The 72,089-nt window shown below is 42.3% G+C and overlaps 1 protein-coding gene across 1 annotated transcript; it reads left to right on the forward strand.

Moving 5' to 3' along the window:
• Nucleotides 1-14,370: 14,370 nt before the first annotated feature.
• On the forward strand, nucleotides 14,371-52,917 carry LOC149278789 (chondroitin sulfate proteoglycan 4-like). The gene is made up of 11 exons (XM_089501720.1): nucleotides 14,371-14,907; nucleotides 15,720-16,053; nucleotides 40,325-40,488; nucleotides 40,959-44,516; nucleotides 44,894-45,364; nucleotides 45,780-45,956; nucleotides 46,639-46,837; nucleotides 47,590-47,721; nucleotides 48,152-48,324; nucleotides 49,974-50,157; nucleotides 50,864-52,917. The coding sequence occupies exons 1-11, from the start codon at nucleotides 14,371-14,373 to the stop codon at nucleotides 52,915-52,917; spliced, it is 7,983 nt and encodes a 2,660-aa protein (XP_089357846.1).
• Nucleotides 52,918-72,089: the final 19,172 nt, after the last annotated feature.

Here is a 72,089-nt window from a genome sequence, read left to right on the forward strand (position 1 = left end):
TATTTGGGGCCCTATAGCTTTAAATTTCCACAGTAAAAATGCACCATATTCTCTGAAATAATAGAGGGGCATGTGTTTGAGATATCTGCAGTGTAACTGTATTGGTCCAATGGGGAAATATTTTTTTAACCCCCTGTAGAATGTTGAAAAATGACGGTTGCTGTCTACTGGGCTGATATTTGGGGCACTATAGCTTTAAATTTCCACAGTAAAAATGCACCATATTCTCAGAAATAATAGAGGGGCATGTGTTTGAGATATCTGCAGTGTCACTGTATTGGTCCAATGGGGACATTTTTTTTAAACCCATGTAGAATGTTGAAATATGACGGTTGCTGTGTACTGGGCTGATATTTGGGGCCCTATAGCTTTAAATTTCCACAGTAAAAATGCACCATATTCTCAGAAATAATAGAGGGTTATGTGTTTGAGATATATACAGTGTAACTGTATTGGTCCAATGGGGAAATTTTTTTTAACCCCCTGTAGAATGTTGAAAAATGACGGTTGCTCTCTACTGGGCTGATATTTGGGGCGCTATAGCTTTAAATTTCCACAGTAAAAATGCACCATATTCTCAGAAATAATAGAGGGGCATGTGTTTGAGATATCTGCAGTGTAACTGTATTGGTCCAATGGGGATTTTTTTTTTAACCCCTTGTAGAATGTTGAAAAATGACGGTTGCTGTCTACTGGGCTGATATTTGGGGCCCTATAGCTTTAAATTTCCACAGTAAAAATGCACCATATTCTCAGAAATAATAGAGGGGCATGTGTTTGAGATATCTGCAGTGTAACTGTATTGGTCCAATGGGGAAATTTTTTTTAAACCCATGTAAAATGTTGAAATATGACATTGATCAAGTACTGCGCTGGTAATTGGGGTGCTATATCTTTAAATTTCCACAATAAAAATGCACCATATTGTAAGATATTATATAGGGGTGTGTATGTGAGATATGTGCAGTGTAAATGTGTTGGTCCAATGGTGGAATTTTGTAATATATGCAGAAATGTTATAAAAGGTAATTTGCTAGATATGAGCGGATATTTACCTTTAATTTGTTTAATAAACGTATCTAATTTTGCAGGGAGATATTTTTGTGTGAGAACTCTGCAAAATCCACTAAAAATTGTAACATTATATGATTATTATCACATTTCCAGGTCTAATGCACCTTTTGCTAATCTAAAGAAAAAGCGTCTGATGGCATGACCACTGATTTGAAAGTGTCTGATAGCTTGACTCCAGTTAAAGTGGCAAATAAGGAAGAGTAATTTTGATTTATTCAAGTAAAGATTGCCAATGCTTCTGGATTGTGTCCCTACCAGAAACACTGGGCAGAGGATAATCCTTTTTGAGTACTAATTACACTTGGTTTGGAATATATCCTGAATTTTATAAAAAATGGCCATTTTGTTTAAAGATTCTGGCACTGGAAAGCTCTATTTTTATTCAGAGCTCTAAATGCAAAGATTATAACACAGCCTTTACTATATGTCCAATTACTCACCCCAAGGATCTGGAAAATTGGTAAGACAAGATGACACCAGAAAAGCAAGGTACTTTGCATTAGCAAACTTGCACACGTTGGATAAAAGTCCAGCTTGCAAATTCAGTAAAGCCAACTTGCATTTTCATACAAAAAACCTCTTAGTTTGTTTGCACGTTTATGCAAGTTGATATGAGTTGGCTGCAAGTTATATGGAGTAAAGAAATTATCCTATGGGAGACATGAACCCCAAACCATGCCTCCACCTCTCCATTCTATTCCCAGCGGGATAGAATGGTTTAAACTTAACCTCTCCTCTCTTCAGTATGAAACCTCTCCTCTCTTCATCTCTGCATAGTCCCACGGTTGGGAGGGGAATGAGGTCCATCCAAGCACTCTATAGGTGCCACACGGTTGGTTATAAAAATAGCCATCCACCCATGGGCGTAGGAATCCCTAAAAATCTGGGGGGGACAGCATTTTCCCCCATCAGATCCCCACTTTCTCACACTATCTACCCCCTCTCACACTTTCTTACTATCTACACCCCTCCCTACCCTCCCTTCTCACTAGCTACCCTCTCCCTACCCTCCCTTCACACTAGCTACCCTCTCCCTACCCCCCCTTCTCACTAGCTACCCTCTCCCTGCCCCCCTTCTCACTAGCTACCCTCTCCCTACCCCCCCCTTCTCACTAGCTACCCTCTCCCTACCCCCCCTTCTCACTGTCTACCCCAGGGGTGTCCAAGGTTTTTCTGCAGTGGGCCACTTCATCAGAATTGTATACGTGCGCGGGCCACACTCATTTTTTACTGTGAGAAAATATGGCCTTTAATAAAATATGCAGATTAAAATAAAGTAAATGACACAACACCTTTACTTTTCCTCTCACTGATTTCTGGGCCTAGAAAGTTTTGTGACTACAAATTCAGGACTCAGGATAATTAAAAATGAAATAGCACAGCCCTGGAGGGAGAGAAATGGACGCAGGGGCCCATGACTGGGGGGGCCTGGGCTGCCCTTCCTCTACTCCTCCACTTTCACCTTTTGAACTGTATAAAGTTACTAATTGCCCAGCTATATGTAAATCTGCAGATTAGGGGGTCACTCGGGGTTGGTCAGCAGCCCCCTGGTGACACCCCCCCCCCATCATATGGGCTATAAATTTGGCTCCCTACAGGGTAGGGCATTATTCCTTACTGCCTTTTGCCTGAAAATATTCCCTCCCACCCTCCCCTTTTTTTTAATTTTATTTATTTATTTATTTTTTGTGTTTGTTTCTATGGTGTAGGTTTTATGCTGGCATGGTGCTAGAGCTACTCACCTTTAGGGGTGGTTGGCTCGTGGTGCACAAGCCTTCGGGCTTAAGTGCAAGACACTCCTTGGGCTAAGGGCCCTTGCGATTCCTATTGGTGCCACGGGCTGACGGGCAAGGGACGCCGTCAGTCACAGCGGGTATATGGTTTACACGCCTATGCCAGATGGTGTTTATTCATTGACGGTTTCACTGGTTACTGTTTCAGTTTGATGGTGTTTAGTTAATTGTTAAAAGGGGCGTTCGTTAAGCGCCCAACACATTGGTGTAAAGTTTACAAAGGGTTAATGGTACCTAACCCTTGACACGTTAATTGTGTTAGTGTCACGGTGCGGAGATGCAAGTTGGATTGCACCGTGGACATATTAATCCATATCTGACTTTTATTGACATTGTTAAATAAATAAAGTCAATTTGTTAAAATTACATTTGGTGTATGTCTTTATTGTGGTTATGGGAGGAGGGGAAAAAGGGGGGCTGCCAGGTAGGCCCTCCTCCAGTCAAGTTCTATTTATTCTAGGGATGCACCAAAATGAAAATTCTGGACCAAAACATTCACGGTTCACTTAGCCAAAACCGAAAATGACCCCCCACCTTTAAAAATAATAATAAAAACTCACATTTTTAATAAAAGTAGGTAACACACCACAATTGGACAAAATAAATTAGCAATATGACTTGGCATGATAGGAGTGTGATTGCTAACAGCAATCACACTCCTATCATACCCAGGCAGCCAGTACATTCTGGTACAGGGTGGCTGTAAGTGATGTGCAGACCCCATACTGCTGGCAGCATCAATACACAAGGGGGGAAGCTAGCTATGTTTCAGCATGTACTGGCTGACTTGGCATGTTAGGAGTGTGATTGCTAACAGCAATCACAGTCCCATCATGCCTAGGTTCCAGCACTTACACATCCAACCAGTAAATGCTGTAACCTAGGCATGATGGGACTGTGATTGCTGTTAGCAATCACACTCCTATCATGCCAAGTCAGCCAGTACATGCTGGTACAGGGTGGCTGTAAGTGATGTGCAGACCCCATACTGCTGGCAGCATCAATACACAAGGGGGCAACTAGCTAGGTTTCAGCATGTGCTGGCTGACTTGGCATGATAGGAGTGTGATTGCTAACAGCAATCACAGTCCCATCATGCCTAGGTTCCAGCACTTACACATCCAACCAGTAAATGCTGTAACCTAGGCATGATGGGACTGTGATTGCTGTTAGCAATCACACTCCTATCATGCCAAGTCAGCCAGTACATGCTGGTACATGGTGGCTGTAAGTGATGTGCAGACCCCATACTGCTGGCAGCATCAATACACAAGGGGGGCAGCTAGCTATGTTTCAGCATGTACTGGCTGACTTGGCATGATAGGAGTGTGATTGCTAACATCAATCACAGTCCAATCATGCCTAGGTTCCAGCACTTACACATCCATTCTATCACACACACACTCATTCATTCACAGATTCATTCCCTCAATCAGGCATACTTATTCAAACACCCTCCCCACCCCCTTACCTGCACTGCAGCTCCTCGATGCCGCTCACAGTCTTCAGCAGAGGGCGCAGCCTCCCTCTGCGTTCTCTGGTACTGCACAGAGGATGTGATGTAATGTCACGTGAACTCTGCTGGGTTCCGGTTCCTCTGTGCAGTACAGAAGACCCTCCCACAGGTAAGTAGCAGGGCTCGAGGTGCGGACCGCGTAAGATCGGTTGCCCTGGCCCTGGGGGGGATTTCTTAATTATCGGTCCCCCCCGCATGAGTTACTGGGGGGGATCTATCCCCCCCGTCCCCCCCGGTTCCTACGCCCATGCATCCACCCCCTTTGACATTCCCTTGGCACTCCCCATAGGGTATAAAAGATCATCGCTTACCCTTTTAGGGACCTTCTAGTGGTGATCTTCAAGGACATCAATCCTCATTTGTTCCTCAAAGAAAGTAAAACAACTCTGATATGAAAGCAAAAATTAAGAAAAATCTAATTAATCTAATGGCAGTAGATTGAAAAATGGCCATCGGTTACGCAGGATCTTACATATATTCTCCTGTGCACCAGTGGCCCTGGTGTTTAGATTTGAATGAGTTCCACAGACTTCAATGGGCATGGTTGGATTCATTAGATTTTTTTTCTTTTGCTTTTGTGTCAAGCACTTTTTTTCAATTGTTTTATTTTTTGGATGGCCCCTTTCCTTCGGCTGAAAATTAGAATAAATGGCTCTGTGGATTATGGCTGAATAGGGCATGAAATCCTTAACTTGGACCCCCCATTTGAAAGCAGGGCTGCCACCTGGCCGGTATTTCACAGGCACAGCCGGAATTTAGAGCATCCTCTAATTCGCCAATCGACCACTTGCAAATGTTCGACTTTATTGCAAAAAGTTTTGTGCAGCTAATGATTAGTTTTTATTCAATTTCATAAGCATATACATGAGTTATACGTAGGATTGCCACCTGGCCGGTATTTAGAGCAACCCTGGTGGACGGATGAGAGGAACAGACTTTCAGTTAGGATCGTGAAAAGTGACCTTTGCATGAATGAAGTAGCGTCCAGTTTCGGTACCTCTTTCACAAATAAAACAAGAGACACTTCTTTATTTCAAAATTTTATTAACGTCAGAATGGAATTATTTGTCCGCGGTGCGGACTTAAACACTTCAGCACCGCGACACTCAACCTTTATTAATATGTCATAAAGTGTCAAATATTATAAACACAACAAATTTGACACAACATATATCAATAATTATTGTCAAAACGAAAGACAACATAACCAATTGTAACCATTAATAACCAAATTAATAACCTGCTGGTATGGGCGTGCCCACCTGTATCTCTGCTGGAACTGCCGGCGTCCCCTAGCGCGGCAGTCACATGACCTTACGATTCACAGAGGCGCATGCCCCTGGAGTGTCCTGCACTTACACCTCTGTGCACCACAAGCAACCATACCTAGATGGTTAACTCCTGCACCGTACCAGCTTAACCAAACCAGAGTACCCGGCAGAGCCAAAAATTAGGGGAGGGATGGGCGGGAAAAATCTCTTTGAAAATAATTGCCCCTATAGGCCACGACCCCTCCTTATATATCCCCCAGGGAGGGTAATTACCCCCTCCCCTCTGGCCCTGCACATGCCTCCAAACTTAACTCCTTCCGTGCTAAAATTTCCGCTTAGTCATGCCTTAACCCCTTAAACCGGCTTGACCATGGGTACCTCGTCCGCACTACATTCATGGGGCCCCTCTGTCCAATTCTTTCCCTCCGGGGCTGTTCTTTCGTTATAAATTGGTTTATTCTTGCTCGGAATTTTATAACCTAGCAATGAAAAACAACAAATTATTGAAGGCGGCAAAAGCAAATGCAAAATACACTTTCAAACATTGAGTTTGTACTATTCAGCTCTGTTGCCTCTGTAGCTGTCTGTTTGAATATTTTTGTAACGTTTAATAACATTTTAAAGCCATCCTGTTTTTAGTTGTTGGTAAATGATGTTACACATAAGTGTGTATACATAGGAGCTGTTTAAATTTATTGCATTTGCACTATTTGGTGAAGTTGCCAGATGTATTTGTATTTAGTGTTCCCTTTAATTTATTACTTTTTGTTCACTAAATAAGTGTTATTTATAATAATGTGATTTTATTCTTTCAATGTTTTTGTTTGTGTGATTTAGGACAATTTCCTCTGCATATGTATCGTATCTGTTATATCACTTCCTGTGATGTCACGCATATATAATTAATTATGCAAATTAACATGGCCGGTATTTTTTTGTAAGAAAGGTGGCAACCCTATTTGAAAGTGAATGGGAGAAACCCTGAGATTATATCGCCCAGGATGATTTAATTACTCCTACCACACTGAGCATTTGGTGGTGGAAAAGGGAGCCATTCTTCGTTAGTTAAGTACTTTTATTTTTTATATTTTCACGTGTATTGTGAGGTGTGACAAACCCTGTAGCAGGAGGGCCATAAATGTCGCTGTTAGGGATCTTAAGCACAGTACTCTAGGGCAATAAAGGAATACTGGCTTGCAGCAAACAGTGATTTATTTTCAACTGCTCAAACGAAACACCCCAAAACAAAATCATAACAGAAACAAACCTATCTCTTGATTGGAGCACTGTCTAGTTATACTATGCTGGCCCAGACTGACCAGCCTAATTACCATACCTGGGAACTTCTGGGCTCCGACTACCCGGAGCATTCCCTTGCGGGACGCGACCAGGACTGCCCACTGACGTCAGCAGGACCTCCCTTCCCTTTAAACTGACATGCTCTTATCTGAAATTTCACAAAATTCACAGGCACTTGCATACCCGCAGAAAATACTCACAATTTCAAGTCACGTCTGGTCACTGACCACTAAGCTCAATGTGAGTAGATCCACTTGTGTAGGTGCATCACTTTGGAGTCGCATTGACTGAGAAACTCTATACTATTATTTCTATTTATTTTTTCCTTCTTTATACATTGTGCCCTCGTAGAAAGTATTTAGCTAACTGTTGTACAAATTTTGCTTTGCTTTTTGAAGAGTTGGTTAATGTCTTCCTCACAATTCTACTAGTTCTTTCTTGTAATCTATCTTGATTTTACTCTCACTAGCTGATGGTAACTTCCAACAATAAAATAAAGTAACACAAAGTAGACTATTGCTTCATTGGTTACCAACATGAAGTAAATTTCACTAGTGTTTCCCACAGGCTTTTCCATGTCAATTTTCAGTTGACCCTTTTCTTGTAGAATAAGTTCATGATATATACACAAAATATAAATATATATATATATATATATTCCTTATTTGCAGTCAAATTAAAGAGTAAAACGATATAATGTTAATCAGTGAGAGTGCATTGAGGATCAGCTCCAGACAGACGATGTAGCGAGTGATATTTGAACCACGGGGAATTGTAAGTGTAGATACCTATGCCAAGTTCCATATATCCATCTTAACAAATGCCTTCATTTAAAGCCAAAAGCAGCAGAGGTTGAGGTCACAAAAGAAAAAAAAATACCACATATACTCCATAGAGATACCATTGCCATATGGACAAAAATGGGATAAAAAAATCCTTTACTTATTTAAAGAACTAATTAATACCAGATAATATATTCTTGTATTTCCCCCTTTGTATAATGCCATACATTAGATTATAATTGTGTATTTAGTTTATGCCAATGTATAACAGATGTACATATCCATATTCTCATACTTCTCTATTTATTCAAACTATAATATAGGTATTACAGGTGAGCACAAAATATTTTAGAGGGTAATTCTATTCTAAGAATAGCTAAATTAATTAAATAAAACTACATGGGGCCCGTGCTTTTGGATTGTCAATCAGTGTAATTATTGTAATTACTTGTGTCACAGTGTAGAAGGGGCAGTATTACCTAATGAACTTCCTGTCTTCAAGTTCATTCCTTCTCCGCATCCCACCCCTACAAAGGTTTTGGCTAGATTGCATTAATCATCAAATTATTGTGAAATTGTCATAGTAAAGGCCCAACCTCTAGTCTTCATAGTCCTCAGATCCTTAGTTAAAGATTGTGTGTGAAACTTTCTATACTGGTGGAGGAACTACCAGTCTCTGCTCCCAGGGCTTACCACCAATCTTCCCTCCAAGCTTTGTGAGTGCACAGCCATTTTATGAATAGCGCACAAAAAAAGATGTGTGCACAGGGCTGCCACCAGAGCAGCAGGACCGATTGTGGAAAGGGGAGATAAACAGAAAGGAGAGAGATGGGAAAGAAATGGTGAGGTAAAGAGAAAGAGGAGGTGTGATAAAAAGAAGGGTGGGGAGATAAAGAGAACAAAGAGATAAAAAGAAAGGGCAGCAATAAAGAGAAATGGGAAACATAGAAAGGAGAGATAAATAGAAAGAGGAGGAGAGATAATGAGAAGAGGTTCAACGAGAAATGAGAGAGATAAAGAGAATAAGAGAAATAAAAAGAAAGAAGGGGAGATGAACAGAAAGGGTAGGGATATGGAAAAAATGGTGAGGTAAAGAGATAGAGGAGGAGAGATAAAGATAAAGATAACAAAAAGAGTTATAAAAGGGGGAGTGATGAAGAGAAATTGGAGGATACATAATAAGAAGGCACTCAAAGAAAAGGGGAGAAATAAAGAGAAAAGGGGGAAGAAAAAATTGGATAACCATAGTGGGGAGAGACGATGAAATGGGAGAAATTAGGAGAAAGGGAAGAGAGAGTGTGTACTTGGGATTTGAAAGTGTTTGTATGTATTTGTGGGAAGGCATTAGCAAGGGCAGTGTATACGTTTATATTCTAAACTGTAACTGTTTTGGGCCTAATAGGTATAGAATCAATACAGGGTGTGCCTGACCTAGACTGAGAAGAGACCAGAGTCTAGTGCTGGGACAAATCCTGTGTGTGCAATCTGGGTGCTGGGGCAAATCCTGTGGGTGCAATATGGGTGCCAGGGATGGCCTTTGGGATGTGTGACATGTGATTTATGCCTGTAAATCAGAGTATCCATGCATTATTTATGTGATCTATACTTTAAATGTTGAGTTTGTAATGTGATTTTTCAGTTGATCTATACCTGCAAGGCTCGGTTTATATGTTATGCAGTTGCTCTATACCTGCAATGCTATGCTTCTATGGGTTATTTATTTAACCTGCAAATATAGTGCGCACATACTTTTATAACAGGAAAATAATTTGCACAACATAATATTTCTGTGCACACCAACTACTAAAAAGGGATACTTATCCCTGCTTACCCCTGTTCTTTTACAAATATCATTCCAGTTATGTTTACTTTAGCTAAATAGATTTGGAATGGTTTAGTGTGATTTAAATGAACAAGAATCAACTTCATGTGTTAAAAGAAACTTCACAGACATATCACTGATTCACCAGCAAAACATCGAAAGAATATACAATAAGTCTTCTTATTTTAATGAGTAATCAGCAGTATGCGCTGAAGGAAATATCACAGACATAGGCACTGAACCAATGCTGGTTATTTGGAAGAAATTATCTGTTGGAGAGTATACTACGGGATGTAACAGTAATGTCTACAGAGCTTCGTCTGTTTTTGTTTTTTTCATGGTTCGTTGTGATGTTTGTTAGTTAGACTCATGAAATTATAGTAATGTAGAGTAGAGTATTGATTGAGTATTGATTTTGTACATTGAGCTGCTACTGTAACACCACATCCATTACGTTTTCCATCAGAAAGCCAGTCTGATTCAACAAACTAAAATTTAACAAAATTCCAGATGGGAAAAAAGTTAAAAAAATGACAATTACAACCATTTCAGTATCTGCATTCATTTACATCTACAGACATGCAAAGATATTATAAGTTAGAGCAGGTTCTATTGCAGGCACTGTGTGTGTGCACTACATACCCCTCTCCTTCTCCTGTGTTTTTTTCTATGCAGAAGAAAACTGTCCCACATACTGACACCCCTCCTCCCCGCTGCCTCTCAGCATGGTCCAAGACATCAGTGGAGATAAGTAAACGACTGGGGAAGGTAAGTGAGCAGGTGAGGGTGGGGCAAATACAAGGTGAGCACAGACAAGACTGGGGGGCAGAGAGAGAGAATTGTGTTTTTGGCCCCTGAATTTCAAATTTACGAAATTATATTGGACCTCATGCACAAGTCTATTCTTTATAAGAAAAACATTGTAGTTCGCCTGCACGTGGAGTTTGTGTTATATTTTTTTTGCCATATGTTTGTAGCTAACTTTGCCGTGTATATAAACAAAGTGAACAACGGCTTAGCATTAAGAAGAAAATAGCTTTGCTTAGTCTTTACCTTTACACAAAAAATTGAGTGTTCCTCTTTTAATATAATTTAACAGCAGGGCCAGACATTCTCCTTCAGGAGAGCAGAATTCATGGTTCCATCAATTATAGGAAGTCTCCCAGGTCCTGAAGCAACAAAGCAACCCCAGAGCTTCACAACTACCACCAACATGTTTGACTGCTGGTACGCCAGATGTAACTGGAGACATGTCCGGGCTGGATTAAAAGTGGAGCACACAGAGCAATTGCTCCAGGGATGTTTGGTTAATACCTCTCACTTGTCGTATGAACCGGCGATCTGGAAACTGGCTTGCAAAAGTGCATTCTCATTTAGATTACAACAAGAGCAGGTGGGTTAAAAAACTGGGAAGCTATTGGCAAAATTAGAAAATCCAAAAAAAAAACCAAATACACAATAGTAGGGATTAAAGGTAAAGAGAATGCCACAATGACTTCAACTAAAGATATCAGTAAAACTTTTGTAGACTACTTTCAGGGATGATACAGAGCTGGAAATATTGACTTTAATTTAGGATTCATCTACTACAATCAGCAAACGTAATTAAATTCACAAATGACCGGTGTCAGACACTTAACGCTCCCTTAGAAGAGGAGGTAAAACTAGCCATCAAGGGTCTGGCTAATGCCAAAACACCTGGACCCGATAGACTCCAATCTGAATACGATAAAATCGTAGCCCTCCAAATAACAACTTCCTATATAATACAATATTGTTTGATAATGCCCCAACTCAGTCTCTCACTACGGCTAAATGGGGCTCAAATGGATAGATAGATAGATAGATAGATAGATAGATAGATGTTATATGTATGGGACCAGTCGTACACATTTCTTACACATTTCCTGGAAATGGGGAATCTTCAGTTGGGAAAAATGTATAGAAAGTGACTTTTGTCTACAGTCAACAGTTTGTATCAAGGTAGCTGCTGTGCTAAGCCTGAAACCCTGATCTAGGTTGTCTATACACAATTTAGCACTTCCCTACAAGCGTGCGGTGCGTTACAAGGAGAGTGGGCTTTTTACTGTAGCAACGAATGCAATGGTCCAGTCAACAGGACCATTCTCTTGGTTGTTATGGTGATAACTATTGGAAATATACCTCCAAATCACTTTTTTTAAAAATAATCCCTTGTTTTCGGAACACATACTGCTTTCGCGAGATATACTGAAAAAATACACCTTTTTGTAGCACCCATTAAGATTTTTTAAAAGACGTGCCAAGATAAATGAAAATATAGACAACATACTTAAATCTAGTAATAAATTCGTACACCTAGGAATTTGTTTTGTGCTAGACAAAAAGAGTTCCTGCTTAAGGTGTGAAATACTTTGAAGTTAAAAGTAATTGTTAGTTGTATCTAGCTTTCCGTTTTCAACAGGTAAAAATAACTTCGGGCATACTTTTGGTAGTAAGTCAGAGGAATAAACAAAAACAATATTATTTTTATATTGCGGCTTATCATATTCCCAGTGTTGCAGAACAATGAAACAAACAGAAATAGAATCTTTGTGTTGGAATGTGGTTAATACAGTCTATTTCCTATGACTTCTGGAATAGTTTTTAGTGTTACAGACTGTGAACTACTATAAGAAAAACCTAGGATTTTTTTCCCCAGGAATTTTTCATAGTTCATAATATTTCAATAGTTAGAAATACTGCCATCACCAGTATTTATTTTGATCACTATGCAGTATGGAAGCCTTACCACTCTGTGATCTTGTCATCCTGCAAATTAGCCCTCCACAATAGATAGCCAGCCCTATTTGCGGGTCTATGTCAGTATGGTTGGCATTTCAGATAAGGTAATTAAACTCTCAGGTTGAAAAAATACAGAAACGCGATCAGATTAACATTGGATGAATGTGGGGTAAGGTAGTCCATAAAGTGCGCATGGAGGCTGTATCAGGCCCCTGGGAATCAGCGTAGCCAAATGGACAGGGAGCATGTATGTGTGTGGGTGAGTGCATGCTTGGGGCATGTGCGTGTTTTGATTGGGGTATGTTAATTGAGGGGCGGGAGACCCTAGGTGATATAAGGTGCCCTTTGGGTGACCCCGGTCACTGTTACCTTTTACAGACACGGCCATTAGACTTACCTGCTTGTGCTTTGGTGTATCCTGACGGCCTGGAGTATGGATGTGAAGGCAATCCTCGCTGCTCTCAGGGCTGGTGCGGACAAGGACGGTGGCAGGGCGCTTTGTGAGCAGTTTGCTCACTTACTGCCTCAGGCTGCGGTGCCTGTAGTGCCTGCCGGGTCTGGTGGGGCCGCGGATGCATCGTCTCGGGGGCGCGCTTCTGGTCGCCGCCGCGCCCGCCCTCCTGCCCGGTTGAGCCCCGTGTCGGGCGGGGGGGCTCAGAGCAGGATTCCGGATCCTGGGCCGCGTGCGCCCCGCGAGGCTTCCTCACGGCTCACGGGACCTGCCGCTTCCTTGCAGGTGCTGACAACGGAGGCCCCGGAGCCTGCACGGGTGCTGCGGGCTGCGGCGCGGCCGTTCCGGTGGCCGCGGGCGGGCAGAGGAACCTCCGGGAAGCCGCGCGGGAGCGCGTGAAGCGGAGGGCAGCGTTTCCACTGCCCGCCCGAAGAGGACGTCGGGAGCGGTGTCGGCAGCCCCATCCGGGCTCAGGCAAGCTGCAGGGGGGGTGAGTAGGCCCGGCGGGGCTGTACGGAGGGCGACTGGGGGTCCTGCTGGGGAGGGAGACTCGGAGGAGGCAGGGGGGTCCTCCGGGGACGACTTGTACCTCGCTCAGGGGCCTTCAGCCCGCTTACCTCCTCAGGGTGAAGGGATGGGGGGTCTCCACCTCTTCCATACGGCTCCTCTGATGAGGAGGCTTTCTCTACCCCCCTTCTCTACGGCACCTGGTGGTGGCTTACCCAGGCTGGGCCCCCTGCCGGTTGTCCCTGGTACTGCGGCTGTCCCGGGACATTTCATCTCACCCCCTTCCTCTACACAGGCTGTGACTGGTGTGCTGCTGCAGGATTCTTCACCGCTGCTGGGACCAGTGCTTCAGGGACCTTCTATCAACACGGCTTCAAGTACGGCACCGCAGGAGGTTTGGTGGTGAGTTACCCTCTTAATCTGTGGGTCTATTGGGAGCCGGGGTGGAGGGTCGCCCGGGCTCTACTATGGGTGCTTTTCTGTCAGGTCTGCGGGGGTTTTTGGATGCGTGGGAGCACGGTGGGAGTGCTGGACCGTCGGGGTCTGGGCTGGATGGTCAGGTTAGGTCCGTGTGGGAGCACCCTGGGGGTGGCGCGGATTCCTTAGGTTCGGTTTCCCTTCCTGCGCCTGCCGTGGCGGTTTCGGGGGGGTACCGGGGCATAAGGCCCAGTGGACAGCCCCCGGGGCTGCGGTACTTGGCTCGGCGCCGGTTGTAGACGCGGCTTTGGGGGTAGCGGATGTGGCCCGTGGGGCAGCCTACATGTGTTGGTCGGGCCTGCTGGGGCTGCACTTGAAGCAGGAGATTAAAGAAAAGATCTGGAAAGGGAAATTCCTTGAGATTTTCTCCCTTCTGCCGCTGGAGGAGGCTCCTCCCCCTGCTGCAGAGGAGAAGGATAAGGAGAAGGAGAAGGAAAAAGAAGTTTCGGTACCGGCGGATTCCAAAGACCTTCGGTAATTGGATTCACGTTTTTTCTATCTTGGCTAGTGTGATAGGTGAAAAGTGCCCTGAAAAATGTTCGCCACTTTTTGCGTATCAGGATCTCATCTGGAGCGCGTGTCGGACGTATGGGGGTCTGGGCTGGTGGCGGTACGATGAGCAGTTCCGCCAACTATCGGTTGGGACCAAATGGACATTGGTCTGTGGCTGGCCGTTATGACTCGGCCGGCCACGCATCAAGGCGGTTTTTCGTCGTTTCTTTGGGGGGCCGGCTGGTCAGCGGCGGCCGGGGTGCTGTTACCAGTTTAATAACGGGCAGTGTAAGTGGGGGGCGTCCTGTCGGTTCAAGCATGAGTGCTCCGGCTGTTTCAAGCGGGCTAAGGGGGGCAAGCGCGCAGATGTGGGATCGAAGGACGAGGATGCCGGTGGACGTGGACGCGATGCGTCCGTGGCGAAGCCGGTATAGGGACCGGCGAGCTGCTGACATTTTGTTGCGGGGTTTTTCAGAGGGGTTTTGGATACCCTTTGTGGATGCCCCTAGTTCAGTTAATTTTCAGAATTTGCGCTCTGTTGCAGAATTTCCCGACGTTGTGAGGGACAAGTTACGTAAGGAGGTTGAGTTGGGGCGCATGGCGGGCCCTTTCGCCGTGCAGCCTTTGGCGAATTTGTGGGTGTTCCCAAAAAGGAACCTGGTAAGTTTCGTTTGATTCATCACTTATCATACCCCCGTGGTCATTTGGTCAATGACGGCATTTCGACCGAGATGGTTAGGGTTGTTTACGCGTCTTTTGATAAAGCGGTTAACATGGTTCCTGCGGCAGGTCGTGGCGCCCTATTGGCGAAGACGGATATTGAGGCGGCGTTTCGCCTTCTCCCAGTTCACCCGGCCTGCCATCACTTGTTGGGTTGTCAGTTCGAGGGTTGTTTTTATGTTGACATGTGCCTCCCGATGGGTTGTTCTATATCCTGCTTCTATTTTGAATGTTTTAGCACGTTTCTGGAATGGGTTGTTCGGGAGGAGGCGGGTTTGGCTTCTATCCTGCATTATCTGGACGATTACCTGTGTATGGGGTCTGGGGATTCTGGGGATTGTCTTCGTCTCCTGCGTACTGTGCAGGCTGTGATGCGTCGGTTTGGAGTTCCTCTTGCGGCCGATAAGACGGAAGGGCCGTCCACTTGTCTGAGTTTCCTTGGAATCGAGATCGATTCTGTGGCGATGGAGTGCCGCTTGCCTGTTGCTAAGCTGGTCAACTTGAAGGGTTTTGTGGCTAGGGTGCGGGGGATGAGCAAGGTTCAGCTTTGTCAGTTACAATCACTGTTGGGGAAGTTGAACTTCGCTTGTCGCATTTTGCTGATGGGTCGGGTTTTTAGCCGGCGGCTGGCTGCGGCGACGGCGGGTGTGGTCTGGCCCCGCCATTTTATTCAGCTCACTCGCCTGCTGCGGGACGACTTGGCTGTCTGGGGATCTTTTTTGGATACCTACAATGGTCGGTCGTATTGGCAGGCACCCGAAGTTTCTAATTCCCAGCTGCATCTTTACACGGATGCGGCGGGGTCGGTGGGTTTCGGGGCTATCCTGGGCACGCACTGGTGTGCTGAGGAATGGCCGGTCTCGTGGAGGGATTCAGGGCTCACCCGGAACCTGGCGTTCTTGGAGCTTTTTCCCATTTTGGTGGCGGTGGAAGTGTGGGGTGATGTTCTCCGTGATCGGCGGGTGTTGTTTCATTATGACAACCTGGGGGTTGTTCAGGCTATCAATACTTTGACGGCTTCATCTCCTCCTGTGGTTCGCCTTTTGCGTCGGCTGGTGTTGCGGTGTTTGGGTCTGAACGTGACCTGTAAGGCAGTGCATATACCCGGTGTAAAAAACGTGACGGCTGATGCTCTTTCTCGCTTTCAGTGGGCGGAGTTTTGAGCTACGGCACCGTACGCAGACGAAGAAGGGGTCCCGTGTCCAGTGGACCTGTAGGCCCTTGGGTTGAACGAGTGACGCAGTGGATTCGCGGTTCGGTTTCCAGGGCCACCTGGGGGAGGTATGGTAAGGTGTGGGACGAGTGGGTTGCTTTCCCTCCTGTGTCAGTGGGACTCGGCCGGGGTGTCTCCGTCGGCGGCTTCTGCTCGCCTGTCGGGTCTAAGTTTTTTGTGTAAATTGATGGGGCTTGCAGATTTTACTAAGGATTTCCTCGTTCGCCAGGGTTGTTACGAGGGGTACTCGGAGGCTGGTTTCGGCTGAGTTGCTGGTTCGGTTGTGTGCGGTGTTGGGTTCTGTTTGTGTTTCGGACTTTGAAGTCCTGTTGTTCAGGGCGGCTTTTAGCTTGGCATTTTTTGGGGCTATGCGGATAGGGGAGTTGGTTAGCCTTAGTAAGTGTGTGCCTGGGGGTGTTTTGGCGGAGGATGTGGAATTTGGGGCTGGTGGCCTGTGCTTTCGCATTCGGCGCTCGAAGACGGATGTGCTGGGAAGAGGGGCTTGCGTTCGGTTGGGCTCCCCTATTTGCCCGGTGTCGGCGGTTCGAGAGTTTCTATTGGTGCGCCCGGCGGCTGGGGGTCCGCTGCTGGTGCATCAGGACGGGTCATATTTATCGCATTTCCAATTTGTCGGCGTTTTTCGGAAGTCGCTGGCAGCCTTGGGTGTTCCTGCCGGGTCTTTTGGGGGCCATTCCTTTAGGATTGGTGCAGCCACGGAGGCTACCCGGGTGGGTTTGCCCGATTCCTCGGTGCAACGGATTGGGCGCTGGCGATCGTGACGTTTTAGGTCATATGTTCGTTTAGATATGACTGTTTAATATTCTCTGTTTCTTGTAGGTGTGGTTCTCCCTCAAGTCTGGCTCGTTGGGCATTCCTTCATCTTCTGGGCCAGGAGGCGGGCAGCGGTTCGCCCGAACGGGGAGCAGTTGGGGTTCTCCCCTCTTGAGGTTGAGGTGCGGTGGTTCGGGAAGCGGGGGATGCGGTGGGTTCATCTCCTTCCTGAACTGGTTCGGTTATCTAGGTTGTTGGGTCCCCCTTCGGTTCTGGTGCTTCACCTCGGGGGGAATGATCTTGGGGTAGTCTCTGGGGGATATGGTTCTTAGGGACCTCGCTAGGCTACTGGTCTTATTTCCTGATGTTCGGTTGGTATGGTCTGAGGTGGTTTCTCTGAATTTTTGGCGGGTGGCGACTAACCAGCGGGCCCTGGAGCGGTTGCGGGTTAAATTTAATCGTTGGATTTCCAAGTTTGTGGCTAGCGTTAATGGCGTGACGGTTCGGCATAGGGTATTTGAGAGGGATGCAGCTAATTTGTTTCGGAGCGATGGTGTTCATTTAAATGACATCGGTTTGGACATTTTTAATTTGGCTCTGCAGGAGGCTATAGGTCAGGCCATGGCGTGTGCTGGTGAGGGCCCCCGCTGATTTAAGGGGTTAAACAGCGGGGTTTGTGGCGGTTTGTGTGTCCTTGCCGGTCTGGTTTTGTTAAGTGATGGAGTTTGGATGCTGGTGTAATGGAAGGCTCAATCCTCCCCTAACCTCTGGTGTTTTATTGGACGTGCCCACCGAGCTTATGGTCGGCTGGTGGTTAGCATTAGTTGTGGGACAGCGGACGTTAGCTGTCAATTTTGTTTGGACGAGGGGGGAGGTGAGTACCTGTGGTCTGGATTGTGCAGTGTGGGAGGCCGGCAAGGACGAGGTTAATTCGGTTCCTGTGTTGGTTATGTTTGAATATGTTATGGTAATGTGTTATGTATATTTGTATTTATTAGTTTTATGGTGTATTCCTGTTTATTGGTTTATGGTGTTTTAGGCCAACACAGTGTTTTGTGGTTTTTGTAATAAAATTGTGCTGTGGCCTGCTTTATCCAATTTCAGTCTCCGTGTCGTTACTTGGTGGGTTTAAGTAGTAACGGGTTTGCGATGCACGGTACACACTACCTACATACATGTTGCGGAGGTACTTTGAAGAGGAGAGCAGAATGCAGAACAGTGGAGAAAGAGAAGCAGCAAAGAGGAGAGGCGAAGATGGGGAAGCAGTTGCGGAGCAAGGTAGAGACAGAGTGATAGAGGGAGTAAAAACTAATTTTGTTTCTGAAATAAAAGGCCCTCCAAATTTCATCCAAACTGGAGGGGCAAGAAATGAAATTCTGGACCAAAAACAAAACCAAAAATTTGTGCAAATGACACAAAAATTGGATGTCACGTCCCTGCAAAGGAATTTAGACAACAATAAGAGACTTAAAGATACTGTTCCACCCACTGTCCTGAATTTAACATTTTTATAACTAAATTCACAATTTTCTACTTCATTACTGTACCATTATTACTAATACCCAAGCCCTTATTTTTAACCATGTAAAATCACCTACCCATTTTTAAGGGAATGCATAATTATCATGTGACACAAAAGCAGGTGTAGATACATGACCACTTTGCCTGTAGTTCCCTGCACCTTCTCGCTCTAACTGAAACCTGGCTAACCTCTTGTAACACTGCCTCTCCCGCTGCTCTCTGCTATGGTGGCCTCTACCTCACTCACACTCCCAGATCTGATGACAGGAAGGGTGGTGGGGTAGGGTTTCTACTCTCCCCAGCTTGTACTTTTTAACATATTCCCTCTGCTCCATCACTCTCTTTCTCCACATTTGAAGTCCATGCTATCCGATTATTTAATGCTCTTCTTCTTTCCTCTTGTCCAACCACATGCTCCCTTGACCCGATCCCTTCCCATCTCACCCAGTCTCTTTCATCTACCCTTGTCTCTACTCTAACTCATATCTTCAACCTCTCCCTCACTACTGGATCTGTCCCATGGTCCGTCAAGCATGCTACCATTACTCTTGAAAAAGCCCTCCCTTGACCGGACTGATTTGTCCAATTGCAGTCCCATCTCTCTACTTCCCCTCACCTCTAAGCTTCTTGAAATAATTGTTTATACTGTGACACGCCTCCCTTTTCCTTGGGATTTTTGTCAAGGATCTTGGTTGTAACCACAGTCTTCTAGGGTAAATGAAGCCCAGGACACATCTAGCTCAGATACAATGTTTATTTTGGAGGAATAAACAGCAGCACAGAATAACAGTCTTTGCTTGAGCACTTGCGTAGGACAAAACAGCTCCAATCATTCACCTTTTAACGAGTCAAAAGTTACCATCAAAACAGCTTTTCAGAGAGAAACCACTCTTCAGTTCATCAGCTCTCCTAGCTGGCATAAAAATGGATTCCCCCTCTGTATCAGGCTCAATTCCTCTTACCCTCTGCCTGCTAATTAATCAACCACAGGTGAGCTGCTACTTTGTCCACACCTGTGGAGCTCCTGTCCAGAATGCAGGCTCTGGACTGGATCAATACAGCAATTAGTGCTGTTGGAGCACTGGCCCACCCTGCTCTTCCAGATGCTCCACCCCAGGGACCATTACCAAGTTTTGCAAACTGCCAGTAGTGCAGTTTGTAAACAAACAATATCTTTCCCTGGGACATATTTTAACCCCTTCGAGACAAAGGCTGATTTTACTTTTTGTACCCTTTGTGACAATGGCCTTTTTAACATTTCTGCGCTGCTTGTGTTTAGCTGTAATTTTCTTCTTTCCCGTTTACTGAACCCACACACATTAGATATTTTTTTTTTCAGGACAAGAAGGGCTTTCTTTAGATGACATTGTTTTGATTGTATCATATTATTTACTATTAAAAAAATTATAAAATATGGTGAAAAATGTAGAAAAAAATGACTGTTTCTAACTTTTAGTTGAAAAATCTTTTACTCATCTATAAAAGGTAATGAAAAAACCTGCTAAATAGATTCTACTATTTGTCCTGAGTTTAGAAATACCCAATGTTTTTATGTTTTTTTGCTTTTTTCTACCCATTATGGGGCAATAAGTACAGGTAGCGTTTTGCTATTTCAAAGCCATTTTTTCCAAATCTGGTAATTCTTCCCCCCATGTGCCATTTCGGGTATCTTTGAACCCGGCCAATGCAATTTACCCCATCAAGTCATATATTTTTGAAAACTAGACAGCCCAGGGTATTCCAAATGCTAGTATTTTAACTCTTTCCATGCACCATATCTACCACCAGTCTTTGTCAAACTTTATGGTAGTCATTTTTTTGCATTTGTTTTGTCATACACATTTTACTTCAGGTATGAATTAAAATGTTCTAGTTTATGTCACTATCAAAAAACAGCCCAATATGTGTTGAGCAACATCTCCTGAGCGCAGCGATACCCCACATGAATGATTTTGCCTGGCTGTTTGGGGGCAAAAGGGCCACACTTGGGGCATGCGCATTTTTCAATGTTGAACTTTGGCATTTGGGGATCCACTGCCCATGCCCTATTTGGTACATCTTTGAGCCGGGCCATTTCAGTGTGCCCAATAAACCCATATATTTTTGAAAACTAGACACCCCAGGGTATTTCAAATGCTAGTATTTTAACTCTTTCCATGCACCATATCTACCACCAGTCTTTGTCAAACTTTGTGGTAGTCATTTTTTTGCATTTGGTATTCCACACACATTTTAATTCAGGTATGAATTAAAATGTTCTCGTATATGTCACTATCACAAAACACCCCAATATGTGTTCAGCAACATCTCCTGAGTACAGCGATACCTCACATGAATGATTTTGCCTGACTGTTTTGGGGCAAAAGGGCCACATTTGGGGCATGCGCTTTTTTCAATGTTGAACTTTGGCATTTGGGATCCACTGCCCATGCCCTATTTGGTACATCTTTGAGCCAGGCCATTTCAGTGTGCCCAACAAAACCATATATTTTTCAAAACTAGACACCACAGGGTATTTTAAATGCTGGTATTTTAACTCTTTGCATGCACATATTTTACCACCAGCATTTTTTCAAAGTTTGCAGTAATATTTTTGTGTGTGTATTTTTCCCACACACACCTACTTTATGTATGAATTTACAGCTCCTGGTATATGCCGCTGTCACACGACACCCCATAATGTGTTCAGCAACATCTCCTGAGTGCAGTGATACCCCACATGCATGGGTGTGTCATTTTTTGGGGGAACTAAAAGGCCACATTTGGTACGTGTGCATTTTTCTAATTGGAAATTAGATGTGTGGCCATCCTTCCCCCCGTGTTAATTGGGACGTTGTTGAACCTGGTCCATTCAATTTACCCCATCAAATCATACATTTTTTAAAAGTAGACACCCCACGGGCATTTAATATGCCAGTATTTTAACTCTTTCCATGCGAGAATTGTTTTAAGCTAATATGCTAATTTTAGGACTTGCTCACAAAAATATATTTTTTATATATATATATATTTTTTTTTAATTTTTTTTTAAAAAAAATTTAACATTTTTTTTCAACTTGGAGGTTCCCCTGATAGTGACATCAGTGGGAAATGATTTTTACATTTTACTGTTTTTTTACTATTTTTTTCTAATTATTATTAATTTTATTTTATTTTTTAATTTATTTTTACTAATCACACTGTGATTAGAAAGCTGGGCTCCATTGACTTGCATGGTGAATGCAGTACCTGTATTCAACCTGCAAGTGGAGCCAAAGTTCTCTAGATGGTCTGGACTATCTAGCGAACTTTTAAAATTTGTGGTTCCTGTTACAGGACGGCGGCCATCTTCCTTGATGGCGAAGATTGCCGGCAGCTGCGGCTGTGACCGCTCTCCGGAGCGGTCACAGCCCATCAAAAGGTTAGTGTTTGGTGTCGCTGGATGCCTCCTGATCGAGGCATTCCAGCGACACCATTTAAGTTTAGGAGGCGATCGTCGATCGCCTCCTAAACGCTTTTAAAACGGGCGTCCGCCGCCATACAAAGTATGGCGGATGTTGACGCCCCGTGGAGGAGCCAGAGATGGCCCCTTTGTGCCGATCGCGGCGTTGCTGAATGCCTCGAGGTCGAGGCATTCAGCAACGCTTTTTGGGTGCAGAAAGCGATAGTAGATCGCTTTCTGCACCCGTTTAAAGACGTGCCGGTCCTGGCACGTCAATTGTCGTAAAGCACATGCTTTTCCGTGCCGTGCCAGGACCGGCAATTGTCATTAAGGGGTTAAAGCAGGCTACTATTGACCAAGGCTGGTCTAATATACCTGCCATCTACCACTTTACCACACCTTTTGTCACAATACCAATTAACAAAGTTTCTTGATTCCAACTCCCGACTTGACCCTCTTCAATCTGGTTTTCGCCCTTGTCACTCTACTGAGACTGCCCTTACTTAAATTACAAATGACCTACTCACTGCTAAAGTGTAAAGTAAGGGCCACTACTCCATGCTAATCCTACTGGACCTTTTTGCTGCTTTTGACACTGTGGACCACCCTCTTCTCCTTCAAACTCTTCTTGCTCTTGGTCTCCGTGACACTGTTCTCTCCTGGTTCACTTCCTACCTCTTTGATCCTACCTTCAGTGTCTCCAGTAACACTTCCCCTGGATGTCTGCATGTTTCCTGAAACTCAATCTCTCCAAAACCAAAATTCTCATCTTCCCTTCCTCCAATGCTAAGATTCCCCCAACAGTTTCCCTCCATGTTAATGGTGCTATCGTCTCCCCGTCTTCTCATGCCAGCTGTCTTGGTGTCACCCTTGACTCCGACCTTTCGTTCACCCCCTCAGTCCGTCTCTAAAAACTGCCATCTCCATCTTAAAAACATTGCCCGCATCCGTCCCTTCCTAACACAGCATGCCACTAACTCTTCCATGCCCTTATCATCTCCCGCCTTGGTAATTCTTTCTTAGCTGGTCTCCCTCTTTACCGTCTCACCCCTCTACAATCCACCATCACTTCACTAACACCTCTCCCCTCTGTCAGTCTCTTCACTGGCTGCGTGTGCACTTTAGGATTCATTTCAAAATCCTCGCTCTTACTTTCAAAGTCCTTCACAGCAGTTCCCCATCCTACATCTCCTCACTCATCTCTAAATACTCTCCTAACCGGTCTCTCCGCTCATCCAATGATCTCCTTCTATCCTCTCCTCTGATTTCTAGCTCTCATACATGCTTACAAGATTTCTCAAGGACTGCCCCTATCCTCTGGAATGCCCTTCCCCTGGTCTATCCGTCAAAAAATCCCTTAAAAAAATCCCTCACGACCCACTTCTTTAAGGGCGCTTACAACAACACCCCCCATATTCGTTTAACTCACCTTTCCTAGTCCCTCTCCTGCAATACTTTTACTAGTGTGGCTGCTCCATCCCTAACAACGGCACTTTTATCTATTGTGTAATACACGCTAAAGAACTGACGATAGGGAAATCAGAAATAGCTCTTCGTCTTTGAACTACCTCTAAAAATAAACAGGTGAAATTTTCTCTGATGAAAAAAGATCAGAAGGCTTTCAACGTGAGAAAATTCCTTTTTATACTCTGTGAAATATTTCTAAACAGGATAAACATCTCCTTGCCCCTCCTTAATTGAATTAAAAAGAAAAACAACCTGTTGTGTTATTTTGGACATCGTCCAGTCCTACATAACTCTGAAATTCCAAATCAAATCATTTGAAACATTCTTTCAGATACACAGGGGGTGTTCTCTGTGGCAAGTGATTGCCTGTTTTTTCCCTGGAGAAACACAAGGGGTAGAAAAGATTGCAACTGAAAACAAAAGCATTTAGAAAACAGGAAAGTGTTAGTGAGAAATACCCGATCTTCCTGTAAACTCACGTCATCGGATTCCCGGGAGACAAAGGTGCGTGAATATTTAGGATTTTAATAGGAGACCTCAAAACATTGTTTACAGAAACACAACAAAAAGTTATTGTTCCCCCAGCAGCAAATAAGCAAATAATAGAAACTCATATCAATATAATCAGGAAATGATGTTATGTCTAAATTAGCGACTGAAATTAAAGAAATACTCTTTGGTGGTGCTTTAAATTCTGGTTATCGTATCTTGGCTTCATGCACAAAAATTTATATAATCTGCCTTCTTTTCAATGGAGCAATAATGCTTTGTTTTTAAGGGGTACAAGAAATTACACAGATTTAATCTTTGGCGATTAAAACTGACGGTCAATGCACCGGGTTTTATGGGTAAAAGTAATGTATAGCCTATAGTATTACATAGAAACGTAGCAATTTTGATGGCAGATAAGAAGCATTCGGCCCATCTAGTCTGCCTATTATAAGAAGTATTAGTCGTGGTGCAATCACTATAGCAACCGATGAGACTTTCTTCCCAATGGCTTCTATTATACCAGAATTCTTCATCCATAACCCCAATGTGCTCAACAAGGTCAAAAGTTAATGGGTGCTACCTGAGTAAACGGTTTAATTATTTAAATTAGGTTTTCAACTGTTGAATGTTTTTTTTACACCATTTAAAAAAAACCCAATTTTTAGACGAGAGATAGGAAGAGAGAAAAAGATACTTAATCCTGTCATAGATTTCACCAGATTTTTTTTATATGGGATAGGGATGTGGCAAGAAAAAATTGGTTCTTGTGGATTTTTGCAATTTTCCTCTGGGAATATCATCTTGGGTTCAGGCTTTATATAGGAAAACTCAATACAGAAGCTTTAGTAAGTAAGCGTAAACTTATAATCGTGGAGACGTCCGTCTATAACTTCTTGCTATTTAAGTTGTATAATCAATGACATTTATCCAATGGGACTCATCTCTCTTGACATTTTATGTTTGTAGCCAAAGCAATTCGTGACGAAGACATAAGATATGCACTGATGTATTAAAAGTTACGTACAGAAAGAAGCTATTATTTCATGACAAAAGGAAGAGTATTTACGCAGCGAAGTCACAATGTAAAGAACGTTCTGAAGACGAGATTCCTTCTTCCTGTTTACATTTCCTGTCTGACATTTTTTTCCCTTTAAGGAAATGTATCATGAAAAGTAATTGATTAGATTTTTTACATGTTTTAAAGTGTCGCATGGTGCAGAAGTCACACAAATAAAAAAATGATCCAGGTTTATGATATTTAGAAGTTTGTAATGATTTGATTTTAGAGATTCACTCGCACATTTGTATAATCATAATGTATGGTTTCATTTTATGGAATTTTAGCATTTTTAAAGCATTCCAATTTTTTTTCACAGCCACTGTCACAATGATCTATGCAACATGACTTTTTTTATTGTAAAAACTGCAAAGGACAAAAGCTCACATGTGCTAAAGGGAATTGGGAATCCAGAACGAATCAATTGCAATTGTTTGGCAGTAAAAGAATTTCCAAAATCTATTGTGAACAATTTAACATACTTATCATCTTTCATCACAAAAACTGTTTTTAATTTTGTTCTGTACACTCCATTATCTGCAGTGTATGCAAAGCATTATGTAGATATTTGTGAAAATTACTTTTGTCCATTTCTAGAAGATTCAGTGCTTGCTTATCAAAACCTTGATTTTGAAGGCACTTGATGTTCTGGTCAGTTGAAATTACAACTCTGCAAACTTCTACTTTTGTGAATATAGCCCTAAAGCACTTAATGGCTTCAGTATGTAGTATTACATCTTAAGGATAATGTGCTACATGACCAATAAGACCAGGGGCGGGCTGGGCCGGGGGGCAATTGCCCCCCAGGCCGCCCGAAATATAATCTAAACGGCCGCTGGGTGCTGATGCCGCCGGCCGGCGCAACGTTAATACTTTTTTTTAAAAATTTAATATGGCAAGCCGGATCGGCTATTAAATGAAAAAAAAATAGTATTAAAGCAGCGCCGGCCGGTGGCATCAGCACCCAGCGGCCGTATGCGATGGGAGCAGCGTGAGGGGTGAAAGCTCCGCCCCCTCGCACTCACCTTTCACCCCTCACGCTGCTCCCATCACTATGCGGCCATCAGATTGTTGGAAATCGAATCTAAACGGCCGCTGCATGCTGATGCTGCCGGCCGGCGCTACTTTAATACTTTATTTATTTTTAATATGGCAAGCCGATCCGGCATATTAAATAAAATAAAAAAAAAGGATTAAAGTACCTCCGGCCGGTGGCATCAGCACCCAGCGGCCGTTTAGATAAGTTTTCCAGCAGTCTGATGGCCGCATAGTGATGGGAGCAGCGTGAGGGGTGAAAGGTGAGTGCGAGGGGGCGGAGCCACTTCACTTGACTTGCCCCCCAGGCCTTACGCTGCCAGCCCTCCCCTGAATAAGACATAATATCACTTCCTAAGCTCTCTGCATCAGTGGCAGCACAGGCGGTCAGGCTGTCATATGCAGGGCCGCCATGAGTTGGGTATGCCTGATATTGGTGTACAGGGCCCAGCCGGGTAGGGAGCCCGGCCTCCCTGCTCTCTCACCTCTCTCCATTGGCCCCCTTTCTTGGCTGAAGGGTTTCTGTGAGGTAGCGCCACAAGTGCATGGCACCCAGTAACTGAAGGGCTAAGTCTGAGGTTTGGTATATGATGCCATTTCCCAGGGCTCAGACATAGCAGATGAGAACCTTATGGGAGCAAAACAGCGGGCATGGGTACACTTTCCTGAACCAACAAAGGTTAGTGTGTGTAAGTATGTTACTGTATGTGTGTTAGTATGTGTGTTTGTAAATAAGGATGTCAGTCTGTGTAAGTATGTTATTGTATGTATGTTAGTATATGTGTGTAAGTACGTTAGTGTGTAGCCATGTGGAAGATTCATGCAGCAGTCTGACCCCAGGACCTGATTTGAACAGCAGACCAGGGTTACAGTGCTAGATACCTCTCCTTTGGTTATTGTGTGATAATAATCCATTGATTGTTATTAGACTCGTGAAGTTAGATATGTAAGTATTTGAATTTTAACAAAAGTTGCCAATTTTGTCAATTCGTACAAATCTCCAAAAACAAGGAGGGACCCCCAGTGAAAAAAACCCAAACAAAAACAATGTAAAAGATTTGTTTAAATGTCATCGTTTCTTTAACTCACATTCTCCCTCACTCTCTCTCATACTGTTTCTGAATGTCTCTCTACCTTCTCCGCTAACCACTTCCGTGTCCTTGTCTCCTTGTCGCACAGCTGTGTTCTTCTTTCTTCTTCCACTGCTCTTTGTGTCTTCTTTTTTTGTCTGCTTCTCCTCAGACTCTAGTTCAGGAGTGTCCAAGTTTTTTCTGCAGTGGGCCACTTCATCAGAATTGTATACGTGCGAGGGCCGCACTCATTTTTCACTGAGAGAAAATATGGCCTTTAATAAGATATGCAGATTAAAATAAAGTAAATGACACAAAACCTTTACTTTTCCTCTCATTGATTTCTGGGATTTCCGGGCCTACAAATTCAGGATTCTGGATAAGTAAAAATGAAATAGTTCTATTTATTTTAGGGATGCACTAAAATGAAAATTCTGGACCAAAACCGAAAATTCAGGGTTCACTTAGCCGAAACTGAAAGTGACCCCCCCACACACTTTTAATAAAACTAAGTTACACACCAAAATTGAACAAAAAAATTATATATTATGATTGTTAACAGCAAACACACTCTTTTTATACCCAGGCAACCAGTAAATGCTGGAACCTAGGCATGATGGGACTGTGATTGCTGTTAGCAGATTGCTGTTAGTCCCAAGTCAGCCAATACGTGCGGGTACAGAGTGGCTGTAAGTGCAGACCCCATACTGCTGGCAGCATCAATACACAAGGTACGCAGCTAGCCAGGTTTCAGCATGTACTGGCTGACTTGGCATGATAGGAGTGTGATTGCTAACAGCAAACAAATTCTTTTTATACCCAGGCAACCAGTAAATGCTGGAACCTAGGCATGATGGGACTGTGATTGCTGTTAGCTGTTAGCAATCACACTCCTATCATCCCAAGTCAGCCAATACGTGCTGGTACAGGGTGGCTGTAAGTGCAGACCCCATACTGCTGGCAGCATCAATACACAAGGGGGGCAGCTAGCCAGGTTTCAGCATGTACTGGCTGACTTGGCATGATAGGAGTGTGATTTCTAACAGCAATCACAGTCCCATCATGCCTAGGTTCCAGCATCCATGCTATCACACACACAAAAATTCATTCATTCACAGATTCATTCCCTCAATCAGACATACTCATTCACACAACCTCCCCCACCCCCTTACCTACTACAGCTCTCGATGTCGCTCACAGACTTCAGCAGGGGGCGCGGCCTCCCTCGTTCTCCCCACAGAGAAAGCAGGACTGGAGCAGAGAATAGACCCTCCCACAAGTAAGCAGCAGGGCTCTTGTGATCCTGGCTGCCGATCTCACGCGGGCCGCACCTCGAGGTTCCGCGGGCCGCATGTTGGACGCCCCTGCTCTAGTTATACAACCGTTTGGCCACCAGTATAAAGCAAGTCTTGCGTGATCATGTCATCACACAAAACTTCCAAAGTGGAGAGAATGAATGGCGGTTCCCGAGGAACTGTCAGGATGTAGTGTGCACGTGTGCAAACACCGCTGCTTTATTTTGGACGTTCCATGCAGTCACGATAGGTTTTTGGGCACAAATGGTGGTCTGTGAAAAGAGTAGAGGAGAAGAGAAAGGACCAATATCCTATTCTGGGCCTAGTGGTGCGAGCTATGGAGGCCCACAACCCAGCACTTTTAGACATACTCTGATGATCAAGAGTGGGACAGATTTTTTATTGCAGATGGTCTCCTTTATTGAGCAATCCAGTACCCTGATCATCTTTGAAGAAAACTTGTGTTGCCTTATAAGTCTAGAGGAATGGTCATAAGGGATTTTGGTAATCAACATGGTGAATAAGATGTCGATAAAATGATAGGCTCATGCGAGACCATTTTTATTGGCCTAGAATGTGAGTGTTTGTAAAACTACAATAGAAGACACTGCCAACCAGTGGAGCTCAGGACCATCTTAGAAGCTCAGGACCAATGGACCTGATGTGTGTAGATTTGTATAGAACAAGGCTACAAAGGTGCTGGATGCATTTTAGTCATCACTGACCACTATACCTGGCATGCTCAAACATATTCTACAAAGAAAAAGAAAGCAACCACAATTGCCACGGTGTTGTAGAACAAATACTTCACCCATTACAGACTTCCCAATTGGCTGCGTTCCGACAATCTCTTCAAAATATGTGACTTTGGGACTTTAAGCATTCCACTCACATGTACTTTGATTGAATAAAACTCTTAAAAATGCATGATTCTTTGTGACAATTAACGGCGAGCCGAGCCACGCAAGAAAGGAAGAAAATATCTGCTTCAATGCAACAAATTCACATCTCCCTGGCTGCCGCTAACAGCATTATTTCAGAATATCCCTCCGGTACCATAAACCAGAGGTAATGGAAACCGTGTAAGCAGCATATACATATAACAATAAACATAATTAATACTAACATGAAACAGATGGAATGAGGTAGAGAATCGCATTCCATCGGTTTCGGGGGTGCTACTTATACCTTTCTAAATGATTTCCTTTTTCAGGAATTCTGTTTTGGTTATAGACAGTACACAAATGCCATCGCTCTATATACTTGGTTAGCAGACTAGAAGGGCCGATTGGTTTTTATCTGCCATGAATATCTATGTTTCTATGTTAGTCTGTTGTCTGTTTGTGTAATGTATGTTCGATATTTGTGTAAAACACAAATCTCCAATTTCTCAAACACTGTAGAGAATCAATTTTGTATTCTCACCTATTACTATGGTATCTGCTGGTACCCCATAAATACAAAGTAATTATAATAATAATGGTATCCAAAGCCTAAGACATCCTAAAAAACAACTGGCCAAGAGGGAGCAGGCACACGGAGGGTCATTGTTTTTCTTATTTATATTTTCTTTTCTGCCAATAAAACCTTTAATCAGTATTGTATGACAACATATAGGAATTTGATTTCATATCAAAGGTTCCCATAATTGTAAACCCTTCCTCGAATTCAGGTTACAATTTAGAATATCTTTATCTCCTGGTTTTTAGGACTATTATTAGAACCATTGGGATTCATTGGGATTCGCTTTAGTTTAGGCGATTGCTGGATTCTTGGTAGCGGCTTGTTAATCAGCAGCAGGTACACATACCCCTTAGACCTGGGGTCCTCAAACTACGGCCCGCGGGCCACATGAGGCCCGCGAAGCGCATTTACCCGGCCCGCCGGGTGTTTTTGCCTCAGGACATCCTTGTGTTCCGAAAGATGCTTTCGGAACACAAGGATGTCTCTGTGAAGTCCCTGCGGCACGCGTTTACTTTAAAAACGCGGGGACCGCCGGGAGCAGGCGCACGCAGCGACGTCACTGACGTCCCATGCGTGCACCCATGGCAACCGAGCGCGGAGGAACGGAGAAGCGGAGAAGAAGAGAAGCGAAGAAGCAAGGACGCGCACTGGAGGTAAGTGTTTACCAGCGGCGCGTCCCTTCGGTGTTCTGACCACCGATCCTCCGGTCCTGCTATGGCCGCTCCGGTGGTCGGAACACTGAAATGGGGCAGTACACAGGCATACAGCCTCCAGCCATACTGTATGGCTGGAGGCTGTATGCCTGTGGGGGAACATACTGCCAGCCCCTATAGTCCGGCCCTCCAACGGTCTGAGGGACCGTGAACTGGCCCCCTGTTTAAAAAGTTTGAGGACCCCTGCCTTAGACACTTGAATTATGAAGTAATGTCTCCCTCTAGTGGCTATATTTGTGTGCTCCATTGTTTCCTTTAATAAATATGATTACAATAAAGGGAGACTATAACTTCAAAAATAACAATAAACATTATTAATACTAACATGAACACAAATAGTATTCCTGCAGGGGAATAACATACTTAATTGGTACATAAATCAAGAATTTGCATATTAATATTGTTATCATTAATGTAACAAAGTATAGAAATGGAACTGTAACACGCAATTGTTGAATCTAGATTAATATAATACAATTAAAAGTATGTTATGCTGCGTGTAAGAGGATACTCGATGTAGAGCGTCAAAAGGTATGAAAAAACTGTACAGGCCAATACATAAGGTAAAGAGATGCCCTGCTCCCAAGCTTACCCTCTACAGGGGATGGGGTGTAGAGAAACCTAAGGAAGAGATATAGGGGGAGATGGTGTTATAGGTGAATGTAGTTGTATTGGTGGGATATATACTCTAACTCACTGGTGTAATTACCGCAGCCATAGCTGTGATGGGGGCCCCGTGCAACCCCTGCGACCCCTTGTTCCTGTCTCCTCATAACAATTCGCAATTGTTTTGAAAGAGTCCTTCCGACATGGACCGCACTGATCCAGGTCTGAAGGACCACTTCTAAACTATTTTTCCTTTTACTTGGACCCTGGTTCTTGGTGGCTAAGGGCCTAGTCAAGAGTCTGAAACTGACCCTACAGGCTGAGGTCTTTTTCTGTCTCTATACAAATGTTACTTTTTACAATGAAGCCTCGCTAGCGGTTTTGCACATAGACTGTTTCAGATGGAAACGTTGCTAAAGGCAGAGATCTCCATGATTATTCTTCCTCAGCAAGTTATTATTCACTTATTGATGCTGCTTATTGCTGATAATACAGTAGGCTTACAGTTAACATACATACATACAATCTATAGGTTACAGCCAGGGGCGTAACTAGAAACCACAGGGCCCTGGTATAAAGATTGCCCCTGGGCCCCCCCAACTTCACCAAACAACATGCTTCACAGTACCAGCTTTGCCTCAAATAGCTTGCCAGTGCCATCTCTGCCTCCGACAGCTTGTCATGTCAGATGATCTCTACACTCTCTATGCTGCTAGCTGCAGATATTACTCACATATAGCGGATAAGTGGCCCCTAGAGTGGCAGGCCCAGTCACAGTTGTGACCCCTGCGACCATCGTTATTACGCCCTGCCTGATGGACAGTGACCTTTTCTGACCTTGGGCAGCAGATCATCTGCCCCTCTTCTGTGCCTTTGCTCAATGGTCCATTCACACTATGAAGTGCTGTGCCAGGATGCATTACATTACATTTATTTATATGGCATCAGCAGATTTTGTAGCGATGTTACAATCATTGGCATAATTCACAATAACAAACTGGTACAAAAGGAGAAGAGGGCCCTGCTCTTGTGAGCTTACAATCTAGTCGGTGGTTGATGGAGAAGTCAAACAGTAGGAGAGGACGGCTTGGATAGGGATGAGTTGATAAGGTCTGGATTATCTGTTGAAGTTGTTGATCGTTCAGATGGCTTGATTATAATGCCGGCTGGGAGTGTTAGGAAGGACGTTTTTACGTTTCTCGAAAAAGGTGGGTTTTCAGAGAGCTATTGAAAGCAGCCCACAAGGGAGAAAGTCTAATGGTCTGAAGGGACGGGGAAGCGAATTCCACAGGGGTGCAGCGCGGGTAAAATCCTGAATGCGGGAGCAGGAAGAGGTAATGATGGCAGAAGAGAGACGCAGATCATGAGAGGAATGAAGAGGGAGGTTAGGTGCATATCGCAGAAGATGACGCCATATCTGGATTAACTCTTCATCTTTTCTTTCTGTGTAAACTGTTATATACTACTTTTCATGTCCTTTTACCCAATGTACAGAGCTGCGGAAGATGATAGTGCCATATAATAAATACTATCCAGGCGCTCAGCAGTGAGGATGGCAGCCGCAGAGGGGGTGGCTGGTAAATACGGCACTGATGGTAGAACTATATATATATATATATATACACACACATGATACATGATGGTCCTTCTACCAGTGTTGCTCCCTTGCGTTCTTGATCCACCCCTATCATCCCGTCTAAATACCCCTTAGTCCTCCTCCTTCTTCTCTGTCCATGAAACATGGATCCTGCGGTACTTTCACAGAGAAATGCAGGAGATAAAGCACGAGACGCCCGCGTTCAAAGAGATCAAACAGAAACCTCATGATAACTCTGTCCGCTTACAGCAGTGCGAATAACACGCTGGGTTCCGGGGATGTTTAAGTTGAACTAAATAACTGAAAGATCTGGTTTATGTCCAGCATACTGTGCTGTCATATCGCCTCATCAGCCGTGGCCGCTTCGTGGGATGTGCGCGGTTACTCGGAGCAGGGCATTCCTTTCTCTCGCAGTCGCTGCAGATCATTTTCTTATCTTCATTCTACCTTCAGAGTTTTGATAACGAAAGAAAAAAAGATGCATTCCAGAAAGGGTTTCATATTCATATATATATATATATATATATATATATATATATATATATATATACAGTGTGTATATATATACCGTATTGGCTCGAATATATGCCGCACTCCCCCCCCCCCTTTAAGTCTTTAAAGTGGGGGTGCGGCCTATATTCGGGGTCTAGGGTTAGGATACAGATCCCCCGCAGCGGTGCAGGGGACCTGCGTCCTACTCTCCGATACGCTCAGACAGCCTCCTCTGCCAGCACTTCCCACGGGGGGAGTCCCGGCAAGGGAGATTGTTAAAGCGCATCGTGCATACGTGCCGGCAGCGGAGGTTCTTTACGCGCATCGCTGCTGCCGGTGACCGTCCGCACGATGCGTTTTACCTCTGCCCCCAAGACTTACCAGAGCAGACTCCCGGGTGTCTTGCGGGGCAGGCGGGGGACATCTACGCAATACGCGTATACAACTTCCGGTGCCGGCACTCAGCGTGGCAGCATATCTCGGGGGGACGACAGTGGCAGCATATCTCGGGGGGGGGGACAGTGGCAGCATATCTCAGGGGGGGAGGACAGTGGCAGCATATCTCAGGGGGGGAGGACAGTGCCAGCATATCACGGGGGGGGGCAGAGTGGCAGCATATCTCGGGGGGGGACAGAGTGGCAGCATATCTCGGGGGGGGGGAGGACAGAGTGGCAGCATATCTCGGGGGGGGACAGAGTGGCAGCATATCTCGGGGGGGGGAGGACAGAGTGGCAGCATATCTCGGGGGGGGGACAGTGGCAGCATATCTCAGGGGGGGAGGACAGTGGCAGCATATCTCAGGGGGGGAGGACAGTGCCAGCATATCACGGGGGGGGGCAGAGTGGCAGCATATCTCGGGGGGGGGACAGAGTGGCAGCATATCTCGGGGGGGGGGGGACAGAGTGGCAGCATATCTCGGGGGGGGGGCAGAGTGGCAGCATGTCTATTAAAAAAACTTTTTGGGTGCGGCCTATATACGGGGGCGGCCTATATCCGAGCCAATACGGTATATATATATATACAGTGTGTATACATATATATATATACGTCAAATGAAAGACGCAATATCGCTAAATCATATTCACATACATATACGCTAGAAAGTGCTGTGACTATACATATGGGTACAGCGTATCATTTATTCAGGGCGCCCAAGTGTTACAATCCAGTAGGTCGCAATGATTTCACGCTCAGAGGATTCTTTAACATGTTAAGTGGCCCAGAGATCGCCTACAGAGACCGGCTTCTATGTTTAACGCGTGACAGGGGATCGAGGCAGGTAAATACTAATTGTCAAAAAATATTGTTTTTATTACTGGAAAGATACAATCTTCGAATTTAAAATAAATCTCACGAAAGAAAGAGGCAGAGGACCGGCGGCGGTGGTTCTGTCGGAATTCCCTCCGCAGGCAGCCCTCACGGCTCAGCCCTTTGCCCCCCGCAGGCACAGGGGCGATGACGTCACGGCGCCGTGCGTGCTCCCAGAGCTGGTGCAGACTGCCGGCTGGGGGCAGAGAGTCCTAGAGGGCAATGGAGCTAGGAAATCAGCGGGGCAGCGGTCGGTGAGGCGGCCTCTGGAACCCCCCGCAGTATGGGCTTCGGTGTCGCCGCCGGTGTGCTTGTATTGGGAGTTGTTCTCTCCAGCAGCCGCCTGCAGACCCGGGCAGGTAAGGAGTTTGTGTGCAGCCCCTACTCACTCCCAGCAAGGGGCAAGTGCTGTCTCTCCCGGACGGGCAGCTCCGCCCTCACCTTACCCCGTATAACAGGCTTCGTACTGCAACGTGTGCCCTCTGATCACCCTGCTGGGGGAATGTGATTTAACGGAGTGCGGGAAGCTCCGGGTTACGGGAGGGGGGTGGGGGTAACTAATACATCGGGGTTATGTATGAAGACTGGTGCAGTCACCATGACAACCAACACGACGCTCTTGGTTGCTCCGATTTGCACCAGAATGTGTCTATTTAATATATTTTGGGTGCTACTGCTGTCCTGCCAGCTGTGTCCCTCCGCTTACATGAGAACGATAACTCCCATCACTCCCAGGACCTGCTCATTCCCCCTGAGCTAATGCCGCATTCACCTGCATGCAGTTATGTTCAGTATTAGGCGCAGTATGGCTAAATCTGCCACGCAAGTTTATTTCATGATTTCAAAATAATTTTAATACATAATTCTGAAAAATTCCAATAAATAAATAAACTTTGAAATTGTTACCCCTTCTGTAACTAGAAAAAGGACAACAAACCCGTAGGAGAGGTTATAGTTATACCGAAATTCGGTTATATAAAAGAATAATAATGTCTTGTAAATAAAGAAATCTTGCGTTTATTTTAAAGGTGAAGTGACTTTTTTTTTACCACGTAACTTTGAGTGATTTTAGGTAATTTTGTTTCTTTAACTCTACGCTGCCTGCTGTTATTGCGCTTTGCACTTTACAGCCGTCCGCAAAACATAAAAAAAGACGGCTGTGCGAATTTAGGAAACAGATGTCGCTAAAACCAACAGCTGATGCCCCTTTACTATCCATAAATATACAGAGAGGGTTTAGTTCTTCCTCCCCATCCACACAAAAACAACTTAACCCTTTCTGCACTGGGTATGACTGCTAGGTTGTCTGTATGAGGTCGCCTGCAGGTATTAGAATGATTGAAGGTGTGTGTTAAGGGTATGGTATTAACCCCTTCATGACAAAGCCCATACATGTACGGGCTGACAATGCAGTGTCATTAATGGGTGTGGGGAGAATCTGACGGGATTGATGAGCGAGCGGGTATAGTATCGTGGCGGAGAGGGGAGGTATGGATTGCGGAGTAATATTATCCACAGAGTGAGTGGGCAAAGTCTGCTTTTTTGAGGAATTTCAACTTCGTTTATATTTTACTAGCAAAATGTATAACAAACTTCGAGATACTGATTGTGTCGTTAGTTGAAGCTTTTTGCTCAGTTAGTGGGTAATGAGCCCCTGCAATGCCTTTGTTGCAGTTTCACGAAGTTTAGTGCAGCGCATTCTTCATAATTATTGATATATTGTTGATATATGGAAATGCTCGTTTGTTGGGCTACTAGTACTTCATAAACATGCCAATAGCAATTGTCTTGGGAAGGAAAACCACCACTAGTAAATGATTCCCTAAATGGTGCCATTCCACATAGAGATAGGTGCCCCGACGAGTACAAGCCAGAGATGAGCCCCCCCCCGTTGCCTGGATCTCGGAGCTGGAGCACGAGCCCTTAGGAAATATAATTCATCCAAACCTTCATTGACTCGCTCTTCTTACATCTCCATCAACAAGCCGATCTGCTGCTTTATTAATTCCTCTGAAAAACATAATAAAAAAAAAAAACAACACAAAAACAAAGCTTTTCTCTATCCATGGCAAAGGTGATCTATTCACTATAGTTGGAGAGTTTGTAAGAAAGTTGTGGTTTCTACTGCAGAAAGAGCTCGGTTGGCTCCATATAATATGTATTTCAGTCAATGAGATTTCTTCGGTCCTGACGCACATCTGACATCCCGCTGATCCCTGGAGAGAGTCCATCCACATATTTCCACTTATAAAATCCTCTTCCCTGCCCCCTCTCGATTTACCCCACTCTGCCCTCTTTTTCCCAATATTTTCTCTCCCTGTTTGTTTTTCTGTTTGTTTTTCTGGTATTCGCTGGGAATGCGCTGAATTCATGCTTTTTGTGTATTGATGTGCTAAAGACTGGGCATAGAAGCACTGCCTTGGTATTCGCCATTCATGGCTGGCTTTTTGATTGTTGGAGAGATCCTGAATATTCTGCTAGTCACAGTAATCCTTGCCCTCTCTCGTGGTAGAAGGGCTTGTTTTGGAGCGAGTTTGAGCATGCGGTGCCTGGAATTCCGGAATACTTGTGGATATGATCTGTTTGCTTTACTACTCTTTGATTTTGCAGGAGTTCAGGAAGTCTCATTAACTACATTTTATTCTCTAGTATTAAAAAGCCTTGCAAAAATTTTACAGAAACTGATTGTAAACAATAGAATGAACGTCAGGAAAATACAATATGTCTTTCATCCAGGATAAAGGTGCTGTTCCACCTAGGCTCCTGAATTTAACAGTTTTATAACTAATGGTTACATTAGAAACATCGTTCCCAGCATCATTTAATGCACAATCTCTTCCTAAAAAGTATTCTTTTTTTTCTCATTCATCGTTTTGGCCAGAAATTCTTAATTGCCCTGTGGCACAAAGCAGGCACTGATTAAAACTTTGTGTTTGATGTTATTACTGAAATTAATAAAACAGTAGAGATGTTAGATTCGATTAGATTTGGGTTTTTTTGTCTGTGGAGCAGAACCTATATCATGCCACTTCTTCTAACTATAAAGCAGACATTCAAGAGCCCGTATATAGGAATTAGAATCCTTAATCACTAGAGCACAAAGAATTGCCCTATGTTACAGCTAGCATTTATTTTATCCTAGCTACAGTGGGTTCTGCATTTGCCCCAACAGTCACCGCAATAGGGTGTATTTCCCAGCTGACCCAGCCAGTTTCCCAGTTATCATGAGTGCATCTTCTGGTGTCCAGAGCCCACATGTTCACTACGCAGAACCCTGTGACATAATTCATTCACTCACATAATGTGGGCAGCGTGAGATACTTCATCGTTTCACCTGTATTTTGTAGGCAGATTTGTGACATTATTGAGCGTGATACTCATCTTCGTGATGATATGTATGTGTCAACATATATAGGATGTTACAATCTTATACATATTTAGAATCAAATCAAAAGTCCACAAAATGAAACAATGTAGGGAAAATATATGAATCTGTTGTGCCAGCTATAGTCGACCACTACATAGCTGCTTTAATAAAAGTGTATTGTCCCAACCACATGCAGTCTACAATAAAATTGCTTGTATTGCCTCATGTATTATTTGAACCAAATTCCAGAAGTCCATCCTCTGGGTTACTTGTCCAACACCTCATGGATGTTTAACGCCAGTCATCCTCAGGAGCGTTCACGGGCATGGTGTTAGTGTGCATTTACGAGTTGCCCATGTGCAGGTTCTGTAAAAGCTTTCTTTAGGCCGACGGCATCAGGAGTATTTTATTTTACGACATAGAATAAACCGTACGGTATATCCCAATTGTTGTGTGTCACACCTGCAAGGTTGCCTGTTGCCAAAATATATATCAGACATTGACTGTTCTTCAGACGTACCTACCCCAGTCTCTTCTCATTATAAACAAGATGCCATAACCAGTAAGCCAATGGAGAAATCTTCTCATTCTCCACGATTTGTCCCAGTGCTGATGCTCTAATCTCATTTATGAAGAATTCCACTAACATTCTTTGATGCTGAAATATCCCACAAAGTAGAAAATAATATGCCGGCTGGCTGAAGCACAGCTTTGATGTCTGTATTGTAATTTGAAAGTACTTCAGACGCATAAAACCAAAGGAATGCGTTCGAGTGTCTACCTGCCAAACGGCCACATTTTCAAGAAATGTGCTGAAATTACAACCTAACCTCGCCTTGTGTTTAATTAAATGTTACCTTAAGTAACACTTTTGGAATTGTATACATCGCAGGTTGACAAATTTGATTTAAAAATGTAGGAACCAGTTTTTTCGTGTGTTACTAACGTGCATACTACCAGACTTACAGTAACATACGCGCAGACACATATTAGCACACATACTAACATATTTACACACGCAGTAACTTACTCGTATACACACACAACATATTTACAGAAATTAATAACATACTTACAGACACCTCTTCCACTGCCTGCACACTGCTTGCCTCTGAACACTGGGAAATGACATCATCTTGTTGAGCTCTGACACAGTCAGTGTGCTAGGGCAGAGGGAGTGCGGCCAGCAGTATGTGCTATGCTGGGAAGGTGTTGGGGGTGCTGGGCACGAGCCTCCCGATTATTCACTGAGCATCCAACAAATAATATTATGAAGTGTTACATTTGATTTTTTTTTTTTGCCTCCGTAGCCATGTTTTACATGTAAGAGCTTTGCGTCATGGTTCTGGAATGCACAGCGTTTAGCTTTTGATGCATTCGTTTTCAGTCAATGAATATTGCTTCCCGGGTGTTCGGCTCGGATGACATTTTGGGGCCTTTTTTTTTATTCGGAATGACATTCGGGGGCCTTCCCAAAGGAGGAGATCCCTGACACCTTCTGGGCTCATTTCATTATAGAATGTTTTTTTTTAAAAAAAAGGTTTCCCCAGAATAAAAATGTTCAAAGAGGTGAAGTAGTAGTAGTAGTAGGGAACTGGGCCTGGGCAGGCAGACACTGGCAGATGATAGGCACATGCAGACCCGTTTAGCAGGACTGAATTTCATCAATATTATATATAATGCATATTATATTGTCACCAATATTTATCAATAAAGACTAATAGATGATATCATAGAAAGATGATACACATTAACTCGTCCACAAATTACAGGTTTGGCTGGTAGTATAAGTGGCCAGCTGTCCCAATCAACTAAACTCTACTCAGAAACAGGGGAAATGTCTGCTGCAGTCGCTGTAATACAGGAATCACTTCTCCAATCCACCCGCAACAGGACATTTTCTGCAGTAAAATAAGCTATTCATTAACGTGCAGTATTGTATATGAGTAATGAGCATCAATCTCAGCCTCTGCTAACCTTACTGTCACTGTGTCACACTCCAACTCCCATCAGTCTGTAACTGCAGCTACTGATGAGTTAAAATAGTGTCAGCACACTTATATATCTAATTCTTGGCCCCTCCCCTGTAAATACTGATTGGCCAGAGTGGAAAAAAAAGGAAAAACTCCCACAGCCGTTTCCATCAATGAGACCACCACCCGTTGTTTTGGCTTCTGCTTCTCAGTCATTGATCTGAACCCTCCTACACACACAGTCTTTACCTCATCAACGAGCGCCAAAACAGCTAGTAATGGCACCACAATGGCTTGTTATGGCGGCGGCTACACGTGGAGGCGAATGGCTGACGAATTTTCAGAACTTCTGTAGTTCGCACAAGTCTATTCTGGAATGTACATATTCTTTGGTACATAGCATTTAATAATGTGTAACATACCTATTATGCTCCAAGTTATGTTGATTTATTTGTTTACAGTTCTTTATATATAATTTTTTTTTCTTTTTTTCAGCCTCGTTTTATGGCGAAAGCTATATTGAACAAAAAATAGAGGAATCCTTCACCACGTTTTCACTTCAGCTTCGTTTTAGAACAAGCAAGCCAAATGGATTACTGTTCCTTGCAGCTGGTAAAAATGACTACAGCTTGGTTCAGCTACATTCGGGACGTATTCAGGTAAATTATTAATTAAATTGCATTTCCCAAGAAAACTTGCATTTCACACTTTTTTTTTTTATTATATATAACACATAATGATTGCATTCCCAACTCAACCACGCATAACAAAGAGACAGTCCATGATGAAGGGAACACAAAAAGATTGTCATATGCCTGCTATATATATCATGTCGTTATAAAATGAATCGGATGGTGTGCTAATTACAAGCATCCCAAGCTACAGCAAACCTCTTAATTTATCATAATCCATTTTTTCTTGCTTTCCCCCTTTTTTATCCCAGTTTACAGCATTTTTCTGTATGCGCTTCTTTTCTAGCACTATTTTTTATTTTTTCATTTTCTTTACGATTTAATGTAATCTACTTTTTTCTTTTTAAATGGCTGTATACAGTCTTTGCCATTAAATTAAATTGTTACCTTCTGTAGTATTATTTGTTTAATTTTTTTTTTATTTTTTTTTTTTAAAGGTAAAAATTAACTTTGGGGGAGAAGAACACTTTATTGTCCTTGACCAGGGACCTCGTCTGGATGACTTGGATTGGCACTTCATAGTGTTAAATCAGGAAAATACAGACATGGCTCTTAGTGTTGATGAACGCTTTAGAACTAATGTTCCTATTACTGGATCATACCAACTTGATGTGCAGCGTGGTGTTTATATCGGTGGACTCGGTCAGCTCAATGCGCCATATACAAAAAAAGTCCATGGTTACTTCAGAGGATGCATGGATGATGTTATATTCAATGGACACCAGTTACTTTCTTCCCTGAGACCATACCCTGGCCTCAAAAGCATTCATGAAGTATCTCTAGGATGCAGCGATGAGTTTTTTGTAAGTGAAGAAGACCCCATTAACTTATTCAGCTCTAAATCCTACATAGCCCTCCCTACTTGGAATGTTTCTGAAGGAGGAATCTGGGAATGTCTTTTACAAGCCTCCGCGGGAAGAGGTTTGCTCCTATACCAATCTGGAAAAAATGGATATTTTGTCTCCGTGGAAGTACAAGACTGGCAAGTAAAAGCTCATACTGGAAAAGGAAAAGATAGAATCCAATTGTCTTCTGTCAGTCGTATTATAGAAAACAAGTGGCATTCTATTAGGCTGAAAATCACAGATAGGCACATGCATCTGACTGTTGATGACAAATCTGCAAAGGTTTTGCTTGCGTCTCCCATAAAAGCTCTACAGCTCAATGGACCGCTGTATATCGGGGGCGTAGATGATGCATCACGTCCTCATGTTATAAGCTTAGGTCTATCTGCAGTCTCTGGGAAGCATGCAAAAGGGGGTTCGTTTAAAGGCTGTGTGAAAACCATTAAACTTAACTCAGTGAAATATGGATTAAAACATGTACTGGCTACCAAGGATATCTCTCCTGGTTGCAAAACTGAAATACCGCCAAGTTCTCTTCCAGTCTTAGAAACTAAAACAACACATTTTACAACTACTGCCCCAACTGCTGCTTTAAATCCTAGTTCTTCAGTAGTCCAACAAAATATCAAGGATAGCTTCCTAATTCTAAGTAAATTAATTGTCCCGGAAGGAGGCAGAGCTGCCCTTCAATCTAAACATATCAAACTCAATTTGGATTTTAAAAAGCTGGGACTCCGACAGTCACAAGTCTCATTTCATGTAGTGGAGCATCCCCAGCATGGCCTGTTGAAGATAGAAGTCCTGTCTCAACAAGAGAAAGATATGTTCACGATGTTAGATTTGTGGCACGGGAGAATAACTTACCTCCATGATGGGTCTGAGGAGACCGCAGACCATTTTAGTTTTTCAATTACCACCACTAGTAAGAATGAAATGCCGTCATATCTACAAGGCTCAGAGGTACATGTTTTTAGTATAGCCATCACTCCAACAAATGATGCACCTGAGCTTAGTCTCCCAGAAGGCAATCTCTTTGTCTTACTGGAAAACTCTAAGAAGCCCCTCACCGGTAATCTTATAAAGGTTTCGGATGTAGATACGGGACCACAGAATCTAAATTTGGTGCTGCTTGGAAATCTTAATGTCAATGCTGGATATTTGGAAAACATTAAAAAACCTGGAGAGCCAATAACAACATTTTCCTATTCAGATTTACTTGAAGGAAATGTTTTTTATGCCCACCATGGGCTCACAAACTCTAGGCTCGCACTTAGAGTTGTTGATGGTGACAAAGTGAGCAACACGGTGGTACTCAGAATTCTGGCTGTACCTCTCGAATATAAAGTAGTAAATAATACTGGAGTTGAGGTAATTCAGGGAGAAAGCTCACTAATACTGATAAGCAACTTGGCAGTAGAAACTAATGCTGGAAGCCAAGACATCGATATTAGGTATGATATAACTGAAATGCCAAAGTATGGTCAGATACAGAGAAGGAGCTCGGGAAGTGAATGGAAGCCCACCACCACATTCACACAGCGTTCTATGGATCGTGAGCGGGTGCGATACCTTAGCTCTTACAAAGAAGTCCAAGAAGCTGATGTAAAAGAATACTTTAAATTTAAAGTTACCATAGCAAATAAGTCAAGTGAAGAATTTCTGTTTCCTATTCGTGTGAGGTGGCTTAAGTATAAGTTGCTCAAAAATGTTCCATTAACTGTTGAAAGTACAAAGAATACAACTCTTGGTCCAGAGAACTTATTTTTTGCAACAGAGGGAATCAGAATACTAGAAGAAGAAATATATTTCAAATTACTTTCAATGCCCAAAAAAGGAAAAATACTTCTGGAAAATAAGGTTCTAAAGAAAAATGCCATGTTCACCCAAGCAGATATTGAACAAGGTAAGGTTGAATATCAACTGATTGACCAAGCTCATGAAGATTCAGATGATTCCTTTAGTTTTGCATTGTTTACCAAGCACGCAGAGTCAAAACACCACAATTTTATAATCTACCTTAAAGCTGACCTAAACACTGTTATTTTGACAAACAAAGGTTTGTTGTTGGCGGAAGGGGATGCAAAGCTTTTAACGAAAGATGAGCTTTTTGTGCAAACAATGAATAATAAAACCTTCAAATACAAGGTTTTAAAAAGCCCTCAACATGGCAGGCTGAAACTGATTAATTTCTCCAACTCCCAACTAAGCAACGATAACATCACAGCCTTTTCTAACCAAGATATCTTAAGCGAACGCCTTATGTATGTCCATGATGACTCTGAAACAACCTTTGACACCTTCACAGTTGTTGCTTCGTCTATAGAGCCTGGGCAGGTAAATCTTGATGACGATACGGTACCCATCCAGACGGAATTTGTCTTTAACATGTCTATCGAATTGAAGAATGATGAGAAACCCGTACGCGTGGTTGATAAACTCTTTCACGTGGCTCGAAATAGTCAGAGACTATTAACTTTGGAAGATTTGTGTTATCATGACCCAGATACAGATTTTAATGATCAGGAGCTACTGTATACAAGACGAGGGATTCCTAACGGAGACCTGGTATCTGCAAATGATACATCTAAAAAGCTTTACCAGTTTACTCAGGGAGACATGGAGAAGAAACAAGTTCTTTTTCTGCACCGCGGTAGTGATTATGGACGCTTTGTTCTGTTTGTAACTGATGGAAAACATTACACGTCATCACTCCTGGAAGTTAGCGCATCTGAACCCTTTGTTAAAATTGTAAACAATACTGGTGTCTTGGTGCAGAAAGGGAAGGAGAAGACCTTGACGACGGCCAATATTAGTATTGTGACAAATCTGTACCTTACAGGTGATGAGCAGATTGTGTATGATATAACTTTACCCCCAACACATGGAAAAATCATTGGGAAAAACATGGACACTCCATTCTTTACCCACCAGGATCTAAAATTGGGTTATGTGGTCTATAAACACGATGACAGCAATAATCTCATGGACACCTTTAACGTGACTGTAAAAGTCAAGGATGTAACGTTGAATGTTGAGATTAAAGTCCGTATATACTTAGAAAGCCATCAGCAGCCACCAACACTGCTGCGTTTAAACAGCCTCGTAGTAGAAGAAGGAAGACCAGTAAAAATTGACAAAGAAAAGTTACAAGTGAGTATATGCAACACGTTTTCTAAAGTTTCTGCCACTGGTGTAAATAATGAATTATTACAATGTAAGAAGTTCCTAAACAGCAATATTTATATTGTCTTGTAAAAGTTAATGGTCTCTCAAACCCCCCCGACAGAGCGTCCCAGAAGAATTGGTTAATACTGTAAGGGAATTTAAACTTTAAATTTTACGGATCAAGCATACGACTACCACTGAATATAAGATAACAGCAAAGACTGTTTTAGGTTTGAGTCTATAAATCAGGATAAATGGGCTAGATGGGCCGAATGGTCAAATTCTATTTTTCTAGCTAGGTTGGATTGCGGATATCACAATTATGTCATGCAATTGAACATGTTTTATTTTTGTTTTTATAGGTTATTCATGAAGATAACTCGCCTGATGAAATACTTTTCACTGTACTTACCCGCCCTTCCTACGGCTACATACGCAAATTTGAATCCTATGAAGGTTATTTGAGTATGGAACCCGTTTCTCTAGTGATGTTTACGCAGAAGGATGTTAACAATGGAAATATTCAGTATGTACAGAGCGAGTCTGGTCAGCTTCAGGATAGCTTTGAAATGGAAGCAACCAATGGTGTGCGAGCGATTGGTGGGATTACAATGCACGTGGATATCATTCCTATCCTCATTCCTCTGGAAATACAGAACATTACTGTGAAGGAAGGAGCTTCCAAAGCACTGACACCGGAGGAGCTAAGCATCCCCAATAAGCATTTTGCAGGTCTTCTATCAGAGTTTGTCTTGATCGATCTCCCAAAACATGGCTATATTGAAAACACGAGATTTCCTGGAACAAAGCTCTCGAAATTTAACACAAAACAGGTATTATGAATGTTCGATTACTTTATTCAATTCACGCAGGGCTGTATTCAGCATTCAGTTCCGAAACTCGTAGCCACCACACTACGTAACATAAAACCGCTGGAGATTGTAAAGGAGATGCGGACATTTTTAGATTAAGATTTATTACATTTAGTGAAGGATGAGTAGAAAATATATTTACATTTAGCTACCTGCCCCAGGCACCTTCATGTCTGTAGTCTTCTGTCCTTGGCTCCTGTTCTATCAGGTAATCAGAGCTATGTGGATTTTTACCCAAGTTTGGCTCCTAAGGTCAGTGACTATGAAACTGATGAGCATTCTGGAAAGCCATGAGCCTCTATATGTACAAATCCTGCACATCAAGCTTAACAGTTTAAAACACATTTTAAATGCTACAAATATTATTTCTTCCCAGGTTGAACAGGAGTTGATTTACTATGTTCACGATGACAGTGAAACTTTGCTTGATCATTTTTCCATTATTGTGAATAACACAGAGCTTTCTAAGCAAAGTCTTCTGCAATCCGTCTACGTATCCGTTGTACCAGTAAATGACGAGATCCCTGTAATAACAGTCAACAGGATTTTTCGGGTAAGTTGTTTAGTTTTTCTTCTTCTTGCTATAAAGTCTGGGAAGCCATTATTTTATGTGTATTAGCTTATCATGATATAGGCTACAGTTTTTCTAACTGGTAATACAATGTTGGTCCAATGGTAAGTAATATGCATACCCACATATTGGGGTATACTCACAAATGGGGGAGTGTGCAGAAGAGTTGTGATTCCAACTTCTTTACTCAGCTATACATTATAGAGGACCAACACCAGTGAGCTTCTGCTGCAGGAAGAACGTTGCGGCCCTGTATAATGCGTGTGTAAATCAGTACAAAATCTTCAAAGAATCCTCGTCAGGCGGAATGATGTGTTATCCAAGACCAGCTCAGTCCTTGTGGCTGGAGAAACCTGAAAGTGTTGGCCCTTTATAATGAATAGTCAAATGAGGGAATTCAAACTGCAACTCCCCTGTAGTGAATAAACCCAACAGTGTTATTTATCCGTAACATGCTAGTAATCTGGAGATCCAGGGCGTCACTAGAAACACCCAGTGTGAATTATAGTCTGCATGTTTTGTCCGTTGCCGTAATGTTTCCACATGTTCTGAATTACAGTTGCGTATACCTACAGTACATAATAGGCATATTATAGGCCTTTTCACGTTTGCTTTGTATGTTCTATTATACAATCTATGCTCCTTCCCTGCTAATATTCTTTAGGTTTGGGTCGGCTCTGTCACAGAGGTTACTCCTGAAGATCTCTCTGCTGAAGATCAGGACTCTTCCCCCGCTGGCCTTCTGTACTCCGTTACTCCACCAAGCAACGGCCACCTGGCACTCAAGTCTGATCCTAATAAAAGCATCCTTAATTTCACGCAGGAACACATAAACGAAGGGCTTCTCGTATTTGTGCATAACGGTGAGCAATGTGTGTGGGGTTTTCTTTAACATTATTTCCATTTATCTTTAGAACGGCAATTGTGTTGTTTTGTTCCTTTCTTTAAATAACCCTTAGGAGTACCTTGGTGGCTGACTGTTAAATGGACGAACAAGAATGGGAAATTTCAGTTTTCTCAAAATGCTGAAGGAAAAAAATAAGATTTGGACGGTGTTCTCAGTTTAAGGATCGTTTAGCACTTGGCAACTTGACCCGATTTTAAGCTTGAAGTGTACGTTTCCAGGAGAAGACAAAAACTCTACATGGAACCGATTTGTAATTCTGCCTCAAAAAGCGGAAAATTCCTACTTGACTCCAAAATTCCAGTCTCGCTTGAGCAACAAGCTAAAACTAATCATTTGCTTGTAACCGTATATTCTTCTTTGCTATCAAATCATAGGCGTCAAATTTAAAGGCATCAGTTGGTTAATATTGGTCTGCTAACTGAATTCTAATCAAGATGGACAAAATGTCAAAATAATGATTTTGTTAGGACAGTCAACCGTTGCGTTACATTGGCTATAAGAAGATGGCAATATAATAAAGTTACTGTATTTTGGGTCAAGCAATGACCAATATTCAAAATGTTTTACAGAAAATCTGTAATTTTTTGCCTTTACCTGTCCATTTTGTCTATTTTGCCTTGACATTTTTTGTTAGTATGTTTTTGCTGTCTAATAACCATTGTTTAATTTATGTTATTAGATATTTGTAACTCCCATTACTCTTTTCAGGAGCAATGTCAGGGGGCTTCAACTTCCAAGTGACCGACGGGTTGAATTTTGCACCACGACAGATTTTTAGCATCACCGCGAGGACACTCGTTATCAGTTTAGAAGTTAACCAAGGACTGGCTGTATTTCCAGGTAATTTCAACCGCATTCACTTAGCAGTTTTATAGAACCAAATTCAAACAGAGGGGCAAAATGCTACGTTCTAATTAATATCTGCTGGACATGAAGACCTTTAAATAGGTAAACAGACCCTGCGGTAGCTGAATACATAGGTCCTCTGTAAATGAATAACTGGCATTGTTATTATTTTCCATTGACTGCATTAGAGAATATTGTTTTAAACCGACCTGTGTGAAGCTGTTATCATGAATATGGCAAGACTGCAGTTTAAAACATTAGGCTTATGGTGAAGTTCTCGGCTGTGTACGTCCGACTTTATTTACCTTACATGTTTTAATTTTGTCGATCATATTTTCTTTCTTGACTTGGTTCCAGCTGACCTTGTGGTTTCCCGCATGGTTCTTACATACTGAAAACATTACCATAAACATTATCATTTCAGGAACACAGAAGGCCATTACTTCTGATGTATTAAAAGTCGTAAGTAATGATGAGGGGATGATGAGGAACAGGACCATAACATTTAATATTGCAAGTCCGCCAAAACATGGAAAGATCTTAAAGTTAATTGCTGGAAATGCAAAGGAGGAAGTATCCAGCTTTACCCAAGAAATGGTTAGTATGTCGGGGGTTAGATGATGTTTCTCTGCCAGCGAACTCAAGCTGTCACAAGGACGGCTGCATTTACTTTATATTTTGCTTAATGATCGCTGCTTGTCAACTTCATCTCATTTGGGTTAGATGATAAATCAGTAATCATATGTTTTTTTCCTTTATCATACTTAGAAAGGGCCATCTCCTGTCTGTCCTGTAACAAGGGCTCCTGCGTGGGGCATAGTTAAATTAACAGCGTATCCGCCTCTTTTCCCAAATACTACGATATATATCTTTCTATTCTCAGGTTCGGTGTGTCAATTATGTCTCTATCGTTGGGTTTGGTCCCAGATTTTTTGGCAAGTTCACGTTTTCTCTTGTTAAGCGAGGCTATATTCTGCAAGAAAGTACATTAGTCAATTGACGAAAGCATTGTACCTTGCTGCAGAATCTGTTGGCCATCATAAATACTCGGTCTCCTCATAAATCTGTTTGTAAGACTGTTGGCTTACTTTGGTAGAACTGAGCCTTGTAGGTCCATTTGAGTTCCCATATTTTTTTTTGTTTTATTCTTTCAAAGGTCTTCAATACAAATAGTTACACCGTATGTACTGCGGGGGGAACCCTTTACCTGTTATTTGCAGCGATGGTAAAATTACATCGGAGCAGCTGGGTTTGATTAAAACACAGAATATACACAGAATTATATCTGTTAAATAAAATGTTTATAAGAAGTATTTAATGTAAAGGAATGCATTGTGGGTGCTGTGCTGTCAGCGACAACGGAAAAGAGGAGTCATTATTTCTGACGACTTAAAGGTAAGCAGACAATCCGATAAACCGCTGGGAAAAGTAAGCAGGGTCCCGGGTTGTATAGCGAGAGGCGTTAGTAGCAGGGACAGTGAATAGTTTGCAGGACATAAATTATCAGGAAAGACTAAAGGATCTTAATATGTATAACTGGAAGGAAAGAAGAGAGCGAGGAGACGTGATAGAAACATTTGTTACATTTTTTTAAAGCACAGGAGGAAAGCTTATTTGAGTTTACACATGCATGAGGTAGGCTTAATGCTATCCTGAATCTAAGACCAGACCAAGGAATGATTAAGGTCAAAACCGCCGGACTAGATGTGCCAAATGTCTGACTTCAACTTCTGTGTTTCGAAGTGCTTTATACGATACATGTATTAAATGTAAATAGGTCCACTCAGGGCCGGCCCAAGGCAAAATGCCGCCCCCCCCCCCCCATTATCTACCCTTCCTCTCCCTCCGTCCCTGCCGCCCCCCCCTTGTACTTACCTTTCAGCTGTCCTGCGGCGAGTCTCCCTGTTCGGTCTCGGTGCCGGCTTGTAATGCTGAGCGCCAGAAATCTTCCAGCACTCAGCATTACAAGCCAGCACCGAGACCGAACAGGAAGACTCGCCGCAGAGGAGAGAGAGAGGGGCGCCGAGCGGGTACTGACAGCTTGGTAAGCAAAAACCACTCGGCGCCCCTTTCTCTCTCTTTCTCTTTTAAAAAAATAAAAGGGCTTGGGGCGGCAAAGTGCCGTCCCTTCAAAAGTGCCGCCTGGAGCGGTTGCCCCACTCGGCTCCATTGTCGGGCCGGCCCTGGGTCCACTTTTTCTGCCCCAGTTGAAAAGGTTATTAAGACGTGTCCTTCTCTTCGTTCAGGTAGATGAAGGAATATTAATTTACAGTCACACAGATAGCCAGTCTCTCATTTGGAGCACGCAGGATTCATTTACATTTACTGCCTCCTCTCCACCGGCCACCCTGACACCGCATGTGTTCCACGTCACAATATCCTATGATACTACCGATCCAAACAGGCAGACTCATCTTGTAGCCAATACAGGTAAGGCAAATACAATGATTGCTATGTTTACATTTGTGCCTCTCTTTTGCATTACATTTCCATTAAATGAAACAGTTCCCCCTCCACCAGCTCACTGCTGAAACATTGCACGGTCCAGTCCCTTCAAGCTGATGATGGCACGTTACATGCCAGTGCTTTGGGTGGATGGTAGCAGATCACGGGGAACAGACTGTAGGAGACCTTTCCCAATTTCTTCACGATTATTCCTCTGCATTCAGTTATTTAGGTTGTTCATTAATTCTGACAGCCTTGGTAGGAGGTTAATCAATGGGACTTCATGGCAGGTAATCATTTGTTATGCTAATTATTCCACATATCTAAATGTCCCTGCTGTGACTAGTCCCTATTAAATTTAACAGAAATAACCCTAAAACTATTACTTATTGCAAAACAAGATCATCATCTTAGGTCATTTTTCAGTTTAGCTAACCCAAAAAGTAGCCATCCCTCTTTTACTATACTTTATACGAGGACCCGCTTAACCCTTCCTGGAAGGGAAGCTAGATGAGGTTGGTCCTTCACTATACAAATTATATAACAAGTTTAATTGTTTATTCCTTCTGCATGGTGAGTGGTGTCTGCCATTAAACCATCATTAAAAAAATACTTCTGGTGGAGGGGTGTGTTTTTTGGGGGGGGGTTTGGTCTATAGTCAACTCTATAAAATGCTTTTATTTCATGTTAGGTGCTCTGGTGGAGGAAGGAGGTAGAGTCCTCATCGATAAGTCAAAGTTAGATGCAACAAACCTTTTAGCAAAGCTTCCAGAGTCCCAGCGTCCTTCCTACGAAGTCTGGTACCAGGTGATTGGAATGCCCAGTCATGGAGTGATTATTGTTGGAGATCGGAACATTACAAAGGAAAAACCCAACTTTTCACAGTACATAATTAATAAATTTGGCATTACGTATGTTCACGATGGTTCAGAATCACTCAATGATAATTTTACTTTTGCCACATGGCTAAATCTGAAAAGCAAGTCCGCAGTAAAACCAGAAGTGGGTGTAGCGGAGGAGGTGTTTAATATCTCCATCATTGCAGTGAATGACCAGGCTCCGGAACTAAAGACAAAGAGACCGTCTTTAAAAATTCTGCAAGGCAAGACTGTGGCTATTGGACCTGACAACCTAAATGTTGAGGATTTGGATAACCCTCCAGAGGATATCAAATACACAGTTATAAGCCCCCCAAATAATGGTTTTCTAGCAAAACACAACAATTTGAATGCTTCCATCGATCACTTTACACAAGCGGATATTAACGGTGGTAGCCTCTGGTTTGTGCAAGATGGAAGCGCATCTTCTGGAGTATTTTATTTTAGTGTGACAGATGGCAAGCACAAGCCATTGTATAAACTTTTTAATCTGGAAGTGACGCCTGTTTCAATCACCTTTGTTAACAAAACAAATCCAATCCTTCCTCAAGGACAAACCTTTGTGACCATAACAAATACCCATTTAGCAGCTGTAACGGATGGAAAGAGCACCAAGATCATTTATAACGTGGTACATGCTCCTACTTTTGGTAGTCTCTTAATCGACTACGCACCTGTGGCCAAATTTGATCAAGCTGACATAGAGAATGGAAAATTAATCTACCGTATCGAAAACCTTAATGCAACTCAAGACAGTTTTCAGTTTGATGTTTTTACTTCAGAAAGGAACCTCACGGGTCAGTTGCTGAACATCACTGTGGTGCCTCTCCTGCGTGTGGCATCAGGGATCAAAATACCATCTGGGACACGTTACATTTTAACAACAAGAGACCTAGATGCAACTGAGCTGGGCAATTTGACAGACAGTGATCCAGAATTCCATTTACTTGATGCTCCTGGTTATGGGAGACTTGTGCGTAGAAAAAGTCCTCAAAAGCACATTTTTGAAGATATTGATATGTTCACTCAGAGTGATGTTGGTTCAGGTCATGTACTCCTGGATGTAAATGCCAATGTAACAGATGTTGAAACTTTGAATGATTCCTTTACCTTTTTACTTAAGGCAGATAATGTCCCCCCTGCATTAGGAACTCTCCTGTATTCAGTTGTGCCTTATGATCCAGTTCTTGTCCAAGCTGTGACTGTGGATGATCCTCTCTTTACTACTACTACTGCTGCGTTGCTGAGCGTTTCGGCTTCCTTCGAGAAAAAGACCCCAAATTACTTTCCAAATAGTACTTACACAGATGCTCCTGTAAAGAGCGTGCAGAGATTGGGTAATCGGAATCGATGGGGAAACTGGAAAGATGAAGATCTTCTTTCGGTGGGAATTCAAACCACCAGTCCTTCTGTAAGGGTGACCACGGTTAAGTCGGTTGCTGGAAGCCCCAAATCAGAGCTAAGTCAAAACAGTAGTGCATTACCCATAGTTATTCCACTTGTGGTTTTTGCTGTCCTAGTGCTTGCAGCCATTTTCTTTGTTTGGTTAGTGATTCTGAAACGGAAGGCAAAAAAGTCAGAGCCGCATGTAAGGAGCCACTCATACAGCGTTGTACCTCAGATGCCCAGTCCGTACACCGAAAGAAGTGTAACTGTACCAACTGTTACAGTAACCCCTCTACTGAAAGGGCCTGAATCCAGCTCAAGCCCTGTACTGGCAGCCAGACACGAACACGTACAAACCAGGTCTGATCCCTCTCTCGGCATCAACGCTCAGCAGAAATCCTTGTTGCAGACGGATCCTGAAATGGTGCAGCTCTGTCGAACAACAAACCCCACGCTGAAAACCAATCAGTATTGGGTGTAGCGGACGAGGGACAACCTAGTTTGTATTCTATAAATGGCTATATTTTTATATTTACTGAAAGCTCAGCTTTATTTATTTTATAGGAATATGTTTTGTATGGTAAAACCGAGAATTGCTAATTCACACTGCCATTGCCATGTAATTGAACTACCGCTTGTTGGCATCTGAAGGCCATGAGGGTACGTAAGCTCATGCAGTTGTATCTAAAACTGCAAAGGAATGTAATGTTAATTCTCATAATTTTATATTCTCTGGTTATGTATAGGATATATATGTGTGTGTGAGAATATACAAACAATTTCCATTTATTGTGTCAAAATATCCAAGAAAGCCACAGATCAATTGATTCTTGTGAATGCTGATCTGTGTTGAGAGGTGGCCAGTTCCTGGTCTCCTAGTCATATAGTGTTAGTAGTATAACTATATTAATCCATATTATCCTACATGATAATAATTAACTCAGGTGGATAATATGATCCCCGTTTCTGCCCAGCAGTATTTTGTTGCCTGTTACACGCAATGTGCATAACATAACGTTCTTTCCCCAGCGTTTGTTTCCTTATGAAAGAGAGAGCTATAGAGTTTCACTTCCTTGGATCACCTGGAGAACTCTCTCTGTCTAGGGGAAACCCATTTTCCATTTCTAATTCCTATGGAATTATTATGAGCTAATTATCTCAAGAAGGAGCTCCTTTATTTACCATTCACCACTTTCCTCTTCCTACTGACTTATGCATATTTAAGGAAATATTGGGTAGTTTTTTTGCATATAATACAGTATTTTTTTTATTTTTATTTTATACAAACCTGGCCGTTCTTCTAAAATGTATGTTCTGTGAAATCAAAGGCCTGTGAGGTATAACTGCAGGTGAGATTTCTGATTCAATCCTTGTTTGTTGATATTAATAATACTATAATATGGTAAGGTTGTTGAATTTACTCCTTAACACACATTACATCATCTCGAAGTTGGCAAGGGTCGTGGGAATTAGCACAACCGACGCATGCTTTAAGTGCAACGCCCCCGCTGCTGACTTGGTAATTAACTTTTTAATCCTTCTGGTTGGTCCTGAGAACGTGTTGGAAACCGATACTACATATGGAACTGGGCATTACCTCCCCTAACTTTATAGTGGGCTCGTATCATCTCCCGAAAAACACTACCAGAGGCAAAACGAGATTTTTGGACATCATTTTAGTTGCATTGAAATGCCTTTTATTAAACTGGCTAAATTATGTCACTGCTTCTACCCATGTGGAAAGCCAAGATTCACAATTTTTTTTATGCCAGTACGATTCCTGTGATTATGGCTAATAACATCAGGAGAGGAAGAAAGCAAAATGGTGATACTGGGCATTCTATCTAAGTGCCTTTAGTTTATTTATTCATGTATTATTATTGTTGTCTACAATGTAAAACAATTAAAATGTGTTAAAAAAATTGAGTATAAATATTGTAGCATGAAAATACGATATAAATGAGTATACAATTTAATATGCATTCAAAGGAGACTTTTTTAAATCAAAGGAACACAAATAATTGTGAAGAGTTTTATAAAGATTAGAAATTTATTGTGATCCAGTATATGCAATATGTATTCCAAAGGTTATAGTTACACGAAGAGCGTGGGATCCGTTTTCTGTTTGTGGAACATAATGAACACGTAATGATCGCATCAGACGTTTTTGAGGCTTTTATTTTTTACCTATACAGCAGGGGCGCTTCTTGAGTATATCCTATATTTGGCAGCCCTCACATTCATGCTCACACCCAATCATTTACACATCCATGCTCACACAAACATTTATACACTCTCACTACTCCCTCCCTTATACTCTCCTTCCCTCACTGAGCGGCGTGAGAAAAATGACATTAATCCTATTAAATGCTCACCGGAAATAAAATAAATGCATTTTGTTATTTAGCATCATTTTTAAAAGAATATAGTTATTTGTTACATATTTGAATCTTTCTACATCGATTTTCTTGTTGGTTGGCTACTAGGTTAAGCCCCATCCAGGGGCCCTTAAAAGAAGAGTTTTATGTAGGAGCCATGCAGCAGGCAGCCGTGTAAGTACAGCAATCATCCTACGGTGTGCGTCATATCTGTGAACAGAGAAAGATGGAGGGAGGAGAGCTCCTTGGGACACTCACAGTAACTCAGCCACCTTGGTAGCCTCTTGGCTCTCACTTGCACAGCCCTGGTGAAGAATGCCCCGGCATCTGAGGCCAACTTTACATTGCAATCCATTCTGGTGCCAGCAGGGTACAAGTGTGCCAAGGACCTGCCCAGTTGGTCTGGCCCCGCGTGCCAATGTGGCACTCCCTTGATGAGTGGCACTAGAACTGTGCATTTATTCGCAGCACTAGACACAAAATGATCTTTGAACCGTAACATGGCAACAAAAATCATGAAACTTTAACTGTTTTTACAGCAACGCATTATGTTTTGTCACTTTAATGGACCTTTCAAATGAGTGAAATAGATTTATAGCTCACATTAAAAGATTTCTCATGCAGTGATTTAGCCGCTAATAACAGGAGGTCGGTTACAGAACAGACTTTTGGTAATTATAAGTCTGCGGCATCGTTCTTGCAGCTCACTGTTCAAGTTTAGCTTCCATTAACGTTGGTGCGAAACGAGTTCATGTAGTTGTGAGTTGAGCAGCATGTGCAGAAAGGGAAGGGAGAAAATGGGGTAAAAGCCTCATTTTCCAGATCTAAAAAAAAAATACATGCATTTTTTTGCAGGCAGAAAAATGCACTGGGGTCCATGCAAAATGCATACTGTGGGCTGTAATAGCTTTTAATCGTATCCATATAGAATCAAGCAAATCCACCAAAGCTGTGGGATTTCAATGGCTGTTTTTAAAGCTTGTCCTCCCCCGGGTTATCGTTAACTTATACAAATAAACATAAGACGCATGGAAGGGCGTCATTAATGCTACAGACTGTATGCTTACACAGTACATGATTTATAAGCCACGCTTAACCCTCAGAGCCAGCATTAAACTATAAAAACAAACAGGAAAGTGGACATAAGCAAGAAGCTGAAAGTGTTTGTCGCAACGTTTGCTTCAGAATACTTTTACCAATAACACAAATCCTTTCCGGCAAATTGTATTTTTACACTGCGTTATTCACACAAAGCAAATTATGATAAATAGTTGAGAGGTTACACTGTGTTATTATTTTTTTATATTTTTGTTTATATAGCACCATCAAATTCCATAGCGCTGTTCAATGGGTAGACCGGACATAACAAGTAGTATGTAACTTAACAATTTGACTAACAGAGACAACAGGTGAGGAGGGCCCTGCTCAAAGGAGCTTACAATCTATTATGTGTTGACATAAAACTGTGAATACTCACAATTCCATTGCAAAAAAAAAAAAAAAAAGCCAATAAAATACTTTAAAGCCCTGTGAGTGGTGTTTTCTGGTGATAACCTCCAGTTCACAAATAATCGGAGGAGAGGGGGCATATAAATATGTGGGGGAACTGTTATAATGGGAATTCACAGGAAAAAGTAATTGACTGCCATATTTGTCATTGTGTGAAAGCTACCACAAGAGTCGTGTAGTCTGGGTCATGGTTGAGAGAAAATCCAGGTAAGGCAAGTATGCGGCAAAATAATTTTCACATTGTTCTTTACCACGTAATACCAATGCTCCATTTACTATACATTTTATTCAGACGTACAGTTATTTAGTAAGTCTGCTCCTTTTCTCCAAAAAATATGCAGGCTTGGGTTGCCACCATTTTGTGGACAATAGTTAAAGGCTTGTTTCCAGGGGTGTGGCTGATGTGGGTGTGACTTAATAATAAGTAATCAGAATAATAATAATTAATTTAGAGTCAAAATGTTTTCACATGTTTTTTTTTAGAGAGGAGGGAGATAAGAAAAAAGAAATGAAAGATGTGAGAGGACAGAGGGAAGTCAAAGGAAAAGAAGGGCTTAGAGGTACAGGAGAAACGATAGTATTAATGAGAGGAGATGGAAGAGAGGCGAGAAAGAAAAGATGAAGGCGAGAAGAATAAGAAAAAGGAAGATAAAAAGGAGAAGATAGGGTGGGTGAAAAAAAGAATGTAAGAGAAAGATATAATTGGGGAAACTAAGACAGATGAGACGCACTTGCAGACTCACTCTAACAAACAGACGGATTCTGACACTCACACCAACACCGACATTCTCACTAACACACAGACACAGTAACACATACCTAGACACTCACGCACCCAGACACTGACATGAACTCTAACACACACCCTGATGCTCACACATACATATAGTCACATATACATCCAGACACATGTACACTCTGACATTCATACACACATCCCTCACCCTTCTTGAGCCCTTAACAAGTCAAAGCAGAGCGCACAGTACAAACTACCATGGGGTCACATAACATGGCATTACATGACCCTGCTGAACCCTGCCTTCAATTCTATTCAGAAACCACTGCCAGCCAGGTGGTTCCTGGAACATAAAGAGGTAAGTCTGGACTTCCCTGTTTCACTACTCATTCCTCAGCATTCCTTTATTGTACACCAGGGCCGTTCGATGTCAGTCACGTTTCTAGATATTATGCACAAATGTCAGCATAGTTGTGATGTCCACACATCAAAGACAAAGCTGTCCATGTTTCAGATTGATTGTTTTGCCTACAAAAGATAAGAAGCGCTCACTGTGCCTACAGCGCTTGTGAAAGACATTAAAGGGTTGGAGACTCAGCAATGAATACTCATGACTCTTTCCTCTTGAAAGTTGGTGTTCCTGGTTAGACAGGTACTAAATCTTTATGTACAATTTTTTTTTCTGTATTAAAGGTCATGTTACAATGGTTGCAAATGTATGGGCGCTGCCAAAAACTACTTGAAGTAGCATTATGGTAGTGATAACTACGTCTGCATAAAATATTTTTTTTTATGTCCATAACTTTTGATTGAAGTTAATGTTTAAGATGTTACTGGGAATTTCCTGGTTTGAGTTATCTGCATCATAAAAGTACAAGTGATAATGTATTTTGTGCCCTTCTGAGAGTTTTCATTGTCTGGTACCGAAATACTTTTTAATGTTTTATTAATACTAACTATATTAGTTATTTGTTGTTTTTTTTCTACAATAACATGACCACCCTAATAACTGTGCCTAGGCCCATATTTTAAAAAAAGGCCTTAAGCAGCTATATTGTGAAGTACCAAATCTGGAGTAATCACCATGGAAAACAATACCTCCAATGTTGCCTTTAGCAATTTAACAATGGGGTCTATTTACCAAAGGGGGCATTTGCAGGAGTGTTGGGAATGTTGGCTCGCTCCCTGGTATCTCCATACGTTATCAATCCCAAACCCCAGGGAGTTTGTTTTGGAAGAAGGGTGGTATATAAATAGAGCAGCCTCCCATCAGAAGTGGTAGAGGCCAAGACAGTGAAGGACAGGCATAAATCTATCCTAAATATAAGACAAGACTAAGGAATGATTAAGGTCTGAGTCTTTAAATCAGGAAAAATGGGCAGACTAGATGCACCAAATGGTGTCGTGTGATTCCGTGTTTCCATGTAGGAAGGTCTTGATCAATTTTGCAGAAATACTTATAACTATCCGCAATTAACTATGTATTACGCAGCACCAGCTCAGCCCTTCCTGCTGGAGAAGGTGCTTTGGAGTTGCTTTCACAATGCATAGTAATATCAGGGTGTTTAACTATCCTGCAAAACACCCAATTTAGTGAATAGACGCCAATGCATGTTTACTGTGAAACAACGGGATGTTCATTATTATGTAACCCACCTCTTTCATGTATTCTGTGTTCTCACTGAAAGAACTGGATGGTTTCATTCGGAATGTGATTACCTGAAGAATGCTGCTGCGCTGACATGTTCTAGGTCGTGAAGAATAAAAACTGTATTTACTGTACCTTGTGTATTGCCGCTGGGAGCTGACCTCCAACTTCCTCCCAGATCCTATTTAAAAGCGTATTGCAATTTTAAAAGCAGTTATACTAACCGTGCAATAATATGCTAATCAACAGCACGTTACCTAATATACTCTGTTATTGATTTATAATAACCCAAATACCTACACTTACAGCGTCATTAGATAGATAATATGTCACCTAAGGGAATGAGTAAGATCCAGCGCAGTCGCGAAACGCGTTAATCATCCGTCAGCTTCATATTCTCTTTCCCACTGATGTTCTGGTGGGTGCGGGGTTCTCAACTTTTCTTTTGACCTTCGGTTTATGCTATCTGTGTTTTCTCTTAACACCTTGTTTCATTGTTTGTGTGTCAACACTGACTGATGATTCTGACCAGAGTTGTAGCCATATTATCCGGTTATATGCACTTCAGTCACATGCGCTGCCTTTTGCCTGCCCCCCCTTTTCTGTGCAGGAGATGTTTGACCGAACATATCTCATGGGATGTGATATACTTACCGGCAGTAAGCTTGTAAGGCAGTAAGGCTCTGTGAGTGCTGTAGCAAGGAGTATATTGAGAGCATCATGCACGTATAAGTGCGTGGGAGCATGGATGTCTGTCTCTATATAAGTGCATAGGAGCATGGATGCCTGTCTCTATATAAGTGCATGGGAGCATGGATGCCTGTCTCTGTATTAGTGTGTGGGAGCATGGATGCCTGTCTCTATATAAGTGCATGGGAGCATGGATGCTTGTCTCTGTATTAGTGTGTGGGAGCATGGATGCCTGTCTCTATATAAGTGTGTGGGAGCATGGATGTGTAAGCGTTTGTATGTCTGCATGGAGTGTGTGAGAGGGAGTGTATGTTAGAATAAATGTGTAGATGTGTGTTAGTGTACGAGTATGAGTGAGTGTGTTTACATATGTATGCCACAGTGTATGTTGGAGACGGGTGGGCAGGGTGCAATAATGGCACAGTCAAGCTGTTTGGGGCAAAGATGGCACACATAAGCTACTTGGGGACACTGGGAGCAAAGATGGCACAAACAGGATATTTGGGGGTAAGAATGGCACTGATAAGGTGCTTGGGACAAAGGTGGCACTCACAAGCTGTTTGGGGCAAAGATGGCACTGTGGGACATGTTGCTTGGTGAAGTTGGGGGCCCTGGGGACATTTTCACACCAGGGTCCTGTAGTTTCTAGTTACGCCCCTGGATTAAATCTTGGGTAATAACTGATACCACTTAGAAACACCGTAGCTATGCTGACTCATTATTAAAATTGCAACAGATTTAAACAGGAAGCCATGTATGAAACCGCAGTCATATGATTCTGATTACTTCACAGGCTGAAGAAATCCAGAATACTAACACTGGTTTCTTACGCCTGCTGGTTTTAAGAACATATAATAAAGGAAATAAAGGGTTTTTAAACCTTCGATTCTAACAGTAATATATTTTCCTATTCAGTATTGTTGGGTGCGGGAAACTGGATGACGTGAGTTTGGGATATTATTTCTTCCTCACTTTAAAGTTGAAAAGAAATTTGATACCACATAAAGAAAAAAGCCATGAAAGCTGGGGAGTAAATGACATCAGCTCCAAAAAAAAGCTGATTCATCAGAACTAAGGTCAATGCTTCACACATGTTTATGCATCTGCCACATGTATTTAGGGAGTAGTTAGTAAAAGGGTTCAGAGACAACATATACATTCTTAAAGTGACGCGTCATTTAACAAGAAGGGAAGGAAAAAAACCTGGGAGTACTGTCTCTGTAACCGATTTTATCATAACTATGTTCATTAGTTAAAACTAATTGTTTTGGAGATATCTAGTTTTAGGGTTCACCTCTTGGAAGCTGAGGTTGTGGCAGACTGTGGCAGAGTCCTTGTCATCTAATCAATCCTCTTTCCAGAAGTTATCTCCCCTCTCCTCATTAATCCTTAGACACGTTATGGAGATCACCGGTGTCTGTAAATAAATGGACCTTCTGCCATGAGAAGGCTTAATATTTTGCATATGGAGACTCCCTAATGTGCTGTTCCAAAACCCAAAACATGAATTACTCTCTCTAGTACCTTATCATATCTGTCATTTTATCATTTCCACTGAACGTTTGGTCACATCAAAACAGTAAAGAAACTTCTATGACAACAACCTATCAGTGTCTGCTTCTGTGTCACATGACAATGACAAAGCGTTCTTGGCAAAAATATGAATGTAGCAAAATAAGTTGATTAAGTAACTTTTCTATGAAGGCTTTAGTCATTTGACAGTGTCTAGAAATGGCGTTCCAAATTCGGTGTTTTGTTACAAAAGTGGCAGGAAGGAATGCACTAGAGGACTGCACTGGGAGGCGGGTCCCGCGGGACCCGCCAAAAAACTTGCGGGCGCGGGCGGTCTTGCTGGGGCTGCGGGCGGGAGCGGGCGGTCAGGCACTGTACCTGCGGGTCCCGGTAATCCCGCGCAGTCCCGCAAGGCTGCCTTCTTGCTGCTCCCTTACAGTGTCTCCTAGCTTGCTCCGCCCAGGAACAAAACGGAGTCACGTGATGTGACGTCACTTCCTGTGACTCCGCCTTGTTCCTGGGCGGAGCAAGAGAAGAGACGCCGTGAGGGAACAACTCGAGGGCAGCCGCGCGGGACTGCGCGGGAAATCAGGTAAGGAGGCGGGCATGATTGGCCACAAATGTGGCGGGAGCGGGCGGGAGCGGCACACCCACATTGCGGGAGCGGGCGGGATTAAAAACCGCGGGAGCGGGATTAAAAACCGCGGGAGCGGGATTAAAAAAGTAGTCCCGCGCAGGGCTCTAGAATGCACTCCCATTTAACTTGATGGGAGCCCTTTCTGTGCATGTGCTGGAGCTGACTGCTGGTAAGTACCGTATTTTCTCGATTATAAGACGACCCTGATTATACGACGACCCCCCAAAATTTAAATATTAATTTAGGGAAAAAACAAAAAGCCTGAATATAAGACGACCCTATAGGAAAAAAAGTTTTACTAGTAAATATTAATTCATGTAAACAATATTTTCATATTTAATAAAAGCTATGATTGAGAAAAATATATATTTTTTTATTTCCTTTTATTTGCCAACCTGCCCCCCCAGTTATGCACATCTGCCCCCAGGGTTGCCACTCTGCCCCATGATGTGCCTTTTAACCCTCTATATGCCACTCTGCCTCCAGAAATGTCTTATACCCTCCTATATGCCACTCTGCCCCATGATATGCCTTTTAATCCCCTATATGCCAGAGTGGCATATAGGGGGTTAAAAGGCACTTCTGGAGGTATATATATATATAACTGCTAACAGAAATCACACTCCTATCAAGCCAAGGCAGCCAGTACATGCTGGAACCTGGGGAGGATAGTAGTGGGATTACAGCCTCCCTATGCCATGCTACCACCCCCACCCCCCTTACACATCCATGCTATCACACACACACTCATTCACAAACATTTAAATACTCATTCATTCCATTAATCACACATTAATCACAAAAACCCTCCCCCACCCCCTTACCTGAACTGCAGATCTCTCACTCGAAGACTTCTGCAGGGGCCCGGCTGTGCGAGCAACTTCTCTGGCCCCGCCCCCAGAGGAAGGAGTGGGGAGGCAGAGTTATGTGACACTCTTCTAGCTTCCTGTTCTCCTGCTGCTCACGACCAAATCCCGGTAAGCAGCCTGGCCCCAGCGGACATTTTGAGGTCTAATTAGAAGACGACCTCGATTATAAGAGCATTTGCTCTGAAAAAACCTTGTCTTATAACCGAGCAAATACGGTATATCATGTGCGCCGAACATATATCCTTCACGGAAAATAGCTGGGGGAAGGGCAAATGGAGAAATGTAAATTTAAATCGACCACCCAGCTATTAAAGTCCATATAATGACTGCGATGTCCCTTTAAACCTGACATTATTTAGTCACATCAATGGAGTTTTGTATTTTTAAAGTGTCTGATATAGCTATGGTTTCTTTTTTTTTTTTACTAATCTTTTTGGTTTGTTCTACAAAATAGCTGACAAAGTCATGATAAAAATGGACTTCTTCTCTAGTAGTTGCCAGACATTACAAGGAAGCCTATGACCTGCTGCAGATCTGTGTCAAAGAACACAGACTGTCTAAGAAGCCAAAATAGGAGAAGTGATAAGTATTCTGCTACGTTCTCTCATTCTATCGCATTTCAGCAACATTCACCAATGGTGCAGACGGATACTAGCAAACCAGATGATTGTTCAGATGACCTCCGTGATCTATTTCCAGGAACAGTATTCCAGAACTGGTTCTTCGTACCAGCATAGCATTGATTCCTTTAGTATTGAAAAGCATCAGGAGCCTACTGTTTTTCAAGCACATTCCACTGCTATATCATTTCCAACAAGATAATGTGCTGTTTGGCAATGGTTAAAATCTAGAAACCTTAGAAGCCCAACAGTCAGTTCTGACTGTTTCTCTTCCTCAATCATTGTATCGTAAGGAAGGGATTGTGATCAGAGTGGGGCAGTGAGCAGAGAAGCTACATGGGATTCTCATAAAGAAATGGCACTTTCCCAGAGTAGGGTGGACTCCAGATCACGCAGATCTCTCTGTCCTGGTTCATTGAAGGCCTACTCCACCCTATATCCCTGTGCTATAGGATCTAAATGGTCATCTGATTTCAGTTATGTCACCGGAAGACAGGGAAAGCTCAGGGCATATAGAAACTACTAATTTCACAGTTATTTACGTGTAAAGCAGTTTCTTTTCAGTACTCTTTTTTTGATGTTTTAGGAGATGCCTACAGAAATCTATATCATAATATTTTACTATTTAAAGGAACCCCCTACAAAACACATGTGGACCACATGGGGTGTTTACAGATATATCATCGACATCCAGTATGGTTATAATTACAAGCAGATGTATGATATAGTTATTTTTGTTCTAAAGCATAAACATACATTGCTTTTGTTTTAACATTTCTTAGAGTTCTGATAACATTAATGGAATGTATACATCTCTGACAATACGAATAGGATTATAAACCTTATTTTGTTTTATTTTTTTTTATTAAAAAAAAATTAAAATTATGTAAAAAAAGAATTCTTTACCTAGCATAAAATAATTTGCCAGGTGTTTATTTTAGTTTTACGTAGTATGTGCTGCAAATTATATGTAGCATAAAATGTTCTGATAGTATTTGATGGGATTTGTTGTTGCATCCAGCCACAAGGTTAGAGTGCAGTGGGGGCACGTATGGCATGAACATACGTGTGCTGATACCTGCCTGCCGGATGTTGACGGAGTTGTTGAGTCAAATGCTGCCTGGATATCACTGACCAAAGGATTAGTAAATTAGTTTGCATCTGCGGTCCATGGAAAAATTGGTGGGTTTTTTTTGGTCCATTCCTTTAAGAAAAGTACTGAAAAATATGCCATGAATCATATTAACCCCGATTTGTTTGCACATTGCCCTAAATAGTGTGATTCTAACCTTACATGTCCGTCTGTTTAGCTCTTTTCCTGCGAACAACAATTCTTCTTGCTGATCAGCATTTCCTGTTTTCAGACTTTTCAGTACACTGTAAATATCGTTTGACACATCTCCCAACTGCCCAGCTGTTTGATGGTAGATGTTCCCAGCACACTTAGAAAGGCATGACATACGGGGATATAAATAGAATAACAATTAATATTTAGAGCTTCTTGATTCAAGGAGAAATCTGATTGCCTCTTAGAGTCAAGAAGGATTTTTTTTCCCCTGATGGCAGAATTTGAAGTAGCTTAATTAGGGGGTTTTTTTTTGCCTTCTTTTGGATCAAGAGTAGGAAGGTTAGGTAGAAGGGCTAAACTTGATGGACTTAGGTCTTTCAACCTTATGAACTATGTAACTATGTAACATACAGATGTTCAAAGACTTAGGGTTTTACTGCTCTAGATGGGGTAATCTGCATTGCCGTTGCAATTAAGAATCTCGGGCAGTGTCATGATCATGCGTAATTATCCTTCTACAAAGTCGCCATTAGAAATCCCAAGGGCTCTGTATCAATGAATGGCATTTCTTCATGGGTGTAGCGTACTGCAGTTATGAAAGAGCGGTTTGTAACTGAGATGAACATGAAAACGACTTCATATACAAGGCCTCTCTATGAACGCCGGTTTCACTCATATTGATACATTTTACTGTACAAGAGACTGTTTTTCTAGCATTGCAAAGGTGTCAAAACATCATATAAAACTAGTATTATCAAAGAGCTGAAGTCATGTGTTTACTGTGAATTTTGGAAAAGATGCTATGACCTCGAACACTGCTCCTGAACAACTTTGGCTCTGTAATTGCATAAAATAAAAACACGGAACTACTTGATGGCGCCTGGGTAATTCCTTCAAAGGGGGAGGCAGAGAAACAACCTTGAGAAACTAGAAATAAATTAAGATACATGGATATGGTATGGGAGAACAAAGTTTATAGGAAACAATTTCTTATTTTTACAAAGCGGTTGACCACTTGTGGTTTAAAAATATGCAATGAATCAGTAGAGGTCACATTAACATAAACTATATGACCAAAAGTATGTGGGCCAGTCATCGTCAGCCCTTTATGAGCTTGTTGGACATCCCATTCCAAAACCATGGGCATTAGTATGGAGATGCCCCCCAAAGGTGTTAACTCGACTTCCTCCAAAGTCGAGTGAACACAGATAATTATTCCAGGAGTGGATAATGTTACAATACAGTGTGATTTGGCAGATCTTTGTGTTAAAGGTATGATCAGTGGATATGTGTAGCCGACATGTTTGGCTTCTTGGTTCAGAGATGGTTAGGTGAGCTGACTCCTAATGTGAGTCTGCAGTGCAGTGGAAATTATATTAGAAGTGCTTTCCCCGGTGGCAGGACTTTTAAACTATAAAGAAAATAGCACTTTAAAACTGAAGTATGAAACAAAGCGGAAATATACAGTACATTTTAGCCAAGTAGCTCTTGAGATGTTCACATATTAGTGCACAAATGAGCATTAAGAAAGCACAAAAAACTTTTGGAATGAAGATGAAGTGAGTCATCTTTATTTGGGAGGCTGGTAATCATCTGTGTAGTCTAGCCTAGAAAACAATAAGGTTACTTAAGTGCTAGACATTAGTAATTATTTATATTTATCTTTAATTGATAGGAAACCACTGGTAGAATATACCACGCACAGTTTGCTGTGGCCACCTCCACACACAGCCACCTCCTGCAGGGACATACGCAGAACACTTTTGGGATGATGCTTTAGTTGCAGTGCAGCCAACTTAATGAGAACATAACATTTATATTATTATGTAACATAATTCATGCAGTCAGGTCGACAATTATGTTCCTTTTAGGGGTAAACTGGCAAGGGTTCAAGGGGAATTACATTGGATGTCCTTATTCATGGAGAGATGGAGATGGGGGTGGATAAGTGTTGGCTTGCTGGTTACTATAAAAATGAATCACTATATTGTACTATATCGAAATCTGATCATCATAGCTTAACCTGCTGTTCTTATTAGCTGGGTTCAAACTCCCACAGCTTGAGCTACATGTTTTATTTTTGCCTTTGCCTACCAATCAGTGGCGACTCTAGAAACAATATATAGGGGGGGCACACAAGATCCCACAGTCAAACTGGGGGGGCATTAATAATTTCCACCATTTAATCATACTACTGAAAAAACATATATATATATATATATATTAGCCCCTGCTGCCCATATATATTAATATTAGCCCCAGTTGCCGATATATATATTAATATTAGTCCCTGCTGACTATATATATAAATATATACATAAATATTAGACCCTGCTGCAGATAGCAGGTATAGGTCAACACATTAACACACAAACCCAGCTTTGCATGTATAGATCAATTGAAATTCACTTGTGATCTCAGCACTGAAGGTATATATCAAATCAACAGAATCAGACATACAAATCCTGTATTTGCAGGTATACAATAATAATATATGAAATGTAGCATCGCAGGTATAGATCAAATAAATACATGGAAGCAGCATTGCAGGTATTAATCAACTGAACAAGACATACAAACCCTGTATTTGCAGGTATACATAAATAATGTATGGAAACATAGCATACCAGATATGGATCTACAGAATAACACACAAACCCAGCTTTGCAGGTGTAGATTAATTGGAATTCACATAAAAACACAGCATTAAAAGTATATTTAAAACCCCCTAAATTACAGGCATAGATCACAGGTTGCACACCCCAAAGCCAGCCCTGGCGTCCACACTGCCCACATAGAACCTGGCCAGCACCCAGATAACACACATAAGAATTGCCATCTTTGTCCCATATACACCCTGCCTGTGCCACCTTGGTCCCCAAGGCTCAAACATCCTGCTAGTGCCATCTTTGCCCTTCCACAATTATACATCTATGATACACACAAACACATTAACTCATGCTCTCCTCATTCAGACAATTCACCCACATATTAACTCATGCTCTCCCTCATTCAGACAGTTCATCCACATATTAACTCATGCTCTCCCTCATTCAGACAACTCATCCACATATTAACTCATGCTCTCCCTCATTCAGACAATTCATCCATTTTAAGAAACTACGCCCCTTGGAGCTTCAAATGAGGGGCTACATGTATTTCTAGGACAAAAGTTGAGTGCACAAATAATGATGGAATATGTCGCTTTGGCTAGAAAATATTTTTTCTAACCATAGCGACATGTTCATTTGTGTCTTGCGCACTCCAGGTTTGTACTAGAAACACATACAGTCCCTCATTTGATGCGCCAAGGGGTGTAGTTCTTGCAAATGTGTACTTTTTGTGCCATAATTTAACTTCCTACGTGAGCAGTAATGCCACATCAAGGCTTCAACCCTAATTACTGATCATTCACACGCCTTTCATATCTCCATTCACTCGCAGAAGCACACACCATACTTTCCATACATTCACTCACAGAAGCACACACCATTCTTTCCCCTTACAATCCCAAAGAAATGATGGTAAATGATGGTAAAATCACTTTTACAGCAAAAATAAGTCTTGCAGTAAAAATGCAAGGCGCTGCAGGGATGAGATGGTTACTCACGTACCACACAGGCTAAATGGCTGATTTTAATAATATTTGCAGTTCATCAGGATTTCAAAAATTTGCTTCCCTCAACCGTTGGCTAAATTCAACCCCATGATCAAAGGGATCGTGGGATAAAAAATTAGTATCGGCCATTTTTAAAAAGGGAATGTGAGTTTTTATAGCTATATGATCGCTGTGGTAACATTGGCTACCACAGTGATCATTTAGCTAGAATACTTAAACTTTTTTTTTTTTTTAAGTCATTACCGGACATCTTGCTGATTGATAGGGGATCAAATACGTATTTTACTGAGTAAAATGCAAATCAATTTATAATTTATTTGAAATGTGTTATTTTTTGTTGTTATTCTGTCTCTCACTGTTCAAATAAACCTACCATTAAAATTATAGACTGATCATGTCTTTGTCTGTGGGCAAACGTACAAAATCAGCAGGGGATCAAATAATGACTGTACAAGCTACAGATGCTCTGATAATAGTTACCCTTTGCCCATGCCTCATGGGGCAGACTGGGCTGCTTGCCTATCCCTCATTGACATTGTCACAAAGTACGTGTCAGTTCCATATAGAACACAGGATACGGCCAGTTCTTGCTAGACATGTTTATGGCTGCACAAGGTTCAGCATTTGGCATGAAGCCTGGAGAACAGAGGGTGCTTCAGGTTTTGACGTCATTTAGAACTCCTGCAGTTTTTCCTCTTGATTCTTCTGCTGCTTAAGCTGTTTACGCAGATTAGGAGAGACAGCTAAAGAACTCAAAACGTTAAAGGACTGTTAATGTTTTCAAATGAAGGCCCATCATTAAACGGTTTTCATTTGGTGTTGGATCTCTTTGGGAGCAGCAGCTTGGAAGTGATGCAAAGCTGAAAACCAATATACTTTAAGTCTGGTATGCATAGGTGCCACCTAGCTCTATGGGCCCCTAGTGCTCTAATGAATAACCCAATTGCCACACCGCCACAGACTGAATGACAACAGCCAAACAATGTAGCTTCGAGGAGGACACTTAGCAGGGTTGTTGCAGTACGGCAGATTTCGCCTCATGGAAGCCGACATGGAGCCCTGTGCTTTAGGCCCCTGGGAATTAGCGTAGCTGAATGGACAGGGCACATGTATGAATGTGGGTGAGTGCAGTATGGCCAGCGACCTTAAGGTCTGGTGGTGGTTGGCATGATTGGGGCAGCGGAGGAAGCTGTCAGTATTGTTGGACGAGGGGGGAGGTCAGTTCCCTCTTCTTGTGTTGGTGGTAACCGGAGTTAGAGGGGGCCGGCAAGGATGATGCTAGTTTTGTACTGTGTTAGACAAGTTATTACTTGATATGTGTTTTATATTGTGTTTTATATTGTTATTATTATTATTATTGTCTTTTATTTATATAGCGCCAACAGTTTACACAGCGTTTATAATTGTATATAATTGTTATTTATTATTCATGTATTGTTTTGGTTGTTTGGTAAAGGTTTTATATATTTAAAGTTATTGGCTAACATAGTGCATAATAAAGCTGTGGCCTGTTTATATCCAAGAATGTTGTGGTGTGGTTATTGGTGAGTTTCTGGTTATGGGGGGTAACAGGTAGGTTAAGTTGAGTTCAGCGCGGTCCCAACTACCTTCATACATGAGGTAAGGAGCTTTATTTTGTGTATGTCCACATATACCTGACACAAGTGTTCCTTGTGTTACTTGGGACAGTGGTACGGTGCGCAGAGATCTTGACTGACCTGCAAAAACCAGGACTGTTGTGTGTGTCACACATCTTCAAATTACCTGTCTAATGCAGAGAGAATACATCTGAATTAAATGCAATTTATAATGCAAACAAAATCCTCCAAAAAGTATTATTTTATCATTATTTAATCAATTAAGTTCAAGCAAAAATTGTGGAAGATGCATGATATAGAACATTAATATGATATAATGTAATTTAAAAAAAAACAGTTTCATCAGAAAATGTGCCTACTTAGTTTGTTTAAAGAACTATTTAAATTGTAAATTCTGTGAAATGCATTTTTATTACTGAAATACGTCCAATAGTGAACAAAGATGGTTTGTTTATAAAGCAGAGTCCGAGAGTGGCCGGGCTGGGCCTTGGGCTTATCTCACGTCTGCACAGCTTGTTTATTATTTTAATGGAAGTGGATTGGACTGTAAAAGACCTGATTTCAAGCTGAACGGCTATTTTAAACAATATTATCAGTGTTTTTTTTAAAGATTTACTTGGTAACAGTCGTATGTTCTGTTCTCTCACTATGAGATCACTCACAGCGGCGGTAAACACTCTCTAACCGAGAAAGGAGAGCAGAAACCAGAGGGCTTTCTCTCCACATATTCCTTGAGTCCAGGCTCCAGGGCTCATAGAAGCCCCGGCGGAAGTGACGGCAGCCCTGGAAACATTTGGAGACCAGACCCATATAGTTTATCTCGCAGTCGAGCTCTTATACCCACACGCACCCCTTATACATACCAGAGTCACACTATTTTCCATACGACTAACTATAAAACATTATTTTTATCACATTATTTGTATTATTTGTGTTAAAAGGCCCTAATACATTAAATACATTAGACATAATGGAATCAAAACATTTGCTACTGCAAACATTTTTAGATGAAAAAGTTCCATTTTATTCAGTGGAACAAAACAGTGATCACATTATTCTTCACGATATTCTTGTAAGAAACGTTTGGCTATTAATACCACCACAACTGTTCTAGCACTGCATCCTCCAATGAATTCCTCATCCCAGATACATTATTATTATTTTTTTTTAAATGCACACAGTTCATGGTGGAAAGTGGTCTGCCAGTATGCTTATGTAAAAGGTCCTCTCTTAAGGAAGAAGGACTGTGAAACCAACAGGAATAATGAAATCAGTTCTTACAACTAAATTGGGTTTCACTCTGAAGATCCCAACCACCATTCAAGTTTCTGCGATGAATCCTTTGTGATAAGATATGCAGATTGAAATAAAAGTAAATAACACAATATATTTACTTTTCCTCTCACTGATTTCTGGGCCTAGAAAGTTTTGTCCTCTGAAGTGACTTCAGATTCAGGAGTGTGTTTTATCTCTGGCTAAGTAAACATTAAATAAATCAATATATTACTACAGTAAGTACAGTGCACACACCGACACCCAGACACACACACACCAGGATAGCCTCTGCCACACTGACACCCAGACACACACACCAGGAAGGGCTCTGTCACACAGACACCCAAGCACACACCAGGACAGCCTCTGCCACACCAACACATCCAAACACACACCCACCAGGACAGGCTCTACCACACCGACACACAAATACACACCAGGAAAGGCTCTGCCGGGAGTGACTGGGAAATCAGTAGATGCCGAATCTTAACCAGGATCGCTTCTAAGTTAGAGAACACTGTGTATGGGGCTGTGATTATTTGTTCTTCATCACAGACCTAGCAACGTGTTGTATGGACAGCTGGCCCGATCTTCTGCTGTCAAGGATGCCTTTTGGTTTTGGCCGAAACCCTGTCCTGCATCATAAGAGAAGCTGTGGATCCCTCGCTCTTTAGGGGGTCAATTGGGTTTAACATAAGCCCTTATAAAAGCAGCTTGAATCGGCCCACCACTACCAACGCCTCTCATGCACTCGATGTTTTTTACTAAAGACTCCATCTTCTTTCCAAGATCTGCAATTTTTTTGGCTGGTACAATATATCTTTATTGTGTTTTTTGTTTTTATAATGACAAAATTAAAATCAGTCAGGAGTACATCTTGTCTGCTGTAAGGCTTGATGGAGATAAAGAAAGCATAGACGGGCAATGATGTTTTTTTTCTCACAGGCGCGTAGATTTTGGGGCAGGATATTAAGCAGACCCAAAAGTGGAGACGCTGACATTTCTCCGCCAAATAGTTTTTTCCAGAAACATTGCCATCCAGAGTTTGTTAATGCAGGAGCCGGACCACCATACATGTAGCATGGTACCCACATTGCTGCATTGTCTCCGGCATAAATGACTAGTGTTTGGATATATCTTGGCCAGTTTGGTAGGAACAAGGTACCATCTCATGAGGACTTTAACTTGGGTTTCCATACGAGTAGAACGACGAGTGGCACCCCAGGAATCTCTAATTGATTTTAGCCATTGTTCCCCAGAAATGGGAATGTCGA

Source organism: Sceloporus occidentalis, unplaced genomic scaffold (genome assembly GCF_023333645.1).
Source record: "Sceloporus occidentalis isolate IW3139 unplaced genomic scaffold, rSceOcc1.0.p SCAF_180, whole genome shotgun sequence".
Lineage (NCBI taxonomy): Eukaryota > Metazoa > Chordata > Lepidosauria > Squamata > Phrynosomatidae > Sceloporus > Sceloporus occidentalis.

Coding starts and splice junctions, on each gene's coding strand:
- LOC149278789 (XM_089501720.1), top strand. CDS start 14,371: ATGAGCAGTTCCGCCAACTATCGGTTGGGACCAAATGGACATTGGTCT. Junction 45,365..45,779: donor CGAAATTTAACACAAAACAG/GTATTATGAATG, acceptor ATTTCTTCCCAG/GTTGAACAGGAGTTGATTTA. Junction 45,957..46,638: donor CAGTCAACAGGATTTTTCGG/GTAAGTTGTTTA, acceptor AATATTCTTTAG/GTTTGGGTCGGCTCTGTCAC.